This window comes from Macrotis lagotis, chromosome 6, assembly GCF_037893015.1.
Source record: "Macrotis lagotis isolate mMagLag1 chromosome 6, bilby.v1.9.chrom.fasta, whole genome shotgun sequence".
NCBI lineage: Eukaryota > Metazoa > Chordata > Mammalia > Peramelemorphia > Peramelidae > Macrotis > Macrotis lagotis.
In genome coordinates, this window is record NC_133663.1 from 70,054,424 (window position 1) to 70,126,512 (window position 72,089).

General features: G+C 38.3%; 1 long non-coding RNA gene across 1 annotated transcript; it reads left to right on the forward strand.

The window, feature by feature from the left end:
- The first annotated feature begins 2,847 nt into the window (after positions 1-2,847).
- On the forward strand, positions 2,848-7,727 carry LOC141491692 (uncharacterized). Its single transcript, XR_012469706.1, has 3 exons — positions 2,848-2,935; positions 4,997-5,060; positions 7,238-7,727. It is a non-coding gene; the product is annotated as an uncharacterized LOC141491692 (long non-coding RNA).
- Positions 7,728-72,089: the final 64,362 nt, after the last annotated feature.

Genomic DNA, 72,089 nt, shown 5'->3' on the forward strand with positions numbered 1-72,089 from the left:
AACCCTAAAAAAAAAAGATGCTTAAAGACAATTATTATGCTTCTCCTGACACCACATCTTCTCTTTCCAAGGCTAACCATCATGAATTTCTTTAGCTGGTCTATATTTACATTATTTTTGAGGGCCATTATTCTCCCCTTTTCTGTATATTTTTCAGCCCCTCAAGACATCCTTCCTAAATGATATTTTCCAAATAAACACAGGACTCCAAATGTGGTCTACCCAGGGTTTGCCTCATTTAGAACATTAGGCCTCCCTTGAAGCAGTCTAGGGCCCATGGAAGAATTTGTTCAGACGATTCTTGATCCTGAATGAGAGTAATACCAGGAAATGGGAGTGAGGAGACAGCTACCTCTGTGAACAGAGACCTGGAGAGAGGATACAATGGCATGTTTTTGAATGATGATTAGTAATCTAAGTTAACTGGATTTTAAATTGAGGGACCAAGATTACTGGGAGATTAATTAAGAATTAACCTTGGGGCTACATTCTAGACTATCTTGAGTGCCAGAATAAGGACTGACTTTATTTGATGTGTAATGGGGAGATATTTGAAAGTTTAGCAAAAACAGGAAATCCCCAAGTGTATGTGGTATAATAATTTAAATACACTGTAAGTCAGGAAGATGAAAAACATTTATTCATGCATTTATTTTAAAAGTATTGATTAAAGATCTAGACATTTGTGGCGGGCAGGAGGTGTTTGGCAGGTTTGGGAACCTAGGATTTTCAATTATGTGGCAAAGGAATATCAAGTTCTGGGAGAGGAGAAAATCAAGTGTGCTTTTCCATCAACCAGTTCTCAAGGTCTGGGAAACTTCTCCCTTTCCCGAAAGCCAAGAGACAAATGGAAGGTTAGAGAAATTCTGACTTGCTGTCCTCCCTTCCAAAGGACAGAGAGAGAAAAGGTGAGTCCATGAAGGGGCTTGTCAGCTTGTCAGGAGCACAGATCTAATCACATGGGGTGAGGGTGGGGAAAAAGCAGTGTGGTTTTTGTAAGAACGTCTCTCTTCCACAGTCCTCCTCCTCTTCTTCATTCCTCCCCCCCACTTCCAATTCCTCTTGGCCAACAGAAGACCCTTCTGATGTCATGGCTGCCCAGGTCCCTGATGATGGATTAGGCACTAAGAGGAGGAATGTAGTCTGCTCCTAAGATTGTCAGAGGAAGTCCCCAGACACAGGGGCATCACAATGGCTTCATTATTCTCTGACCCATTTAAAGAGCTCCTTTTATTTTATCAGCTGGGCCCCAATCAGGAGACTTCAAGCCCCCAGTTTGCTCCCAGCCTCTCTCCCTAAAGAGGAGTTGACAGGATTCTTTTTCACAAGGAGTCATCTCCTCAAAGGTCATTATACTCAAAGGAAAAAGTCCAAATTTTTCCTTTTGTTTGATTTAATAACAAGCACTCATAATGTTTTAAACTCTGCAAAGTGCTTTCTTATAAATACTCTCTGAAATAGAGTAAAAAAAACCCTATTATCTCTAGCTTACTGATGAGGAAACTGAAGATTGGAGGGGACTATTGAGTTAATAAATTCTCCTTGTTCCAACTCATGTCTTTTTTTCCCCTCTCTCCCCCATCCCCAATTAATAGCTTTCATTTATTTCAGCATAAATGAATGGAAGAAGAGGGGAAAGGAAGGCAAGAAATTAATACGATGACCATTCAGTGTGTCCAACAGAGAAAAGATGCAGCCTGTTGATGAAGTCTTTGACAAAAAAAAGGTTGGAAACAGCAAACCAATATACATAACTTTGGTGCCTAAACACTGACATCTCTGCAGGATTTGACCAAAAAGTGATTTTTTGTCTATTTCTAATTATCTGTTTAAAGAGATAAAGTTAGTCCCAGAGTGAAAAGTGCAAATGCATATATTGATAGATCAGCAGGAATTGAAGTGAACACAATAGATCTAGAAGGAATAGCCATCTAATATGTCACTCACTGGTCATCAACTCTAAGCAGGAGACATCATCCATGAGATCATCCATGAGACATCATTACAGAGATGGGGGTGGGTTGGGATGAAGGAGATTCAAGATTCTGAAGTCAGATTTAAAAATTACAAAATATAAATGAAGCCTAGCTGACCAAGAAAACCTCCATGAGAGTCTGTATTTGTACCTCTCTGGATTCCTTTTTCTTTTTATATCTGCCAAGGTGATCATGTGGCAGAGCTGAGGGTCATCTCCACCCACTGACCATCTGGACAATGAAGACTAATATAAATGGGTTCTGTGACAGTTTGTGATTCCAAAATCACAATGTTAAATTTAAGCCCTCAAACATAATGCTGATAACATTGACATTAGAAGCTGCTATTAAAAACAAAACAAAACTCCAGAAATTCCTGGTTTTCTCAGAAAATTCAGAAAATATCATAAATAGTGTAAGAAAGGTAATATGTATTGCTTTTGTTCAGTTCTGTCTGACACTTTATGACCTCATTTTGGGTTTTCTTGGCAAAGATACTGGAGTGATTTATCATTTCCTTCTCTACAGATGGGGAAATGGAGATAAATAGGGTTAAGTGACTTATTCATGGTAGCATAGTGTCTGAGGCTAGATTTGAGTTCAGATCTCTCTGATACTTAACTGCCCTTAACTGTCCAACATGTATTAGCCTTCATCAAAGGGAGTACATTATCAGGTATGGGAGAAGTCAGTGTTCACTAAGCTGATTATGAGGGTATAAATGCAGAAGTGTATCCTCCTAGACAATAGAACTAAGAAAAGCTATTATCTCTACAACAAATAAACACAAGTCCCAGGAGTCATAATGGGATAAAGGAGGTTCCTCTAGCAATTACTCTGCTCTCTTAGAGACTTTGTTCAGAAACTTGAAGTCAGATTTCCAGCAATGCCCGAGCTCCCCCAGAAGTGTTAGTAGAGGTGATGAGAAGACTTTCAGTATAAATCTGAAACAGTAGCAGGTAGAGGAGAAACAGCTTTAAACATTGGCAAAGAAGATGTGCCTCTTTCTTTCTCTGTCTCTCTTTCTCTCTCTGTCTCTCTGTCTCTCTTCCCTATAATGCTCATATTTTTGTGTAGAGAGTATTGACATGCTTTAGAAAATTCTTTATAGACACTGTGTTTCAGGTCTGCCTGAATTTTTCTGCAAAAAAAGCTTTGTACATCTTTCTTTTTTCAATAATCTTTTTTGAGGACTAGGCTAACCTTTTCTACAGAACTGTGGGGATCCATTGGAATTCTGTTAATATCTGGGGGGGGGGGGTGTGAACAAGTAAAATGGCTTATAAAAAAGATCCATATAGGACTTTATCTTATTTTTTTTTATTCTTTTTGGGTTATAGGCCTAGCAGTGATCTAGTTAGGTAAAAGACATGCTTTTTTTTTTTTATAAATACAAATTCTTTTCTAGAATGCACATTTTCTTTTTTAAAAATGTATTTGTTTTTATCATCCAAACTCTAACTTCTCATCTTCCCGACCTAATTTGTTCTTTTCCACCCCAAGTAAGAACTAGAGAAAAACAAAATATGTACAGGCTTCCCCCCCACCCCGCACTTAGTTTTAATTTTATTTTTCTCAATTACATGAAAAACAAAAAAAAATAATATTCATTTTAAAAAAGTTTTTAACTTCCAAATACTCTCTTTTTTTCCTGTCCCTTTTACCTTTCTTGAGAAGGCAAGCAATTTGGTTTGGGTTATATATAAGCAGGCATACGAAACATTTCCATCTTAGTCATGTTGTTAAAGAAAATATGGACCAGAAAAACATAAAGTACAAAATAGCATGTTTCAATCTGCATTCAGATTCAATCAGTTCTTTCTCTGAAAGTGGATAACATTTCTCATTATAAGTCTCCCAGAATTGTCTTGGACCTTTGTATTACTGCGAATAGCTAAGTCTTTCACAGTTGATTCTGGAATAACAGAACACTTCATACCCAAAGAAAATAGCAACAGGACATTTCTTTCAGAAGTGTGGCAGAGTCTAGCCTAACATCAAATTATGGGTGGGAACTCAGCTTCATTGTTTCCTTTTCTCCTGTCATGTTGGTTGTGTCCTGGATTGTGCCCATTTTCAGTTAGAACTCCCTGGAGAGGAATATATAAGTATATGATATTATATAAGTATATATAATATAATAAATGCAATTATTTATATAGACATATATATGTATATATGTATATCTATATATCTATATCTATATATATATATATATATATATATATATAAAATGTATGTACCTTTTCTTTTTTTGAAAGGTTTTTGCAAGGCACATGGGGTTAAGTGCCTTGCCCAAGGCCACACAGCTAGGTAATTAAGTGTCTGAGGTCAGATTTGAACTCAGGTACTCCTGACTGCAGGGCCGGTGCTCTATCCACTGCGCCAACTAGCAACCCCCAATATGTACCTTTCCTAAATGTTGGTATCTCAGGTATCAATGGGGAAGGAAATAGTTAGGAGTCAACCTCGAAAAAACAATTCTAATATTTAGTTTAGCCACTATTATTCAAAAACAGGAAGAAAAATATCCATGAGAAGATCATTTAAAGGAGGTTACCCAATGGGAGAAGGAACAAAGAAATAGAGAGAAAAATGACATTTTTACTCCTAAGCTGTAGCAGGATGTGAGGAAGTCAAATATACAACCAGGTGTATTAAAAAACAAGTGCTAGTTAGCCAGATCTTTGTGTTTCAGGTGTCCTCTTTACCCACTATTTAGAAACCTTATTAGGGATGTTTGGGAAAGTTAACTCATCTCTCTGAGCTTAGTTTCAACTCCTTAAACTTTGGATAACACAATATTCTTTTAAGAATAATAAAAATTTATTAGGGCGTTGCAGCTGATACTGAGCTTGATTCAGTTTGAAAAACAATCCCTGCCCTTGAGAAGTCTACGTTCTTCTTGTTAAAAGGGAATGGATTTTAAACCTTAAAGAGCAAATGTGAATAATCATTAAAAAGTAATGAATCTGCTCTCATCCCCCTTCCCAACCCCTACATAATTTTTTGTTTTCCAGAGTAAAAATTATAACTCTTTCATGTTTCTGGACTCATGGGAGATACTAGGAGCTTGGTGAACTGGTAGGTATTTGTAGTCTGGATTTTGACTTTGTAGATGGATTCCCCAACTAGAATAAATCTAGAGAGGTCATTAGCTCCAGTCCCCTGTCTCCACCCAAAGCCACACCTAAACCATTCCAGATGGAAGTGACTCTCCTGTTTTTAAAGTTCTCCAGAGAAGGGAATTCCATGACTTTCCTTGGTCACCCAGTATTAACAAGTGCTTAGTGTCTGGAAATCCTTCCAAAGGACCAACCCAAATCCCACATGCTGGATCTTAAACCTATTTCCTCTTTGTTTGTCCCTGCTGGAGATGGAGAACAGCTGGTACCCTATGGGCACTTTATGAATCGGTGTTGACTAACTATTCATCATTTCCTGCCTAATAATCTTTTATATTCTTGACAACCATTGTTCATTTCTTCAAAATGTCATAATAAAAACTCACATTCTGAATGATGCTTTAAGGCTTCCAAAGTGAAAAGATAGAGATGGAAGTCAACAAGAAGCATTTATTATGTTACTAAGTTCTGGGGACACAACAAAAGACTAAAACAGTTCTTGCTTTCAAGGAACTCAGAGTTAATTGGGAGATATATATATATATATATATATACATATATATATATGTATATATATATATATGTACATATATATGTATGTGTGTGTGTGTGTGTACATACACACAGTATAAATTGGAGTAATCAATAGGGGAAGGCAGTAGTAGCATTAAGGTGGACTGGAAAAGGTTCCTTGTAGAAAATGGGGATTTTATCTGGGACCTGAGACACGCCAGGGAATCCAAGAGACAGAGATAATAATACAGAATTCCATGCTTAGGGTACCATCAGTGATAAAAAGAAACCTTCACAGTTAATTAGTTCAATCCACTCATTTTAAAAAGGAAGAAACTGATATTCACACAAAGAAAGTGATGTTACCAAAGTTTATCTAGTAAAACTGAAAGTCAATCCCAGATCCCCTGACTTCAAAAATAAATTTCTCTTACTATGGAACAATAGCCCTGTGCAAGTAGTATAAGAGTATGTGTGTGTGTGTGTATATGTATAAATATATATATATATATATATATATATATATATATATATATGTAGAGAGAGAGAGAGAGAGAGAAAGAAAAGAAAGAGGGAGAGGAAGAAAAAGAGAAAGGAAGGAAGGAAGGAAGGAAGGAAGGAAGGAAGGAAGGAAGGAAGGAAGGTAGGTAGGTAGGTATAGTCTGGAGTCAGGAAGATTTGTCTTCATGAGATCAAATCCAGATTCAGATTGTGTGACCTGGGCAAGTAACTTAATCCTGTTTGCCTCAGTTTCCTCGTCTATAAAATAAACTGGAGAAGGAAATGACAAACCACTCCAGTATATTTGCCAAGAAAATTCCCAATGGGGTCAGGAAGAATTGGACATGACTAAAAAACAATATGTTATAATAGTATTAGAAATACTTTTATTAAGGAAACTAAGACCCAACAACTTTAAATTATTCAAAATAAGTATAATGGGACTTAAAGGAATTGTAAAGCAGTTGAAAGAGCACTAACTTAGTTCACTAACTTCTCCAGATAACCTTGAGTAGATCATATAAACTCTTTGAATCTCAGTTTCTCTAAGGAAGGGGGATAATGACATTTTCTCTGTTTCCATCACAAAGTTATTAGGAGGAAAGGGTTTTGTTCATCTTAAAGTCTAAACAAATACTAGTTATTATTGGTTATAGAGGGTTGGCCAGTTCCTGCTGGAGGTCATCTCCTTCAACCTCCCATCTCCAGGCAGCAGGACTTTCCATAATCCCCTCCTAGCGACATAGAACCTGGAGTCTTGTCCTACTGGATCTGAACTATTTTAAGCCTTCCTGGACTGTGACAAACCCCGCTCTGGCCTTGGCAGCGATCTAACAGCCAGCCAGCTTACTTCGTGCCCCTGCAAAGAAATGAGAACAAATATTTAAGAGACAGTAGAATGATACCACAGAACCAGATGGACTCTAATTCAGAGGCAGCTGATGGAAAACAGTGTACCACCACCTAATGAGATGCAGCCTTAAAGGAACAAAGAGCCCTTTCTCCTTACCATTTGAAAGTGTCTTGACCTGCCTAGCATGTGCCTTTAGTGACTGGGACCCCTGGATGTGATATTCTGTCTTTCTGACAATGGCCCCTGTTTTTTCCTATCTTTGGGTACAGGTGGTGGAGTGGAGCCCTCCTCTGAAATGCTGCGACCAGGGGCACTGCCAGATGCTCCCACCATCCTCTCTTCTGTGAATCTATTTGGAACCAGTTATTCAAGAAGCACTCTGAATTGGGACTGATAACTGGATGGGCAGAAAATAGAACATCTTCATGTAGGCATATAAAGTAGACCCTGAGTCTAAGACCTCAGGGATTGGGGTAGGGGACCCAGAGGACACTTTGCCCTTTCTTCCCCCAAATATGCTTACTGATTGGAGCCACTAAAATGGTGCACTTGAGATCAGGAAGATCTGAGTCACACCCTATCTCAGACACTTGTTAGGTGTTTGACCCTGGGCAAGCCATTTTAGCTCTCTGTCTCAGTTTCCGTGTCATAAAATGGGGATAATATTAATAATATCTACTTCTCAGCTTTGTTGGGAAGATCAAATGAGATAATCTATGAGAAATGGCCCCAAATAAATGTTCTCTGTGATTATTAAAACTATGGTCCCACAGGATTCCCTGAAGTGGTAGAGGTCAGAATGTATCCAAGGTGGTGAAGGAATAAAATTCTGAGGGTGGAGATTATGTTTCCGAGTTAGATAAGACAGGGTCAAAGAATGTAGAGGTGAGGAATTCGGTGAAATGTTACTGGGAGGATTGGGGGAGTAGGAGCATCCTGGGTGGGATGACCTCTGCCTTCCCCATGTTCCCTTACTCTCATTAAACCCCATCCTCCTCTCCATTCCTCTCTTGATAATACCTCCAACCCATGGGACCTTAGGCTAAAGTGTTAGTCAAGTTTAAAACTCTTAAAGCTTAAAACTGCCCTAAGACTTTAGGGATACACTGTATAAATAATTAATAAAAGCAATAAAAATTTCCATCATTTCATCAATTTATAGGCATCCCCCTCAGTTTCCAGTTTTTTTTTTCTTTTCCTACCAGGAAATGAACTACTATAAATATTCCTGTATATATAGGACCTTTCTTATTTCCACAGTTTCTTTTAGGTACAGGCCAAGGATTGGGATAGATACATCAAAAAGTATTCTTCTGTGTGTGTGTGCCTGTGTGTTTGTGTAATCCTAAATTATTTTCTGGAATGGTTGTGCTCATTTTCAAAAAGAACTCAGTGGAGAAGATAATGCATATACCTGTTACAAATAGTAGAATCTCAGATTTCCATTGCTTTTGTAGAGGCAACACTCCTCCCCTTTTCCCTTTGATCTAAGTGAAGGTAATAAACTCATTCATCTTAAAGTTTTAGAAATTTACTACATTACCCTCTCTTGGACATAAGTTAAATTAAATTAAATCAAGTAACCTTGACTAACTATATGTTTGGGGAAGGGAATTTTCCTTAGATCATCCTGGTCCTGCAAAAGTAAGTAATGCATTGAAATAAGTAAGTATTGAATTGGTTTGACCATTCTTCAGACTAACAAGCAAAGTAGCCTGAGCAGTCAAAATCCAGACCTGTCAAAGTCTATTTCTACTGATGACATCAGTGTGTTGGAGAAAACACTTGATTGGAATCAAGAAGGCAGACTCTTCTCTTAACTTGCTTTGTGAATGTGGCTAAGGTGGTTTCCTTCTGAGGTTTCTGTTTCTGGATTCTCTCTGTAGAATGAATGAGGACTGAATGATCTTTAAGGTTCCTTTTAATTCTGATAGGTTGAAATTTTCACCAATCAGGCTCAGCCAGAGACACCCCTCCCCTCCAATGTGGCAGGAAAACTGAGTTGAATCAGACACTGTGGATAATGAGTTGCAGCATGTCAGCCCAACTCTGTTCCATCTCCCTGTATTTTATTTTGAATGTAATGCCCAGTAGCTAGTGAGGAGTGAAGGAAGGTGAGGGAGAAAATCCTACTTATATCACCTTCAATCAAATGCACTGGTGTATATTATGTCACCTTAATTGTAAGCTGGGTGGTGAAGGTGGGTGACTTAGATACTTCATCTAAGTCTTTTTTTTTCCCATTAGTCCTGGCGTTTGGGGAGAATATATCTCTAGAGGAGTCTTTGTTGAGAACCCAGAAGTCAAAATCTGTTGAACAATGGGGCTGTAGCTTAGGAGAGGGGGTGTTACTTCTGGAATCTACAATGCAAAGATAGTTTTCATTTACACACCTCCCTGTCTGCCTTCTGTACTGTTTTTCCTTCCTCCTAAGCACCATCCTCTTCTTTAAATACTCACACATATATGTATATGTATATGTGTGTGTGTATGTATATATATATACATATATAAAATCTTTATTTTCCATACTTCTTCATTCCCCAAGCTTTCTAGATCTTCTCTATTTGCCCCATCAGACTCCATCAAAAAGTCTTAAGCCATCTCTAAGGCATCTCAAAAGACAGAGTGGACAAGGGTGGGAAGTATGGCACCAGGTTTGAGCCAATATTTCCTGGTAGGAAACATGGTAATTGCCAGAGGAAGGACATATAAGTACTTAGTTTAGAATTTCAATCTAATCCAATTCAACCAATAACTGTGTTCAAGCCATAGTGCTACGTAAACAACCTGAAAACAGTCTTTGTCATCAAGGAGTTTAGATTCATTAGGCAATTTCTGCTCTATCACCCCCCCCAAACAAGTTAACTTATTCATCTGTTTTTGCTTTGACTCTCAGGGATGGGTAAATTGGTCCATAATTTCCATGTGATAATGATAATTGTTGCTTTTCATTATTATTAATATTTTATTTTTATGACCCATGTGAAAAATTCATTAGAACCGTGCAAGACAGGTTGGCCAATTCCCCTTCATACAGAAATCTCCTGGTGGCATGGAAACATCAAAAGGTATCACTTTTTGAATTATGTTTTGCTGTTCCTATACTTAGGGTACAGTCAAAATGTGGAAGAAAGAGCTTGGATTTGGGAGACAGGAAACTTGGGTTCTAATCCCTGTTTTTCACTGACAGTTCTTTATCTTCTCTAGAGTTTTTCCCCTTCACCTTTAAAAGATAGGGTTTAGATTAAATCACCTTTGTGAATATTTTCAGTTCTGGCATTGTAAGTAATTTATAATAAGAAATTATAAGATTTAATCATTCAATTGTGTGTATAGTAAACTAAATTTGCCCCACCCCAATCTCTATTGACCCAGAATCTCAATAACCAGAGGAATCAAAAAGATTTCTTTATTTTTATTTTTATTTCTTCTTTTAAAGGATAAATTGAGGTTGTGTATTTTCCAATAACCAACGCATTTTAGCCTGTTTACCTTAATTGATTTATAAAAAAGGAATAATAAAAGTCTTGCAAGGTTATTGTGAGGTTAAAATGAAATTATATTTTTAATTAACTTCTCAAATCTTAAAATGTTATGTGAATCAGTGTGTGTAAGGTCCTGCTAACCTTAACCATATTATTCAAATTAACAAAACATTCCATTTCTCAGATAAATGAGGGTTGATTTCATCATTATCATCATTATCACTTTAATGTGATCCTGATTCATGCTTCTTTGAGGTTTACAAACTATTTTCCCCACCCTAGTCCTAGGAATTAAGTAGTACAAGTAACATTATCTGTTTTTCAGATGAGGAAACTGAAGTAAAAGTAGATGAAATAGCTTTCCATTCATTGTAAGTCAAAATCATGTCTTGAACTCAGGTCTACTTATTCCAAGAACAAAAATTTCCCCATTCTGGTTTTGATTTTGTTGTTGTTTTTATTTTTGCAAAGCAATGAGGTTAAGTGACTTACCCAAGTATCTGAGGCTGTATTTGAACTCAGGTCTTCCTGCTCCAGGGCTGGTGCTCAATCCACTGTGCCACCTGTCTACCCCAAGAATATTCCTTATTCATAAAATCATGCATTTTCTTTGCCCACCACTGAATGTCATATTTCTTAAATATTATTTGGGGCACTCAAATGATGAGAAATATGAAAGATAAAAGAAATGGAGACAGTCCTTCTCCTCCCTCTCTTCTTCACCTCATTCATTTATGTGCTGTGACATATTTGATAACTTGAGACTGACCCTACCTCTCATACTATACCTGAAATACTCAGCAGAATTTAATGAGATATCACAAATTTCATTTTATTTCTAAAGCAACTATCTTTAAAAGTTCCCCCCCACACACACCCCTCTTTATTCCTTCTCTTTGCATTTAATGTACAAAAGTATTTAAGAAAGGAGAGTGGGGAGGAGGAGAATGAATGAAAGGAGGGAGGAAAGGGAAGGAAGGAAGGGAGGAAGGAAGGAAGGAAGAAGGAAGTCCTAACTGGAAAGAGAAAGCAGATGTTTCTGGAATGATGAAAGAAGATTCTGTCTCTAGCCACATGAATGGGAAACTTCCAGCTCCAGTCAGCCAGAGACACCGTTTATTGGCTATTTTCTTGCTCACTCTGCAGTAAGGCTCCCAGTTGGGAACAGGCTGCATTCCAGGTGGCTACAGAATTGAATGGAAAAAAGTATGGTCTGGAATTGGTTCTCCCTGGTTGGGGGAAAATCCTGCCCCTGAACACCCTTTCCTGAATTGACACCAAGAAGCAGGACAGTACCCTTCCCTTCCTTCTCCCCTCCATCTATCAGTAATACAGTTATTATCTCCTTATTGGGGTCATCTAATCTAGTAGAATTCTGGACTTGAGACATCCTCCAAGGGGTCTGGCAGTTCTCTTTAGTGTTCATAGGATACTAGGGTTCTGGGTTGGAAGGGGCCTTGAAGGTTCATTTTGCTCATTGGAGGAGGGAAGGAGAGGTGCTTCTGAATGAAGGAACAAAGAAAGGTCACTTAAGACCTCAATTTCTTTCTTTTTTTCCCTGAATTTGGCATGGGCTCCCCTGGTTGCCAAGGGGATGATGGTAAGGTGGCATTTACATTCAGATGGACTTTCCAATGCTATAGAGTTCACCTTTGCATTTTGGGAGATGTATACTAATCCCACAGAGGCTGTTATCCTCTCCTACATGCTCCATCTGTCATTAAAAGCGTGAGGTAGAGAGTTTATACCCAGCCTTTGTCCTTTGGATGGGACCTCTGGGTTTTGCATAAGCCCACATCACATAGATCATGAAGATTGTCATTATTATTATTATTGCGAATGATAGTATTCATGACAATAGCACCAGCAGGTAATTCATAAATGTTTGTTGACTGACTCATTTCAGGGAGGGTATGACCCTGGATTTTTAATGCCATTCCAGTAGGTTGAGAGGTCTGGCAGGCCCTCCCAAGTGACAAAGACTTCAAAAGTGAACCATATAACCATATAATCATAATCTGAGGATCGGCTTAGCAAAATTCAGAGAGGAGGGAAGTGTCAATTCAGAAAGATGGTCTTACTGTGGGATGGAAGAGGTTGTCAAATGTTCCTGAGGAACATTTATGGAACACCTCTCACTCCCTTCCTCTCTCCTTCCCTCCCTTTCATAGTATTCAAAGATTGAAGTGACCTTGCAGGCTCCTATTTATCCAAGAAGAAAAGTAAGGGTAAAAGAACAAAGAAAGTTTATTCAAGGTCTCAATTTCTTTCTCCTTTATGAATGTGGCATACATTCTCTCTCTCTCTCTCTCTCTCTCTCTCTCTCTCTCTCTCTCTCTCTCTGTCTGTCTTCCTTGCTTGCTTTTTCTTTCTTTCTCCCTTCTCTTTTTCTATTTCTCTCTTTCTCTCTTTTTCTTTTTTTCTCTCTTTCTCTCTTTCGTTCTTTCTCTCTTTCTTTCTCTCTCTCTTTCCTTCTTTCTTCATGATCTACAACCCTCTCAAATATGATACCCATTTCTAAGTTCATCTTGCCTCTCAATCTAGACTATAAAATCTTTAAGGTTATACTATACACACACACACACACACACACACACCCCTTCATGAAATCCAAGTACAGATGTGTGTGTACATATAAATGCATCTGTATAGACTTATGTATATGTATGCTTCTCTTTATATTTCCCATTAAAGCCTAGAAGGACATTTGGTCAACAGGCAATTCTTTAGCAATTTCTCTGGGGAGCCCTGGGAACTCTATCACAAGGTTTGAGAGCTTGGTCAAGACCTCTTGGCCTTTCTCCTTACTCTGGTTTAGACATTGCTCTTTTGCATGGTGACCCTCAGATCTGACCCTTGCAGTCTCTGGGATCCAGGATGACAGCAAAGCAAGGCAGCTCTTCAAAGTGACCCCAGCATAGCTGCCTGCAGAGCAGCCCCAGAGAACTATCTCCAGGGTAACTAAGGGGGTCATCTAAAGTCTCTCCCTTCCCTCTCTTGATCTTGCCTACCCCCCAACCTCCTTCTAGACCCTACTTACAACAGCCTCCAGGGGGCACAAGTGATTCACTCCAGATTTGCTGTTCTGATTAATTTGGCCAAAAACAGTGGTTGGAACAAAGTTTCAATGAACCACAAAGAAGTGGTTCATTTTCACTAATTTTTGTCCTAACTCAAGGAAAAAGTCCTCCCCCAGGCAGCTGTAATGATGAGCTTCTCAGAAGGCACCTAAAGGTGAACCAGTTAGGAAATGACAGTGCAATAAAGTTGACTGTCTTCTAGAAGCAACATTGAGTAGTGACAAAAGCACAGGATTTGAAATCCAAGGAGGTAGATTTAAATCTCAGCTCTTCCATTCATTGACTGTGGGACTGAAAAATTTGCTTAGCCTGTTTGGGTCTTGTTTTCCTTATCTGTAAAATAAGAAGCGTGGTAGTAGATGGTTTCTGAAGTATCTTTTAGATCTGGATTTAAAGGTTCTTAGCTTGGAGTCTGTAAACTTAAAACATTTTTTGATAACTGCATTTTAATATAACTGACTTCTTTCATAATTCTTTGAATGTTTTTATGCATTTAAAACATTATTCTGAGGAGTCTATAATCCATCATGACCATGACACAAAAAAAATGTTAAGAAAATCAGCTCTAGGACTAAGCTCTTATGGAGGTCCCTCTGGTTATGCTTTACTTTGGTTTGTTGTGGTTTCCTTGTTTCAGTCATATCTGAATCACTGTGGCCCCATGTGTGGTTTTCATGGCAATGATACTGGAATGGTTTTCTATTTCCTTCTCCAACTCATTTTACAGATGAGGAAACAGATTCACACAGAGTGAAGTGACTTGTCCAGGGTCCCACAGCTAATAAGCATCTGAGACCAGATTTAAACTCAGGAAGATGAGTTTTCCTGACGCCAGACCTGGTGCTCTATCCACTGTTCTATCTAGCTGCTTTTGTATGGAGTGGGAAATCAGTATAGATTTAATATGGGCTCTTCCTGTCAACAACTCTTGGGTAACTTGTAATCTTAGACAGCTGCTTGGGGCGGGGAGAGGTTGAACAATTTATCCATGGATATGGACCTATAAGTACAATTAGAAGCACTTATCATAGGGCTTCTTGACTCCAAGGATAGTCTCCCTATCCATCAACTCAGATTGACTCTATTTCAATGAACCAAAATCCTCCATGTGGCAAACCCAGTCCCAAAAAGTGGGAACTGAGGAATGGAAGAAGAAAACCAACTAAAGTAGATAGAATCAAGTATAAAAGAATTTTCTTGAAATTTAAAGATCCTCAATTTGACCATTTTTTTCACTTTTGCATCATATTAAGAAATTGTGCCCACTATATCTCATGCCACAATACTTAAGATAAGACATTTTCTTCATTAACTTCTTGTTTTCTCAATGTGGAATTGAATGAACTATCTTCATTGATTTTTTTTTTAGGGGGAAAGCAATGACCAGTTGTGTTGGTACTATTTAGACATAATCCTCTTGAATTCACTCACAGGGCCTGGGAGAACCCTGATTTTCTCTTGACTTCCCTAAATCCCAAACTAGCATCCATCTTCTTTTGGCATGTTCACACTGTTATTGCAGATCCTGGGGGCCTGCCTTTTGTGTCTCACAGGTTTTTTCCTCTCTTCAGGAGGGTTCAGGGTTAGTTTTGCATGGAAAACATTTTCTTTTCCAGAAGATTAATGGTGGCCCACATATAGCAGATAAGCAAGGTAGAGAGGAGGCAGGAGAGTCAAGCTGTGTCAACACAGCCCATTGAAGGAGAGAACTGAAGCAATTATGGGCTTAAGCCCAGCCTCTCTCTTCCATCCTTGTCCTCCCCTCCCATCTTGCCCCCAATTACTTTTGTCTCAAATGGGTTTAAATTCTGGCTCAAACATTTATTGTCTGTGTGCCTTTAACAAGCTACTTTAGCTGCCATTTTCTCATCTATAAAATCCCTATTGTACAAGATTGTTGGGAGGCAAGTAGTCTGTGAACCTGAAAGCATTACATAAGAACATGCCATTACTGTTCACATATTTTGGGTCAAAAGTCTTATTTTATTGAAAAAGAGGCAGTTGTTCACTTTATTTCTTTGTTAATATTTCTTTTTATGACATCTTTTCCACATAGACACATCCTGAGTTAATGGGACGACAATTAGTACATTACCTTGGAGAGCTCTCAAGGAGAGGGTCTAAAGAAGAGTGAGGGATTGGTGAGCCAGGAGAGACTGGTGGCTTCCTTCTTCAGAGATGAAGATTAATTGGATGCTGTGCTTTTGACTGGCTTTTCATTTTTCAAATACTGACTTAGAACAACAGAGCTCAGAGGGTCCTAAAAAGATAGGGCCCTCTTATTTTGCTGATGAAGACAATGAGACATAGGAAAATGTGACTTAATCGAGGTCACAAAACTAATTATTTCATACTGGCCTAAACTTGAGTCCTTTTTTAGGGGAGCTAATATGATTTTAGTCTATCAAAACTACTTCTTCCCTTGGGTCCAACCTGGATCTTGGAAAGTCTCCAGACAGTAACTTTTAAAGATAATTGATCCCATAAGAATTCCTATTCATGGGGTGGCTAGGTTGCGCAGTGGATAGAGCACTGGCCCTGGAGTCAGGAGTTCCTGAATTCAAATCTGGCCTCAGACACTTAATAATTACCTAGCTGTGTGGCCTTGGGCAAGCCACTTAACCCCATTGCCTTGCAAAAATATAAAAAAATAAAAAATAAAAAAAGAATTCCTATTCACAATTACAAGGGTGTGCTTGTGGTGTCCTGGAAAAAAATTACTGACTCCAGTTTGACCCGATTTTACTGCCTACTACCTATATAACCTTGGGCAAATCATTTCACCATCCTGAGCCCTAATTTACACAAGTAAAATGATGGTATTGGGTTTGATGATCTTTAAAATCTTTTTAGTTTAAACATTTCAGGTTTTTGTTGTTGGGATATTTTTTAGCCATATCTAACTTTTTGTGACCCCAATTGAGGTTATTTGGTGGCAAAGATACTGGAATGACTTGCTTTTTTTTTTTTGCCTCCAGTTTATTTTGCTGATGAGGATACAGCCAAATTGGATTAAGTAACATGTCCAGCTAGTAAGAATCTGAGACTGGATTTGAGCTCATGAAGAAGAGTCTTCCTGACTCAAGCCCACTGAAGTGGGGGCCCTTCAAACTTCTTTGATATTACTTCTATTTACACTATATACTATGTACATAACAGATGTTTTTGTGTTGTTTCCCCAATTGGAATATGAGTTGATTGAAGACAAGGACCACATTTTTGTCTTTTTTTTGTATCCCCAACATTTAACACAGTTCCTGATAAGAGATAATTCAGTTAACTATCTAATTACCAAGTGATCTTTCCTTTCAGAATGGCATCCAAATCCATGGGTAGCTCTTGGATAATAAGATTAAGTTGTCTTTGAAATTAAGTCCCCAAATTAAGTCCCTTCTGGCCAGGGAATTGTCTCTTGTCTTTTCCAACACTGGTGCTTTTCCATGATTGTCCTCCACTTATGTTTTGTGGGGGTAGGAAGGAGACAAATATGAGCAGTCTGGCAGAATAGAAGGTAGATAACAATCACCTTCAGTCTATCACTTTTCAAATATGAATGAAAATATAAGGAGGAGGGGGAAATCCTTATAAACAGGATGACACCCCTCAATCTGGAATGGCTCAGGTTTGCCTTGGGAATGTTGTATAGACCAGATAACCTTTTCTCTAGTCAAAGGATGCTGTAGCACCAAAGAATCCTTAAATCTCCCCCATTGAATCTTAGCATAGATACAATCACTGGTCTACCATGTTTGCTTTCCTCAGGCGAAGGCTTAGCCTAGAATTAAAGGTCTCTGATAGTCTCCACCCACACCTCCTGAGTCAACAGCCTTTTCTGGGAAAGGTATTGTGAACTCCTCCCTTCTGGAAAGGCTCTTCCTTCTCTCCCTTTCTCCTATCCATGTCTTGGCTCACATGGAGACTGGGATTCCACCAGCCCAAGTTACCAGATGAAGAATCCCAAAGAGTTGCCATGTGTTATATGAAAGGGTCTTTGTGCCAACAATTTGAAGAGTATGACCCCAAGCAAGGCAAAGCAGAGCCAAAAAGGGCTTCCGTACTAGGTCCCCTCCATCTGGACTTGGCCTCCCAGCCCCCAATCCACACCTCTTCCTCCACTAACCAGGATATGGTAGAATAGATTCTGTCCAAGGAGAGAATAAGGGACCCAAGAGAGACTGCTTTCCATTCAGGAAAATGATTTTTCCACATGGTCCTATTTCCTTTTAGTACATCTGAAAGGTAGAGATTGAAGATGGTGTCTAACAGGGGCAAGGAAGTGCCAAGAAGAATCCTGTCCCCCCCAATCTCTTCTTCCAAATAGTATACTTTATCTTCCAAGAGGGTGGTTCTTCCCCCCACTCCTCATTCACCCTGCACTTTTCATGCTGTGCCTAAGTTTGGCATTCCAATAACATTTTTATAATATAGCATTACCCCCAGAGCTCAGCCAAATCCCTTTGGATTCAGAACTGGCAGCTGGGAAGCTATGAATGAATGGACTATTTTTTTTTCATTTTCTCCCTTCCCTCAATACATATGTTTCTCAGCTTCTTGCTCATAAATTTAATTTGCTAAAAAATCCAAACTTTTTTTTTTTTAAGAAGTAGAAGGTGGGGGACGTGAGGATTTTGAATCTGAAACTTGTTTAGCATTTACCAAGGATACAGCATCTGTGGTTTGGAGTTCACACTAGCCTTCAAACTTTGGAGTTTGATTAGGAGGGTCCGAGTAGGGAAGACAGAGGAGATCAAATTGTAGTTGGATAAGCCTCCATTCTACGGACAGGATTTCTGGATATTTCATGTTATAAGCAATAACTTCCTTTATGATCCAATGACATTGGCCTTCTTACTGTTCCTCACACATAATACTCCATCTGTGGACTATTGCTTTTCCTTGTCTATCTCCCAATCCTGCATTGCCCTAGTGCCCATCTCAACTTGGTCTCTTGACTTCCCTTTTGTTTAATCAATTAGTCATGTCAGACTCTTCATGGCCCCCATTTGAGATTTTCTTGGCAAAGATACTGGAGTAGTTTTCCCTCTCCTTCTCTGGCTCCATTTAACAGATAGGGACACTGAAGCAAACAGGGTTAAATGATATATCCAGGGTCCCACTTTTAGTGTCTGAGGCTGGATATAAACTCAGTTCCTCTTGACCAGGGTTGGTAGACTATCCATTATCCACACTATGTACTGTGCTACCTATCTTCCCCTGGTTTCCCCTGGCTTCCTTCAAATCTCAGCTTACTTTCCCTTTCAACATGAAACTTTTCCTCATCTCCCTCAGTGTTAGTGCCTTTCTTCTGAGAGTATCTACAATTGCATCTTGTGTATTGAGTTGTTTGTATGTTGTCTCCTCTGTTAAATTGTTAGTTCCTTAATGTTAACGAACTGTTTTTGCCTTCTGTTTATTTGCAGCATTTAATACAGGGTCTGGTTCATAAATCGTACTTAATGAGTGCTTATTAATAAGTTTTTTTTTATTTTTGCTTATTCCCAGAACTTAACACAGGGTCTGGCATACAGTAGATGCTTAATAAATGCTTATTGTCAACCTACGAAGAGAAACAAAATGTTATAAGTCAGGGTGGATAGGTGGCTCAGTGTCTAGAATGCCACTCCCTGGAGTCAGGACTACCTGAGTTCAAATCCAGCCTCAGACATTTAATAATTACCTAGCTGTGTGACCTTGGGCAAGCCATTTAACCCCATTGCCTTGCAAAAATCTAAAAAAAAATGTTATAAGTCTCCTATTGTTATTTGACAGAGAAAGGAAGGTTTTGAGCAACCTAATTAAGTGATGTTTTATTACAAAGAATGGTAAAGGTTTGTCTTCTATCATTACTCTGGAGAGAACAGGCAGAAATGGACTAATATTAAAACAAAACCATCTGTCTTACAGGAAAGAAGACTGATTTTCACAGAATGTCCTTCCCATGCTTGGAATATATTCCTTTCTCCTCTTTGTGTGTTGAATTCTTATTCATGCTTTAAAATCTGATTTAAATCAATCTCTTCCATAAGCCTTTCCCATCCCTCAAGTCCAGTAACGATCTCCTTAGTCAAACCTTCATACAGTTCATTCTTCTGTAACTTTTTCATGAACTTCTCATGTTATATAGTTTCATGACCTATGTTGATTTCTATTTATTGATTGCTATTTATGTCTCTCCTGTCCAGCAGCATCATGCACATTTATTTATATCAGTGTCCTACTAAATTGTAAGATCCATTAGGGAATGGGCTTGTGTCTTATCAAAACCTGGAAACTTTCTGGATGCTACATAGTAGCATAGTTGCATAGTGGGTGCTTGATAAAGGTTTTGGGAATGAATTGTTTTGACCAGGATTTTTATTCCCTTTTTCTTAGCTCTTTCTTAGCTCCTCCTGTGCTGTGATTACATGGGGGCTCTATATCTTTTCTTCTGGGATTAGAAGATGAAAAATTTAGGGTGGAAAGGACCTTCCATGATATAGTTCAACCTAAGATACAGAGAAGTTAAATGGGTGATCACTTTAGAAGGCATGATAATACACCTCCTATACCAAGAAAGTGATACTTTTGTTCTCATTTTGTTTAGGAGACCAATAAAACAGATAACAAAAGGAAATAGGAAGAAGATGTGAAATGAGTAAAGGGCCCTGGGGAGTGTGATAAAAGATTACATCTTATGGAAAGATATAAATCTTCAAGTTTGCAAATGCTAACAGTTTTTTGAATTAGTTACAAAGATAAGACAATAAAGACAGAAGTGTTCCAAAGAGAAAACTTGTCTTCAGTGTCATTCCTAGGGCATGAGGAATAAGATAGGACACTCATTCTTTATGTAGGGATGGGTTTTTTTTCCTTTCATTAATAAGTTTAAGGAAATAGGGACAACTAGGTGGCATAGTAGATAGAGCACCAGCCCTGGAGTCAGGAGGATCTGAGTTCAAATGTGATCTCAAACACTTAACAATTGCCTAGTTGTGTGACCTTGGGCAAGAGATTTAACCCCATTGCCTTAAATAAATAAAAATTTTTAAAAAAATTTAAGGAAGTAGCCAGGCAGATTATAGGGGAGTTTTCCTGGCTGGTGGGAAGTATGGGGAAATTCTTGGAATCGCTCCCAACCACTACCATATGTTTCTAATTAGTCTATAATCATCATTATCACCAGTTTCTTTTAACCAAGGCAGTTAAGATTGGGCTAGCAGTCCTTTTCTCTACATTCATATGTTTTCAGTCAATAAACCAGTAAGTATTTATCATTGTCTACTAGGTAAAAAGTATTGCTCCTCAGATTCTTTATTTGACCATAACTGTTTAGTCTGTCCCCACTAATAAAGATAATAGATGATGTTTCCATAATGCCTATAAATTTAAGGTTAAAAAAATTATACATATATGTGTATACCTACACACATAAACATATGAAGCTTAGTTAATAATTGCCATAATGCTGTGAGATGTTATTTGTTTTCCCATTTTATAAATGAGAAACTGAAATTCAGAGAGATGAATTCACTTTTCCAGGGTTTTATAGATGGTATGATTAAAATCTTCCTGATTTCTAGTCTAAAATGCTATCCATTATATTTTTTATAGAAACTGTGGTGGAAGGTTGTTAAAGGGGAAAAAAAAAACTGGAAAGTTTTGGAGATTCTTTAGAGAATGACTGGTATATTCTCTTAAATAACATGAAATCATTATATATATATATATATATATATGTATATATATATCACAGTATATTTACATACTTGATCAAAGTATAAAAACCAGAGTTATACTTTGATAGATTTTATCTAGGGCAGAATTTCTCAAGTTTTTGGTTTCAAGATTACTTAACAATTGATATTATTGTTATCTATAGCATTGATTACTAGATCCAAACCAATTTTATCTTTCAAAAAGTCCAAATGAAATGATCTGCATGTAACACTGGGCTGGATATTCTATAAACTTTCTATAAAATCTCTCTTTATAGAATCTCCAGCAGCTTCTCACTTCAATCACTGGGGGGGGGGGGTCTACCAATGAAGACTGGATGAAAAGACTCCCGGAAGTCCACCACCTAAAACAATCACTGAAGCTAGACATTTGTCTACACAAAGAAGGTCATACACTTCTTTGGAATTCCCATGGTGTACAACAAAGAAATGAATGGATCCAATCAAATACCCATAATTGAGTACTCACAGAAGGGAGGGGCTATGAAGTTTTCAACAGCCTTTAGGACAGTGTCAAAAACATTGGAGTTTCATAGGCTCTGCCTATATAAGTGACATCAAGTAAGTCTCTGTTTCTGTGGGCTTTAGTTTTCTCCTCCATAACATGATAGGATTGGACAAAATTATCTTGAAGATTTCATGCAGTTCTGAATCCTATCCACGATCTCAGTAAATTCAGTTCTGGTCTGTGTCTCATGTTGATTTTAGTTCAACCTTAATCTTTCAAGAGGGATCTTTTTTGGATTCCAGGACTTATTTAAGCCTTTAGAACTCTCTCAAGTATGGTTCATTGTTTTCTATTCTACAGATATGCTCCAAAATTCGATTATTTCTGTAAATATTTCCTGAATTTGAAAATCCTGCAACTTTTGCTACTAATTTTGCTTGGAATCCCCAAAAGACACCAGGTGGATTTGGTGTGATCTTGGAGTAGATAGAGAACAAGAGGAGACAAGTAGATGCTTGCAAAAAATACATTAGTACATGTACATGAAAAGCACAAACAAGGACCTAACTAAGAGCAGCTGTGAGCAGCTATTTACAAAAATACCACTGAACTGTTGGAGTCATTGGACTTGGATGTGGAGTAGATTGAGAAAGTTTCTATCTCAGTTTTGAAGTAGTAGCAAAAGGAATAGCTCATCCTTAAATGGAGAGAGAGAGAGAGAGAGAGAGAGAGAGAGAGAGAGAGAGAGAGAGAGAGATTTAGGACTTCTGCAAGGCCAGGGAATAAGAGTGATATTATTTAAGTCTCTGCCTTCCCTTCTTCCATGATTTTAGGGATCTCAGAATATATTATAAAGATCATCATCCAGATATTATATAGAGTCAACAGACAGCTCTCAGCTGCAGGCACTCAAATGTCAGATTCTGACCTGACCCTAATCTTTTTACTTATACAGTATTCTTGCTGCCAAGAGATCAATCAGTTATTGGTTAACCTCTATGTAAGCCTTACTATTTCCCAGGAGGCAAGAAGCAGTTCTCCATAGGTGAGAGAGTTAATCTACATCACAGAGAAAAGAGATCTTAGGAACCAGTTCTTATAATTTTGCTCTGCTGGTCATCATTGAAAGCCTTTATCCTTCCTACTCAATAATTCAGCATCCCAAGGAGATGCCTCTAGGAAATGATCAATTCTGAAACCTCCAAGGCTGAACTTTCCAATGAACAAAACAAATTTTTGATTTTTAGAAGAAAAATTAATCCCCTTCTGTGTGGATAAGACATTTGGATTTTTTTCAGATGAATTTTTCCAATGTTTGTTGTGGTGGAGGAATAACTTAATGGAATTGCTGAGACAATGATTCAGTGACTAAAGTAAAGATAAATAGATAGAAACTGTTGATATATACAAGCCAAATTAAATGCTGAGGCAGAAAGATTACTAAGATACTACACCAGGGAAAGCAGGATATGAGAAACAAAAGTAATGTGGAAAGAATAGACATGTATTTAGTTTTTACGAACCAGGGTTTCTACATCCTAATGGGTGCTGCCTTCTTCAAAATAGTCACCTGAGGAAGTCATAAATGTGTTCTAATTGTGTATCTCAATCAAAACATTTTTGGAGGTTCTTTTGGTAATCATCTTCCAAGCAACACTACCAATCACTAGTCATTTCCCCCACTTTTTTTTTCAACTAAAATAAAAATCTTGTTACCTTTTTCAAATATTTTTTGTGTAAAAATAAAGTTGACCTTTTGTGTAAAACTAAAGTTGACCTTCAAAGAAAGCTTTGTCACATTAGGATTTCCAATTGAGTTATACAAGGCATTTTTTTATGGCAATGGGAAATATCTTTGTAGAGCCATTTTCTGTTTTATACTGTGCTTAGAGATGAAAGTAGAGAGAAACTTGAACAGATATAACTCAAAGATATTAAAGATTCTTGCATGATCATAGCTTGTCTATGAGTCTCTTTTGCCTTACTAATTCCAGGCTATTTAGCATCAAAGGCAGCAAAACTTTGTATTCTCAGTATATTTCAATCAATCTTATTACCATTAAACATAATAGAGAAATTTATAAGAAAAATTCATCAATATCTTTGGCAATAAGAGTATAATCGAAATGCCACTATTTTGAAGGTAAATAATAATAACATTAATCACTAGCACTTAAATAATGATTTAATGTTTGGAAAACACTTTACAAATAATATTTTATTCTCACAAGAGCTAGGTGTCAATATTATCCCCATTTTACAGATAAGGAAGCTTATCTGAGGCAAACTGAGTTGAGGTGACCAGCCCAGGGTCACATAATGGAATGTCTAAGATGTATTCAAACTCGAATTCCTTACTCAAAGTCCTCACTGGGCTACCACATGAAAATTATTTTATAGAATATAAGTTGTTTTAGGACAGGGAGGATTTATATTTTTATCTTCAGTTTCTCCCCATGTCTGGCACAAAGTAGGGATCTGACAAATATTCATTAAATTGAATTCATGTGGAAAGTAAATTTTGACATGTTTACTATAAAACTACTCTTATAATATAGATCAGGATTTCTTAACTAGTGTCCACTGGGGTTCATAGATAGAATTCAGGAACTCCCTGAATTTGGATAGGGAAAATATATTTTATATTTTAATAAAAGTGGTTTCCTTTATGTTGAGTACCACTTCTGAACTCCCTTATCTTTCCCAGCTGAGTGTTAGAGGGGTGAGAGACAAGTACTCCATCAAGATCTCCAAGTACTCTATTTATTCACCAGAATAAAAGTGCTTAAATATCCTTCCTAGACCCTAATCCACTCCCACTCCTGTGGCACTTAGCAAAACAAGGTTCTGATGCTCAAAGGCACCAGATGATGATAATTTACAATGCTCCCTTACACAATGGTTCCCAACACCTTTGTAATCTTATTTATTATATTTAATAATAGGACAGGAGTCAAGAGACTTCACCAGAACCAAAGAATTTTTTTTCTATAACATAATTTAATTTTAAGAATAGACAGTCATTGAAAGTTAAAATCAGAGGGACTTTGGAGATCACTTAGTCCAGCTATCTCCTATGAGAGAAGAGAAAATACCCTGACTGGTGAAGTGATTTTTTGAAGAGTCTACTCAGTATTTAATAGAATTGGGCCAAGAAACCAGGCTTCCTGATTTCCAGGTCAGTGTTTTTTCCACTATGTTCCATACCTACTTGTTTCTAGAATCTCCCAAGTGAATCTTTCCAGCATTTCCAAAAATTAAATCAAACACACAAACAAGAAAAACAAGTTGGCCCTGAGTAAGGACACACCGCTCACCCGCAGCTGTTAGAGTTCTGGGCAAGATGCTGGAGCAGTCCCTGGGTCTCATAATGTGGTTGTGAAGAGAGAAAATATGGGAAGTTAGAATCATGGAAATAACCAATATTGGAATATCTGAGCAAGAGGATGCTGAAGCAATCAAAGTGGCTAGCAACTGGCAATCAACAAGTCCTAGCTTGTTATAGGATCTCTGGGACAAGGGACTCTGACAGCTCTCAAGGCTGTTTACAAGATGTTCCAGGTTAGGGCAATCAGAAGGGAAACCTGAACGTGGAATCTCTTTTGGTGTGCTGGTCTTTAACCAGGAGATAATATTACTGACCAACTATTGTGACCAATTTAGGTTGAGTTGTTTTGCCATTAGTGAAGAATGGGTTTGCACTGAACCATCCTCATTCTTTCAGTGTGATGGATGTAGTGAAATCATAGGAGTGAGGGGTTACAAAATATTGTCTTTGTTATTTATAATCTGTGTGGTCCTGGGTAAGTCATTTCATTTCTTTGGGCTTTGGTTTGGTGAAATTAAATGATGTCTATGATCCCTTCCAGCTCTGCAGCCTATGATCTCACTGGGTCCTGGTTGGGACCAATGACAAACTTTTTATAAGATGAACAGAATGCAGTCTGTGGCCACCCAGAACAGAATGATCTCCATGGCCAGCCGGAAGGGGAGGGGGTGGAGCTCCTGACCTTAGCCTCATTAATACTAGTCTCTGACCAGCTGAGCTAATTGGACTGTCCCTGTTCTCCTGGAAACCCTTCCCACCCACAGTGTCTCAGGTCTGAGCACCCCACCCTGACTGTCTTCCTTCTCTCTGTCACAAAGACATGTGACAGTTTGTCCTGGAAATATCTGGCCCTGAAGCTTGGCCTGGAGTATAGGGAAATTGAGAAGATGAACACTCCCAGACCTCATTGTGGGTTGGGCTTCTAGCTTCATCAGATCTAGCATGGCTTATTATTTGAACCCCACTTAGACACTTATCACATCCTATGTTTTAATAGTTATATCCAGAAGGGCCTTAGGGTTATTTGGTCAAACCCCCTAATTTTAAACCCAAGAAAATAGGAACTTGGGTATCATGTCCAAGTCCACAAAGACAACAGTAAATATCAGACCTGAGCTTTGAACTAGGCATATCTGACTCTAAATCTAGTACATATATCTAAGGATCATAGATTTAAAACTGGAAGAGATTTTAGAGGGCATCAAGTCTAATGCTTTATTTTGCATATGGGGAAACTGAGGCAGAGATTAAATGATCCCTCTCCCAGGGTCACATGGGCAGAGAATTGTCAAAGAAAGATTTTTAATCCAGATCCACTGAATTTCCTCTCATACTTTTTTTTTTTGATATGACACCAGGATACCTACTTTGTGCTTAATTTTCTTAATAGATGATAATTTCTGTCACAAAAGGGACTAGGTCTTAACTCTGTTTTATGTAACTAGCATAGAGCTCAGAGTATATTTGTCACCTAATAGATTTATCTTCAGTTTTTGTACCAGCAGGTCTCCCAGACAAACCCAAGACACCATTGCCAAGGTTTAAATCACAGATGCTTTGAACTCCATGACTGTTTCCCTCTGAGGTTTCAGGAAAGGATTTCCTCCATTAACAGCTGGGTTTGAATCTTCTTTCTGTCGTTTCCTCTTTGTGTGGCTTTGGGCAGGTTAGGCTTCCCTTCCCTTCCCGCCCCCAAACAGAGATTTTTCAGAAAGGACTCTGTGGAGAGAGCCCCCATTATATCCCAACGATTATCCTCATGCTACAGAAATTGGGCAGTCAGACTACAACATGATTCTGAGGCTTCTGACTCTTCTCTTATTGACGTTTTAGACTATTTTCCAATCAATTTTGGGTGATGTCAGCTACCAGTAGCCAAATTTGTAGCTGATGAAAATTCAGTCAAGAGCATGGATAGGTAACAAAGACAGGTTGATGATCATAGGTGCCATCTAATTGGGAGAAGGAGCAACTTGTCCTCTAGAAAGTCTTGTCTTTAATCCCACAAGGACTTTGAGAGAAGCCAAAAATAATTCCCTGGAATGGCTGTTCAGGGATGGTTGCATCACCTACCACTTGAGGACTATGGGAGATGCAGTTTTCCAAATAAGTGATGCTTGCCCTTCATTCTCAAAGAGGACCATGAGATCAGAAAGATGATGCCACGGCAAGTGTGTGAATTGGATTTGAGTGAGGGGGGGTTCTGTGCTAAATTACCAGCATCATTTTCTCCTCCAAAACCATCTGGGTCCAATGATCAGATATGAATCAGGATGAATGGAGATGGACTTGGATTCGAGACAATCAGGGTTAAGTGACTTGCCCAAGGAAACACAGGAAGTATTTAATGTCTGAGAAGTACCCCAGGGGCAACACCCTTTTTGCCCTATACAAGTTACAGATCTAAATAATACTGTAATAAGCATACAATATTCTGGGAAACTCAATTCTATTAATACTCCTAAGGCAAAAGGAGGTTGAAAATGATACCTAAGGTGGGATCAATGTAATGTGATCTGAGGAGCTTAAAATGAAATCCCTCCCTTTCCTGTACTTTTGTTAACTAAAAAAGGATTGAAATTTTACTGAGATTGATTCATGCATCAACTAAAGGAATTATCCCTTATAAAAAGACAAAGATCTTGGGGGGGGTAGCACAATAAATTCTCCCTTGTCATTCACACTTTTGATGAAAATCATTTATCAAACACTTGACTGTTGGTCAGGAAAAGAAAATATAAATGGAAAAAATTAACAAAGTAAATAAAATACAATAAAATATAGATATTTAATTGTGCTTTTCTAAGTCAATATTCACCCGTAGAGATCCTTATGTACAGTTTAGTGGGCCCTGTTTCTATTTGAGTTTGGAACTACTGGTTCATCAGATTCATTCCAACTCTTGTTTTCAAGATTAAATTTTCAATGACTTTCAATCAAGATCTGAAGTCAGAGAACAAAGGTGTTTAAATTCTAGTGTTTAATATCTCTGGACCCAGGTCCTTCCATGTGCAAAATGAGGAGTCCAGTTAGGCAGTCACCTTCCTTTCCAACTTTTAAGTCCTTTGGCTATTTCTCACACAGGTACCCTACTTCTGCTCTCTGTTTATTGGAGTGGAATAGGGAATGGGGAAAAGGTTCATCCATCTCTTGCCCAACTTTGATAATCATTTCTTTACAACTTGCCTTCATCACCTAGTTCCTTTTGACTTTCTTTCCACATACTCTCTTATTCAGCAATTTTGAAAAGCTCTCTCTCTCTCTCTCTCTCCTCTCTTTTTCTTTCTCTCTCTCTTCTTTCTTTTTCTGCCTTTCTCCTATATATTATGTGTACACACACACATATTATGTTTACAGACATACATTTAAATACACATTTGCTTTTAGATAGTTGTTCACCTATTGTCTCCCCCATTAGACTATGAGCTCCTTGAGAGTAGGGATTATCTTTTTTTTTTACTGTTCTTTATAAACACAATTCTTCACACAGTATCTGATAATTAGTAGATGCTTAACTTGCTGACCTTCCTGACTTGTAGTGAGTAGAAAAGAGAGGTACAGGCACAATTGTGGCTGCTATTGTTGAGTCGTTTCAGTCCTGTCTAACTTTTTGTGACCCCAGTTGGGGCTTTCTTGGCAAAGATATTGGGGTGGATTGCCATTTCCTTTTCCAGCTCATTTTACAGATGATGAACTGAAGTAAACAAGGTTAAGTGACTTGCCCAAAGGCATAATAGCTAGATATGAATATGTATATTTATAAATATATATTTAGACTTGTCTTAATACATCCAGTTATTATGCCTTGGAGATCATCTAATCTTATCACTTCATTTGTAGATCTGGAAAATATGACTCAGAGAAGTGAGAACTGTTTCAAGTCACACCCTAAAGGAAAATCCAATACCATTTAACAAATCCTTATTAAGAATTTGCTATGTGCTAAACTTTGTGTTTGGGCACCGGGGATTTCAGTAAAGATCAATCTGGTCCCTGAGTTCAGGGTTCTGGATGTCTAATGGGAGAAATAATTCATATGAGCAACTATGATATAAGGGAGGGTATATTAAAAGGTCCAGGCAAAGGAGAAATTTAACAGGGAGCAATCACTTAAATTGGGGAAGAGGAGAGGAAGGGTGAAGCCTAGGGAACTGTCCAAGGAGGAGATGGTTTCCGATGAACGAAATAGAAATGGAGAAATGAAAAATATCTCAAAGAAAAGGGCAGGGAGGAAGAGAACAAATACAGTGAATGAGAAACACAGAATGTGTCATTGTGGTTTGTGCATGCTTACCAGGGAGTTGGACAAAATGAACTCAAAAGTCCTAGCCTGGGCAGAATCTCATGAGTCAAGGAAGAAAAGACCTGGATGCCCAACATTGCTCCTGAGTGACAACTGGGCTTTGAATCATTATGCAGTCTTTAGGATTCCTTCAAGGATAATGAGGGATTTTCTGTGTTGCACAAGTATACTCCTGTCTGAGCTATTTACTGCTTGTGATAGATCCCCTTTCTGCATTAGATCTCAACTTCTCATCTCTGCATATAATGAAGAGATTTGATTAGATTTAGATTAGCCTCTGAAGTCCCTTCTGGCTCAAAAACTATAATTCTAAAAGCCATTATTAGATAAAAATATTATTTTATATATTATATAAAACATTTTATCTTAGGTAAAACAGGCAACATCTTATAAAATCATCTTATAAAATATACACATGCACATATAGAAATATTAATATATACATATACATTCATATGTGCATAAGCATGTGTGCCCATACATGTTCACACATACACATGCAGACAAATATCAATACAGTATGCATATACATGCATGCACAGAAAAATCTCAAATATACATACTCATACACATATATACACTTATATATGCACATTCACATATGCATCTATCTATAGGCATGTATGTGTGTAACTATCTCTCAGTCTCTCAATATATCTATCTATAATGGGGGGGGCGGCTAGGTGGTGCAGTGGATAGAGCACCAGTCCTGGAGGCATAAGTACCTGAGTTCAAATCTGGCCTTAGACACTTCATAATTACCTAGCTGTGTGGCCTTGAGCAAACCACTTAACCCCATTGCCTTGCAAAAACCTAAAAACAAAAATCTGTGGGATATAATAGAGAGGGAGGGGATAAGTAGAAGGGAGTGAAGAATCTGGAATCTGTTTACTTAGAAATCTTTCATATCAATTAGAGGAATTTGTGTGCGATTGGCTTATGAACATGGAAAAATTCATTTCAAACTTAGAGACAAAGCCAGGTTCCAATTCAACCTCTTTTTCTTGTGATCTGAGACAGGGCACTTTGTCTTTCTAGATTTCTTCATTTGTGTCATGAAAGGAAGTCTTGATTTGGGGTCTGTGAATTTAAAATTTTTTAATAACTTCATTTCAACATACCTGATTTTTGTAATCCTACGCATTTCTTTTAGAAATTTAAAAATCTCATTCTAAGGAGGGGGTTCCCAGGCTTCATCAGATTGCCAAAAGGGTCTTGCTTGAAAACCCCTGGACATTAGAGAGAACCTCTAATCTACTAAAATTCTGGGTTCCAACCCTTCCATGTCTGGAAGACGGAGGTTAGCAGGGATGAACTTTTGAGGGTCCTGCTAGCTCAAGGAGTTTGGGTTTTTATAGTACTTCAAGATGTGTGGCCTCTGCAGGAGCATGGAAATCACTCAGTGACTTGTCCATATGGTGGCTGCTTCTTACAGAGAATAATAAAACATGTGGAGCAAGTTGTCAGAGAAGGCGATTGAGCCACAGAGATTTAATGAGAACAAGAGACATGGGGCTCTACATCTGGAGGGGAAGGAGATTCCAGGACCTGGTGGGAAAACCAGGAAGGTGAGATTAAAAGCAACCAGGAGAGAGTTAGGCCAGAAGGCCCATATGGTCTTCACCTGTTTCCAGGCTTCCTTTGTTTTCCTTCATTAGGGCCATAACATTACCAGGGTGATAATTTGGAATAAAAATTTGGGTGAAGAGAAAATTCAGAATATACCCTAACTTTGGCTCAACCTCTGATTCAAGGACTTACAAAAGATATTAGTAAATTTTATCAATCATTTATTTTTTGCATTTTTTCTCTTTTCCATTTTTGTTCTCTTTTGTGTATTAATTCTTTCATCAGAGTTTCTGACTATATTGAATACAAAGTCATCCTCCTCCTACCACTTATATTTTCTATTGTGATAACTGCTTAGCTGTAGGAGAACACCCTTATTTGCTTCCTTGAATTATATTTTACTTTGGCCAAAGTCCATCCAACATGGGGACCCTGGGTTCTCAAAGACAAAGTTAACAGACTACTTATCTCATATCCCTGCATAATAAAACTTCCAGCAGTTTCTTATTATTTCCTTGATAAATTATACAATTCTTGACTTGTCGTTTAAGGCTCTCCATAAGCTAACATCAGTTAACACTACATTTATCTCAGATTAATTTCTCATCATTGACTTTATATTTTATCCAAACTATACTACTAGTTGTTATTTAGACTTGATATTCCACCTCTGGCCTCTGTTCATCCACACAAACCATTCCCATTGTGACCAAGAATACTGTCTTTCTACATTTCTCTCAACCCATTTACCACCCACTATTTCCAAACTTTCATAATTAGTCTTCATGTTTCCAGTCTTTTCCCTCTCCAAGTCAGTCTTCATCTAGCTATTAAAATAATCCTCCTGTATCATCTTTCTGAAAGTATCACTCTTCTGTTGAGGAATCTTCAGTAGATTCTTCTTGTCTGTTTTGGGGAAAATGCAAATTCATTTAAACAAAAATGGATTTAAAATCTTTCACAATTTGACTCCAGTCTACATTTCTAAATCTATTTTACATTACCCCATTCATAAATCCTCCATTCCAGTCAAACTTCCCAATCACTTTTGGGTAATTCCCCACATGTACCCTCATACCTTCCCCATATCTAGAATGTTCACCATCCTTACCTCTGGCTTCCAAAAAGGCTGTGCTTACAAATTGTTTTTTATAAGGCCTCTCTGGTTTTCCTTTAGTTCTTTCTCCCTTGAATAATATTTATCTTTTTTAAATGTTGATGACAACCCACCCCCACATCAAATGGAAGTTACTTGTGGGCAAGAATTTTTTTGTTTATTCATTTTTTTTGCTTCCCTAGTGCCTAGAATATATGCATGTTGGATTGGATTGGATTAAATAAGATCTTGAAATACTTATGTTTCTACAAATTTCTGTTTTTAGTGATGTCTCCTACGTGAAGTCTTTCCTGTTACTTCAGTTATTAATACTTTCTCCCTCTTAAGATTAATTTCTGACCAAGATGGATGGTCATGCAAAAGAGGGTAGGCTTTCCATCCATAAAAAAATAAAATGGATAAGTAAATTAAATGTTGTCTGGATTTTAAAATGCAATTGGACAAGAAACCATCAAATCGAAGTAAAACCTAAATCATATCCCTTATGAATATGAATATGAAGCGGAGGTGATTTAAGGGAATAGATCTGGTTGATAGTGTGCCCAAACTATAGAAAAAACTTTGCAATATTGTACAGAAGGCAGGAATAGAAAGCATTCTAAAGAGAAAGAAGAGTGAGGGAGAAAAATGTCAATTTGAAAAAAATGGATGAGATAAAAGACAAAAACATAGGAATTTAATAGAAGCAGAAGAGTTTAAAGTTATATGGGTAGTTAATGGCAAAAACAAAAAAAAAACAAAGAAAAAAAAGAACCAGAAACTTGTGGCTTCCAGTTAAGTGCATTGCCCACTTCACCAGGTTGTATGCCATGACTCCTTAAAGGTTTCCTGAAGATGACATTGTCCAGTTCTCCTCTTGATATGTTACCCATCAGGGAGGTGTCTCCAATGGACCTTGTCCCCTAGTTACCTAGGTGATTGCTTCTCCTCAATGCCCTTTGGTAATTCATGCTTTTGGCAAAAATGGGCAAAAGTGACATAAACTCTTCTAACATCTAATTTCAGCTGGCTACCAGATGTGTATTTAAGAAGTCAGGGGAAAAATGGCAATATTACAGAGAGATAAATTCTGGCATGAATGACAACAGAACCCTCCTCCATATTATATCTGAAAGAGGACATCCTGAGACTTTAAACCTTCTCTAAGGACCCTTCAGAGAGAATACTGGAGTCATGAAGGGCAGATAAGATTAAATAAACTGCTCTTCTCTTTCCCTTGAATGAACTCTAGGGTCTGTCATCTCATTAATGCCCTTGCTAGCCTTGTCTCTCTGACCATCACATCTATCTTTCCAACCCTCAACCCTTAGCAAGCCTTCTCTACCACTTATGTTCCCAGTTGATACTTCTAAACTGACATCCATTACTTGGAGAAAATCAGAAAATCTTATTAATTGAATTCATCAGAAATTGCTGCCTGGATATTCCTTTATATGTCCTTTGTCAACTCCCTGTCACATTCCCTCATGTAACCAATGAAAACTTTTTCTTTTTCTTCAGAACCTCAGTGCCTCACCTCAACTTATGGCTTGTGATCATCCTGCTTCCTTTTACTCAAAACTCAAAACAAAGTATTCTGAAAATTCATGGAAGTGAGAGATCTGGATCAGATCTATCTGTGATCTATCTTACTATTTCTCAGAAGGATACAGAGTTAGATTAGCAATAAGAGAATAGTAGGAAAAAAGTAGCATTTGAGTTGGCCCTTTAAGGATGGACAGAGATGGAATGGGAGGAATTGAGGAGAAAAGAGGGCATATTCAAGTGTTCTAGGCAGAGAAATGGTATAACCATGCCTCATTGGTTTTTGTCTAATGTAAATAGTATAGTTTATTGAGAGTAGATATGTTAAAAATATATTAAATGAGGGAAAAATGTTATTCTCCAATTTATGCTGCACATCACCACTTGTTTAGAGCTTTGATAATTGACCTTTAGATCTTAGGTATTTTCCTTAAAAAATCTTCACTGGAAAAGGCAGTGTGATCTAATTCTCTGGGGTGAGGGAACCTGTATTCTTACTCCAGATTGACTACTTAGTAGTTATGTGAGTTTGAGCATAGTTTCCTTTGAACCTGAGTTTCCTCCCTGATCAAAACAGGGAATTTGGGCCAAATGGCATCCATAGAGATTTGGGGGAAAAATAGCTAAAATTTTTTGTGAAGGAAATCTTCCCATAGTTTCCCAAATCTTCCCATAGTTTCCCAAATCTAAATCAACCCTAGATGCCAATGATAATCGAGTTATTCTAATCAGTGGAGCCCTGCTGGGTGGTAGTGATAGAAATCACTTCCTCTCTTCCCTGAGTCAATACAGCTTTTTAGCCTCAGAGGAAGCAGATTGTCTATTTAAGTCCAATACATGAGAAACCATTTTATGTTCCAAATATGGAGGGAAAAATTGCATACAATTTTAATTTCAAGCTAATGAATAAACCTCATCAACAAAAGCAATAACAACAATAAGAGAAAACTCTTTCCTTTTTCACTTTTCTCAAGAGAATCTCAATAGAGTGAAACACACAAGCCAATTCATTTGTCTGTTTTACCCATCTCCCTTTTACTTTATTTTTCATGGACTCAAAGATGCCCTTCTCTTTCCTTTTGCTCCTGGAGGAACTTAACTCTATACCTGCATTCCACCTTACTGTCTCTACTCTCCTAGTCTTTACCCATACCCCAAGGTCAATGATAGCTTCATCACCTTTTTTATGTAAAATTAGTCCTCCTTAAATTATATTATGCCTGACAATTAGACTCTGGTTTCATTTATTTTGAGATATGGTTCCTGGTAAACCCAGTGTGTCAGGCTTGGAAGACACAAGCTGAAGACACTCTTCAAACTAGTTTTCATACAATTCTCCAAATTTCCAAGAAGGAAATAGTGTGACACAGGCATCCAACTGGGCCTAGAGCCATCACCACCATGAGTGTATCATCACTTGGCATGGTCTGGGTCAATGCTTCCTCACAGTCATTCAAATCATTCAACCAGTCAACAAGCATTTTCTAAAAGCTTTCTATGTAACAAGCCCAGTATTATGTGCTGAAGACACAAAAACATAGTCTCTTTCTTCTCTCTCTCTCTCTCTCTCTGTCCTCAAAAAGATGTAAATAATTAGGTGTATACAAAATACAAAATATATAGAAGATAATCCGAGGGGGGAGGCATTAAAATTTGGAAACCTTGGGAAAGTATTAGGTTGAGAAGATAGAAGAAGGAAGTGGTACTATTAGAGGTTTGAGGATAGATGAGTACAATAGGAACCTAGTGGAGAGAAATAGAATGTTTGTCTTGCTGTAGCAAGGATCCATTTAGGATTAAATAAGGAAAAGTTTTAGTGGGTCTAAAATCAGTATGGTTTCATGATTTCCTCCATCTGTTTTCAGAAGCTCATGAATAGAAATAAAGGAAATAGATAGTAGAAGTAATTTAGGAGGGTTAGCAAGCCATGATTGGTAATAGCTGAAAGAGACAAGAGATTCAAGAGGAAAACCATAGTGCTGAGTTGAGTTGGTTTACCAAGAAGCTGATTTAGAGAAGGTAGGAGAGTATAGACAATGCAGAAGTTATGGATTGAGAAAGAACAAAGGAGTGAAGGGAGTGGAGGTCACAGTGAGGAGGAGGATGAAGTTTAATGATTTTATACCCTGGGGAAGGACAGACTTATTAACAGATAAAGAAATTTCATAGTTCATGAGCAAGGAAGAAGATCAAGAATATGACTACCTCTGTGTATAGTGGAAGTGCAGTGATGGAGTAGGTCATAGGAATGGAGTAGAATGAAAAACTGGGAAATTGGATTATGTTTGAGGCAATCAAATAGATAAAGAGAAAAAAAACTGTGAACCAATGCTGTTCTCATTGAATTCTGAATCAGGGATGCAACAGCTCAGATGGAAAAACAAACAAATAGGGGCAGCTAGATGGGGCAGTGGATAGAGCACTGGCCCTGGAGTCAGGAGTACCTGAGTTCAAATCTGGCCTCAAATACTTAATAATTACCTGGCTGTGTGGTCTTGGGCAAGCCACTTTAACCCCATTTGCCTTGCAAAAACCTAAAAAAAAGAAAAAAAAGAAAAACAAACAAATAACAATAAAAAACAACATAATTTAACAACGAGGAAATAAGCTTACCATTTGGCAGGGATTTTAATGTAAACCAAAAAGAGTAAAATTGACCTGAGAGTCAATCAACAAAGAAACAGATTTTGAATTGTGTAGGTAATGTTATTCTACCCCTGCCTGGATCAATGGCAGAATAAAAAGGGGCATCACTGGACTCTCTACTTTTAGATTCAGATCCTTAAATTTGTGTGCTGACAAAGCACACACACACACACACACACACACACACACACACACACACGTATATATGCAGAAACACACACTTATGTGTGTATATGTTTCTTTTACTAATTTACTCTTCTTTGCCTTATGGTGATTTTGGAAGCAAACCATGGGGTTTTTTTTAAGTCCATGTACAATGTGTAGAAGGCCATCAAAAGGTGAAGTGACCTTAAATCTGGCCAGGGATGGTTTGTATCCCAATTCTCTGTAAGACAGTTTAGCCCAAATGCATTACCTCTTTACAACTTGAACCAAGAGGTGATTTTGTTTATTTGTCCATTTTGATTTGGAGGATGTTTTTGGTCACATCAATTTATGACATTGCCTGCCACGTTTTGGATGAATTTGCATCTGCATTGGCTGAAGAAATGTCTGCACAGAAGAAATCACAGATCCTTAATATATGAAAGTGAAAATGATGATAAAGACAGTTTTAGTAATTGTGGAATAGGACAACTTCCAGACTTGAAATCAGAAGATCTGCCTTCAAGTTCTGATTTCAAAGCCGGGCTTAGGGTAGGCAAGATGTCCAGCTAACTAGAATGTAATGTAAAATGGCACTTCAAAAGTATTACTTTCTAAATAAATGTGCATATTTTTTGTTCCAGAAAATCCTGTTTATAATGGGCATTTATTTTATGATGTCAAGACTCATTTCCGTGAACAGCACAATGATACAGAAAGTAGGTCTTTTTTTTTCCCCTCTCTTTGTTTGTTTATTTGCTTGTTCTTTTTGGAGTTTAGGTCTCCTTCTCTCATGTAGACTCTGGAATCCAAAAATCCAGTAGTCTTAATTTCTTTGGCAGTAGAGATTCCAGGCTATTCTACCATGCCTGACCCAGGTTATCACTTTCAAAATCTGCTTAGAGTACAAAAATATCTGTCCTAGGTCTGGGTGGCTCTGCTACTTTTTACTGTGTAAGCTGTCAACAGAATATAGGAAGGACAAAAGCTATGGCACTCTGGCACAATATAGAATTGAGGGAGGGGCTAGGAAGGAGTTCTCTGGGTAAACAGCTTCAGGAGACTGTACTCTATAAAGCTGGTAATTACTCAGATAATTTAATAGTGGGCTCACATTAAGAAACAGAGATCTGAAAATATTACACTTTATTCTACAGAGGCCAAGCAGTCTATGACCAATTGGGATTTGCCTCAGTTTACCAATGTCTTTCCATCCTCAGGCATCCTGTGTAAGCTCATTATGTGACTCTTGGGACTCAGTTGGTTCCATTGGATCTGTAAGGGAAGTGTTTCTTTGGGAGATGGGTTCTGAAAATTCTACCAACCATGTAGTTCAAAGCTGTAGGAACAATCAAGGGAAGATGGGAAACTAGCCTACCTTCTTCTTTCTCAGAACAACTGAGCCATGCCAATTTAGAAGGCATAATTTCTCTTCCCCTCTTGTCTGAGACAAGAAAATGCATTGAGTACCATGGTTCTAAAGCAAAGGTAAATTCAATTTAGAGTCATCCTTAAGTTAAATAAGTTGGTGCAAATTTGATGTGGGCTTACTGCCACATATGAAAATGAAGCCAAATTGATTGACCTGTCCTTAATTCATGACTTAATTCAATAATTCTGTTGAATCAAGTCAGGAAATCACTTGTCTGCTGCAGATTCTATTCCCAATCCAACTAATTCATTGGGAAACCTGACTCATCCTAATCAAACCTCTGATTAGACAGAGATGGGATAAGGAAGTTAACATACTCCAGACACATGTAACTGCTCTGAATCTTGGAAGCTTTAATTCATGGGATTCTGGGGAAGGGGGATAATTAGAAGCGAGTTCTTCTTGTCATCACCCCTTCCATCCAAGCCAACTTTAATCTTTATAGCATATAGGGCCTCCCGTTTACTTTTTGGAGTTGGGATTATGAGTCAATAAAGAAGAGGATTAAACAAAGGAAGAGTACAATGTAAATAATAATAATAATAAAATCTGGTCTTTATACAGGATCTTACAGTTTGTTGAGCATTTTGTAAGCCTTAGTAGCTAATTAGTTTCTCACAATACTTTGAGGTAGGTCCTACAGGTAGTCCCATCCCCATTTATCAAATGAAGCAACTGGGGAAAATTTGTAGGTGGGGAGCAGTAGACCTATTTGAATTCACTTAAATATTTTCTTCCTCAATTTCCTTATTTGTAAAATGGGGATATTAACTTTATCTATGTCCCAGTTTTGTTGAAAGGATAAAAATGTAACCTTTGTGAAGTGCTTTGCAAACCTTCAAACTCTCTATAAATGTGAGCTTTCAAGAAGGACCTCACCTTTCTGATTCATTGGTCCTCGTCAAAAGCCAAGTAACAATAGCAGCAGCAGCAACAAAAATACTACTCATTATTAAGTGACTTACCCAATGTCACTAATAAATGTCAGAGGCAGGATTCAAACCTCAGACTGTATGAATATGTTAAGGATTAAAAGAACTATTAATGCTGTGCTTTTATGGGAGATGGGAGTGGAATAAATAATTCCTTGTCCATAGAAAATTGGAGAAAGCTCTTCAGAAGAGGGGAAACCAGAGAAAGAGGGAAGATGACTGGCAGAGAGCTGAATGGGGGAGGCTCTCTCTAGGCAAAAGAAAGCTGATGGTACCAATCCCAAGGAATTTACAGCTTCATGTAAGAGAAGTTTACAAACTACCCCTTGCTGGTTTGCCAAAAGACTTAGGCTGTCCAAATATTTGGCTCCTAAATTCTTATCCCTTATACTCTTGCTCCATGACCTTGAGCTGACTGCCCACCAAGCTTACTCCTTCACCTCCTCCACTTAGTTTTCTTGACCCTCTTCTGTAGGAGGCAGCTTCTTGTCTTAGTGCTGGTATTTTTTGAGATTGATTCATGTTAAATATATTTACATGCATGTATCCTTTATGAATGTCATTGTTTGTATGTCATCTTCTTTTTAAGAATATGAATAACTTGAGGATAAGATCTGGTTTTTGCCTTGCCTAGTCTGTCCAGTATCTTCTACATAATAAGAAACAGTTATGGAATGCTTGGGAAGAAGGTAACCCAAGGACTATGACAGGGAGAAGGGGCAGTTTCATTGAGGACAGAACAAATGAAGAAGTCTTTATGCTTCTCTATGAAGACCAACCTTAGTCCTTCATCTTTGTTCACTTTACAGACTCTTGGCTTAATCTCCATGAACCTAATTCTCCACTGTCCACCCTCCATTTTCATGGGAAAAGATTCTGTCCCCTCCCGAACAAGCACCCTTCCCACCAGCTGTTTTGAATCTCCTTTCCCTAATTAAAAGCAGCTTCTCTTGGGGGAGGGGATGGCAGAACTAGAGTGAAGAACATACCCTTCAGCCCTTTTCCCATTCTTTCCTTCCCTTGTCTCCCCTCCCTCCCCTGGGTAGATTACCTCTCCATTTCTAATGTCCTGATGGGGAAGGCAGGACATCAGACCTCATCATTAATTTTTCATTCTTTCCAATCCCAGAACTTCTCTGGGCAACAAATGCTTTATCATTCTAAACTAAAGCCAGCACCTTTCAAAGGGGCCCAACTGCCTGAGAGGGGACTGGTTTCCCTAAAGACCACTCAAGCTACTGAATTAAAAGACAGACAAAAACAACTTACTATCCTTTCTTGTCTGAGGTCCTAAGAACATGCATTCGGACAACCAAAGCTCAATAAAAGTCTGTTCTATTCAGATGTTTCAGTGCCTAAGAAGGCATCAACTTAATGGTTCTAAAAGCTTTCTTAGACATCTATGTACCAGACATGGGCAACTGTAAGACATGAACTACCTTTCTTACCGCCCCCCCAAAAAGGTCCCCATCCTCAAGGAAATCATGGTCCAACAGCGAAGAGAACAGAAAAACTGTGTACCAACAATTGGATATAATTCATTGAGGTGGACCAGGAATGATTTCTTGTAGAAGAAAGTGGTGCTTTAGCTGAGCCTTGAGGGAAACCATGAGAAGATGATGAGAGAGATACAGACATAAGGGATAGTCAATGAAAATGTCAGAGTCTCTGGTGATGAAATGTCAAGGATGAGGAACAAGGAGGCCAATATTGCTGGACTGCAGAGTATGGGAGATGGGAATGGTGAAGGAGAGCAAGGTAAAAGAAGACTAGAAAGATGGGAATGGGTTAGAGAATTTTATAATTTGTGCCTGCAGAAAATAGTCATTGAAGTTTTTGAATAGGATGGTCAAGATCAAATGGAATCTTAAGAGAAACCAATTTGACAATTGAGTAGAGGATGGAATGGGGAGAGACTTGAGGCAGAGAGGAGTCCCACTATTGGGCAGTTGGAATAATCCAGGTGTGAAGTGATGAATGGCATTTATCTATTTGTTTTAAATTTCAAGAAAATCAGTTAAGCTATGTCTAAACTTTTGTTTAAATTGGTTTCCTTCTTCTGGAGTCACAGAATGCTGAACCTGGTCTTCCATTCTAGCTTCCTTACTTTACATAAGGGGGAACTGAGACTGCGAGGGGTTAAACAACTGACCCAAAGTCAGTTTGCTCAACAATGTTGCTGTTCATCCATAGTTTTCAAAGAGAATTATTTATATCATGGAGAGATGTCTTGACTTGTGTGTAAAATGGATTCAAGTTTTTTTTTTTTTTTTTGCAAGGCAAATGGAGTTAAGTGGCTTGCCCAAAACCACACAGCTAGGTAACTATTAAGTGTCTGAGGCCAGATTTGAACTCAGGTACTCCTGACTCCAGGGTCGGTGCTCTATCCATTGCACCACCTAGCCATCCCTGGATTTAAGTTAAGAGACAGAGTTGCATAAAGTTGTTAGCCTTACTCTTTTTTCCAGTTTTTGAAATCGAGTCACAAGACAAAACAAAGGGCCTAAGACAAAAGTCAAGATGGCCTGGGGTACAGTGGATGACCTTGGCAGCTTGGATGGATGGCCAAGCTCTAAGCTCCCTGTAGTGCCTGCTTCCACAACCTTCATGACTTGAACAAAATTGTTTTAAACTGCCCATTCCACTGGGGAAGTCTTTATGCACTTGGGTAGACACCCCCCCCCCTCACTGAGGGGTTTGAGCCTGGTGGTTACTTTTAATGATATACAGGAAGTCAATAATAGAGACAGTATTTGAAACTAGATTCTCTGACTCCCAACCCAACACCCTTTGTTCAGTACCAAAGTTAGTTCTCCAGGTTTGGTGTTAGAAATGCAGGAAACTTAAGGCTTGAGACAGAGTTTCTCTTGAGTGTCCTCTTCTACATCTCTGTGACGGAGCTTAGCCAGCCCAGTGGAGCTGGGGGGCCTTCTTGGGCACATAGACAGCTGTCACCACATCCCACAGCTCATAAGGGAGTGAACAACTACAAACTTGGCAAACCATTATGGAAAGGTTGCTGACCCCTACTGTAGGAACACTCAGGTATTTTGTCTGCTCTCCCAGGCACCCTCCATTGCAAAACTCTCACGACTCTCCCCACAGGCTGAGGGAGAACATCTGTTTAGGGTTTATTTAGCACCTGTTAGATTCATTGGCTATGCTTCGTCATTTGGTTATGGAAAATATGCACATCATCAGAAAGTGTCATCCAAACCCTTTCCCTCTGTGTCTATTCCCTCTAGGGCTCAGCTAGGCTCAAAGGCATGCAGGCCTTCTTTCCTACCCCACAAAGAGCCTCAGGGAATCCTTGCTTCTGGTTTTGAAAGGCCATCCAGTGAATAGCAATGGGATTGGCTGGTCTATTCTTTAAGCTGTGTCTTTCTTACAGACAATGGTGGAACAGCTGGGCTGAGGGATAACAGCTGGGACTACAAATTCCAGAGGCTAGTAAGGGGCCAACACTGGCTCCTGAGGGGAAAAGTAATCTCCTGACTTAAAACTGAGGAGACCTCAAAGCAGCAGAACAAAAGAAAATCCTCGAGAAATTTGCCAGAAGCAAATTTCCTAAGTTGCTTCTCAATATTTTTCATATTTAGTCTCAATACTTTTTTCTGCTCACCCTGTCCTTCAAACCTCATAAAACCATCACCAGTAAATCTCCTATAATCATTCTATTAGATGGAGAGAGATGGAAGGAGTGACTGAAATCCAAAAATAATGCCCAAATATTATTTAACTAACCTCTTTCTACTTTTATCAAAGGAAATAAACATTTTGGAAGGGAGAACCATGTTCAAGAGTGAAACAAGGCAAGTCTATTTTAAAAAGCAAGCAAATGAATCAAAACCCTACCAGGTATTTCAGATAGCCCATAGAAGCTTTCTCTCTTATATAATGGAAATTTACAAGCATCTAGGAGTCTTTGGGGAAAGAAAGCAATATTCATCCAGGACCAACTCTATACCTGGTTTTGGGTAAATCTTAATTAGAGCTAGGGAATTCTTAACTTATTTGTGTATTGTAGATGCCTATGGCAGTCTGGTATAGCCTAGAGACCTCTTCTCAAAATATTGTTTTAAATACAACCAAAAATAAAATACACAGGAATCAAAGGAAACCAAATATATCAAAAAAAGTTATAAAACTATTAAAATATTTGCAGAACTCAGGTAAAGAACCCTTGGCCAAGAAGTATACTTGATCTCTGTCTACCTGTTTCCTCAACTTAAAAATGGAGATATGATCGGGATTGTTGTGAGGATTAAATGAGATAATTTATGTAAAGCACCTTGAAAACTTTAAAATATTATATAAATGCTAACTCTTATTATTAATATTTATTATTGTTGTTGTTGATAGACTTATGGATCCTCCTGTCAAAATGCCTGAAATTCTTTTATGGAGAATTCATCCCTTTGGATTATGACTTTCTATCACCAAAATCAGCCCAGGAAGAAATAACACACTAGGGCACTTTATTTTTTGAAATAATTTTCCCCCAATAACATGTAAAATAATTTTTTATTTTTTTAAATTCAGTTCTAAATTCTGTCTTCCTTTCCAATCCTCACTTCCCTGAGGCAGTCAACAATGTGATAAATGATATATATGTGTAAAAATGTAAAACATATTTCCATATTATTTTGTAGAAGAAAATATGAGAAAGGAAGGAAGGAGGAAGGAAGGAAGGAAGGAAGGAAGGAAGGAAGGAAGGAAGGAAGGAAGGAAGAGACAAATAGTATACTTTGGTCTGTATTCAGATTCTATCAGTTCCTTCTCCAAAGGTAGTTAGCATTTTTTATCTTGAATCCTTTGGGATTGATATGGATCTTTATATTGCTGAGAATAACTAAGTCATTCATAATTATTCATTGTAACATTATTGTTTCTGTGTATAATGATCTCCTGGTTCTGCACACTTCACTCTGGATCAATTCCTCTAAGAGTTTCAGATTTTTCTGAAATCCTCCTCCTTATCATAATAGCATTCCATTAAAGTTATATACCTCAACTTATTCAATCATTCTCTAAATGACAGACATTTCTTCAATAACCAATTCTTAGCTACCACAGAAAAGAACTGTTATAAATACCCTTGCACAAATAAGTCTTTTCCACCAACCCCCTTTTTAAAAATTTGCTTGGGATACAAAGACAAGTGATATTGCTAGATCAAAGGGTATGGACAGTTTTATTGCCTTTGGCAACTTGTTTTGCAAAATGGTGGATCAGTTCACAGCTCCACCAACAATGCATTAGTGTCTAGTTTTCTCCACATCCTCTTGTACATCTTATATCTTTTTCCTTTTCTTTCACATTAGCCAATCTGATAGGTATGAGATGATACCTCAGAATTGTTTAAATTTGTATTTTTCTAATCAATGGTGAATTAGTATATTTTTATATGACTATAGAAAGCTTTGATTTCTTTGTCTGAAAACTGCTAGTTCACATGCTTTGACCATTTAACAATCAGGGAAGGACTTAAAAATTTGAGAAATTTGACTCAGCTATCTGTATATTTTCAAAATGAGGTCTTTATTAGGGATACTTGCTGAAAATTTCCAGTTTTCTGTTCTAATTTTGGTTGAACTAGTTTTTTGGGCAAAACCGTATAATCAAAATACTAGGCTATTTTATGTCATCAAGGGCTTTGAAAGGATCCTTTTATGAATTTGTTTTCCAACTGAGTGGGGAAAAGAATGAAAGATGGATAAGTTTTGATTGTGTTGGTGGTAGGAGATAATGAAAACTTAATCCAATAATTCATTTATTTAACACAGGCACTGTACTGGAGATAGAATTTGTCTCTGCCTTCAAGCAGCTTATTGAAATGACACTAGGTTCAAAAATATATGCAGAAACATATAAAATAATTTAAAGAAAGAAAGAGTGCTAAGAAATGGGAGGATCAGGTAACATGGAAAAGGCGGTGCCTGTCTAGGCTTTGAACAATCTGAGGATTTTATAAGATGACAGCAAGGAGAGACTGCATTTTAGAAATGAATGAACTGTTATGAAGAAGGAACAGCTGGAAGGACAATTTGGCTAAAGTTGAGAGTATGTGAAAGACAGTAATAGGAATTTAAGTTGAAAAAAATAGCTGAGAGTCAGAATGTGGAGGTCCTTGAATGGCAGAAGAAGTATTTTGAGAAGTATGAGGGATTTTACATTTGAAGCATTGCTTGGGGAAGCAGATCTTGGTAAGATGAAGGAATTGGGAAGAAAGAGGCTGAGACTGAAATGTTCACACATAGATGGGATGACCACTTAGTAGGATATTTTAGAGATAGTTGGGAGAAGATAATAAACTAAATTCCCTTCTCATTTTAAAATCCTTTTGTTGTAGGAATAGAAGCTAAGTGGAGTGGCCCAGAGTCAGGAAGATTCACATTCCTAATTTCAAATCTGGCCTCAGACACTTATTTGCTGTGTGTTGCTGGGTGAGTCACTTAATCCTGTTTGCCTCAGTTTCCTTATATTTCAATGAGCTGGAGAAAAGAATGGTAAACCCATTTGGATATCATTCCCAAGAAAATCCCAAATAGAGTCATGAAGAATTAGACATGACTAAATAAAATATTGAGCAATTATTGTGTTTGGAACAAAGATTGTTGTGTTTCAAGTCTAGGACGTGGATTCAAATCTGAGTATTTCCATTTATTTACTATGTCATCTAGAGCATTCCATTTTTACTATTCTTGGCTTCAATGTCTTCCTCTATGAAAAGAGGGGGGTTGGAAGAAATTATTTCTAAGATCCCTTCCAGTTCTAAATTTATGATCTGATGAGACATTGTAGGGTTTTGTTGACTGGACAGCCTCAGACAGTAGGAAGTAGGTTTAGGAAGGAATTAAAAAGGGGAGTTCTTAAAGAGATGATAGGGTACTGAGGATAAATTTTACCATTTTCCAGAATCTTTCCAGATTGGAAGATTCTAGTCTGAGTTCATTTCTTTATCTAGTAAGCAGCATCTTTCATCAGTGAGCTAGCTATTCATCATTAGCACTGTTCCTCTCCTGACAGATTTTGTTTCAGTAGGTCAGTCCTCAGGGAAAAGAAGTAACTCTCTCACAATAGCTAAGCTCTCAGCACTTTCATAAAGCAGCCACCCACAAAACAGACATGGAATAGGAGCATGGCCTTTTAAGTATAGGAGGCACAAGGAGATGAAAGTAGCCCAGAAGAGAATCAGCCAACAAGGACCATGACCCACATTCTTTTCTGCTTCCTCTTGAGGTTAGGGTTAGTTGACCTCTTTGGATGAGGACAGGCAGGTTAACTATGCTAACTCTGAGCAAAGCACCTGTATTCTCAGTAGCTGGGAGTGGGGTAGAGTGTAATTCATTTAGCTAAAAAAATCTAACTCTAGACTATGATTTGTTATAACCAGGGGTTCCATTGTGTCTCCAGTCTGAATGAATTTTCCTTAAAGTATCAGAATGTCATTCTATTGCAAGTAGACATTCTGTCAAATATGATTGGTAAAGAAAGAAAAAGGAGAAAGGGAGACAAAGAACCCATATATGTTTTGCTAAAAAATAATTTTTAGCAAATTCTAGAAATAATTATAGCTTAGATCTAGCTATGGAATGAATGAAAAAAAATCATCTTTATTTTCACTAATTTTTGACTTGCTTTGTGATTCTATTTTTTCAAAAAAAAAATGTTTTGCCTTTGAAACCATTATCAATACTTAGTATATATATATATATATATATATATATATACATACATATATATGCATATACATCCATACTCCATACTTTATAAACCTTTAAATCAATCTTCCATGGTCCCTCAGTCTCTGAGGGGAAGGTGAAGCTGTTTGTGTTCCAAGATCACATTTTGGTTTGCCCACAGCAGGCAGAGCTCAGCTTGCTATTTCTATAAATGGGGCACGATGGTGATTTGTTATGAAATGACTTTTGATGTAGGACAGCCACAGTCCAATGACTTCCAAATATATTTCAACCCACCATAAAAAATAATAATAACATCAGATCTCTCCATGGCCACAGGCTCTATGCACAAGTTTCCAGGAACTCAAGGCCTACTACTAAGCCTGAAGAGAGAAATATTGATTTAATAATGATAGATGTGCCCATCCCATCTCGCTTTCCCTAGCACTCCCTAATCCCAGGAATAATAACAATCTGTTTGTCATAAGAACTGACCTATCCTGTCCAAGAGATGACAAAATTTTCTCTGAAGTTTCATGGACCATTTTATATGTCTTCCTCTCTGCCCTGCCCCAACCCCCTTTATCCCATCTCCAAACCCCACAAAGTCAATTACTTTGGTGGTGTGATTTTATTTTTACTCTGGGATAGGCTGCTTTTGGGACATGATCCTAAAAATCAATCTCCAAAAAAGAGCAATTAGCAGGCCACTGAGTTTAAGGGTGTTGGTTTTAAAAAGCCTAGAAACTTCGGAGTTTACTGGTATAAATAAGTCCCCTTGCAAAGACCACACAAGTTGACCCTTGGAGTGGCCTACTTCTGAGTGGCAAAGCTCAATATTCCAACACTTTAATGGACTAGAGGCTTGGGCAATCAAACGTTAGGGTCTGGATCTAATTTGTGGTTCATCCTCTGCAGAGGTAAAGTCACCATCTTTTATCCCAAGACTTCCTAATCCTTTTGATGTCATGGACCCCTCAGGCAATCTGGTGAAGCCGATTGACTCCTTCTTGAATATTTTTTTAATCTATAAAATAAATATAATTATAAAATACGTAGAAACATTTTTTAAAACGTTAATGTGCACCCCAGGTATAAAACTCTTTTCTATTCTCTAATTTTGTTGTTGGATAGTCATTTTCAGTCATGTCCAACTCTTTGTGACCCCATTTGGTTCTCCTTGGCAAGGAGACTGGAGCTATTTGCCATTTCCTTCTCCAGTTCATTTTACAGATGAGGCAAACTGAAACAAATAGGATTAAGTGACTTGTCTAAGATCACACAGCTCGTTTGAAGCCTGATTTAAAATCAGATCTTCCTAATTGTAGGTTCTGAGTTCTATCATCTAATTACCCTAATTACCCTCAATATAGATGATCCCATTTTATTCAGTAGCATTCCTAATGAGTAGTTTCTGAAAGAGAATGACAGGACTTAGAATAGCTACCTAATTCAAGGAGATAGATACTTTTGCATAGAAATAATGAAAATTGTGATTCTAATCCTTGAGATCACTTGCTCCATGTTTCTTGGCGATATCTAAAGACAATGAGCAGAGAGCTAGATCTCAAAAGATGGATCAGGACATCAGGTCAAGGATGGAAGTGAATGACTATTCCAGAATTAAAGACCACATCATATGGAGAGAGCTCACTGGTGATACTAAGATGCCTCACACTGTGGTCATCAGAAAGCAATCACCCTAAAATATAATGCATGGAATCAGTCTTCAGACTTGTAAAGCACAACATGATGGGAAAGCCTGTTGACATAATGACCCTTGCTATAATAATACATTTGAATATAAATATGTCCTTCATTGTAGAGTCTAGAAAAAGGAATATCAAAGAACAAACATCTGTCCAGGTACTTCCAACAGACATATTCTCAGAGATATTCCCTGGATGGTTGACACCAATATTTGAGACCCTTTGGCAAACTCTTTCAGGGGTAATTTAGGTGCAGTGGGTTAGCACAATTTGATGTCACTGATCATTCAAGCCTTCTAATTTCTGTTGCTTTGAATCCATTAAAGCAACCCACCAATTCCCACTTGGTTTACTAAGGAAGTTTCCCTACTAGCAAGGGAGTGTGTTGGTCAGCAAAGAGACCTATGTTCTTCTTCTTGGCTGTTACATTTCTCAGCTTGCATTGGTACAAAATATTCTGGCTTACGAATCAGTCTTTGGGGAGTTTAGTTGGGACTGATTATATCTGGGAGAACTGATAAAACTAAATTATTGAAAACTGAATCAGTCTCTTGGGAGTTTAGTTGGAACTGATGATCTCTGGAAGATCTGATAAAATTGAATTTTGAAAACTGAAAAATAGAGGACTAGTTTCTAGAACTGAAGTATAAGGAGCAAACTAAAGCCCGAATAACTTCTAAGGTATAGAGAACAGAATTCTTTCATATATGATTCCAATATTTGTTCATATTGTGATCCTTACCTACCATTCCAACATTGAATCTCTCTTATTCTACCTCCAGATGAATCTCTAAGAGTAGGCATAGAGTGGTGGATAGAGTTCTGATAAATATTAAATATAGTACATTTAGATATGAACTAGTTAGCTGACCCTAGGGAAATCATCTTGCTGTTTGAGTCATGGTTTCCTAATCTACAAAATGGGGCTAGTAATAATTTCTCCTTCATGATGTTCAGATAACCATATGGGTTAATATATGCAAAATTGTATAAACCTTAATATTTTATATGTTCAGTATTATAATTATTATTATGGAAATTGTATGGAACTCTATATGGAAATAGAGAAAGAAACTAGTTGATCAATCATAGAATTTTTGTTAGAAATTGATGTCTCAAAAGGTTAAGTGATTTGGTCATCTAGGTTTGTTGTTGTGTAATCATTCTGTTGTATGACTCTTTGTGATCCCATGGGCCACAGGAGGCCAAGTCTTTCTATCTTCCGCTATCTCTCAAAGTCTATCTAAGGATCAGATAGATAATATGTGGCAAAGCCACCTCAGTATCCTCTCTATTACAACTATCAAATGAGAAGGCTCTAATAGATCAGTTCTGGGCTTCCTATCAGATTAGATTTATGCTTTAGAAAATTTCATCCAGAAAGGAGAATGGAGAACTGCTACCAAGGAGATCATTTAGGAGTTTTGTTGCAACAGTTTCAAGATATAATGAGAGCATGAACAGGAGTTGTGCTCTTTTTGGTAGAAAAAAATATTTTGGGTGGTTTTTGTTTTAGTTACTGAGGTGACACAGTGGGAATAGAGAATTGGACCAATGTGACCCAGGGCAAGTCACTTAACCCTGATTACCACCCATCCAAGGGCATCTCTAGTCATCATGATTCCTATCTGACCACTGGACCCAGATGGCTCTGGAGGAGGAAATGAATCTGGTGACTTAGCACAGCCCCCTCACTCAAATCTAGTTCATGTGCTTGTCATGACATCACCTCCCTGATGTGATGAACCTCTCCGTGAATGGAGGACCACCACCACCAAGAATAACATAAATGCTGTTGTTTATTGTTGTTGTTGGGTTGGGGCCAAGGGATAATTTTTTTGGACAAGACATGATTTTATGGGTGTCAAGGTTAAATAAATATATGGGAATAAATATAGGGAAATGTCAATGGAGAAACACCTCTTGCAGTGCAAATAAGCAAATAGGGAATGGTTTTTTCCTACAGGAAATCTTGAAGTGAAGGCTAGCTAGTCACTTTATGAGCAGAAGATAAGGGGAGTCTTACACAGACAGGCAAGAGTTTAACTGAATAGTCTCTGGGATCCTTTCCAGCTGATACTCTTTGGGGAGAGAACTCTGAGCCATGGTGGAAGGAAGACCATCCTGTCTATCCCTCTGACTCTTTCAAGAATTGAATCTTACTGGTAGTATTAGGATGAAAGACTGTCTTCAAACAAGAATAATGGTCAGAAAAGTAATGCCTGACCTACATGAGGTAGACAAGGTAGACAAGGGTCTAAAAGAGATCACACCTATGGGACTTCAGACATTGTGTCTGAACAGCCTGCCTTTTCTATTCCTGCTTTTATTGCTCATTGCTGAGTTCTCCTAGCCCCATAAGAGAAGAGATGGAAGAAAAATAAAAGTTGTCCAAGTGAAGTGAGTGGTGGCTGGTGGCTGGGGTAAGGATGGGAACATTTGCAAATGTGGGGAGAAGAACCCAGTCACTTGGTGCAGGGTGGGAGGGGGAGGAGGGCAAAGAAAATGTTTGTGGCTGAATAGTTTCGGAAAACCCTTTACAAGGTTGAGTGATGTGATTTCATGCCTTCACCACAGGCATTTTCCTTTGGAAAAACCAACGACCCAAGAAAGGGGTCCCTGGGATAATCCTTTAGATGGAGGCAGAAACACGGCTGCCCAGGGCCCTAGCTAAGGGCAGAACAAGTGAGAGAGGGTCTAGTCTGTTTGGAGAAGCTCATTTTTTAATTGGCAAGACTGCACACTTAGGCAACTCTGTCAATAAGTACCTTAGTGGAGAGATAAATGGATTTGCTGCTGGCGAAAGGAGGAGGGTGTCTGAGTGAGAATAAACACATTATCTGAGGCCTTCCACAGAACCCCTTCCCTGAAGTACTTAGTGGGGGCCTCTGGGAGGTTGGCTAGCAAAGGCCCAGCAAAGAGAGGGCTGGGAATCACCCACTCTTTAGTCCTTTTAGAGGGGAATTTTTTTTTTTTTTTTGCTGGGAGCTCAGCTAAAGGACTCTACAGCTATAATCAGTAACCACAATCACCATAGAAATCTTCAAATACACTAAAGTGACTGAAAGAAATGGGGTGAGGACTGACGTCCAGGTTCATGGACAGATGTATCTTGCAAACATATAAGGCTAAAAGAAATATCAGGGAAGAATGGCAAAGAGTTCTATGTTCTAGTATATCCCCATCCCCAAAAGAAATAAAAAAATTCCAAATTCCTTGAAATAGAAAGAACTTGTGGGGAAGGCATAAAGATGGGAAGAGAAGATTTGGAGGGACATTCATATTTCAAGATATTCAATTACTATTAATGATTTGGTATTACCTACATGACTGGACAAATGGCTCAACCTCTCTAGTCTTAATTTGATCTTCTCTAAAATAGGGTGTTGGAGCAGATGACTTCTGAGATTGCTTCTAGTTCTCAACTGTCTTTTCAATTCTATTTTTCATCAATATAAACAAGTAGTCAGGAAATTTGTCTAAGTATGTCATGACTTTAGATAGCTACTTCCTTTCTAGTTCATAAGAAAATATGTTAATTCAAATGATTTGAATCTAATTTGCTTTGCAATAATTTCAGAGTACCTCCTAATCAGATCTGGAAGTCCTTTTAATGTTTAGCAAAATCTCAAAGGTCCATAGCTATGTAATACAGTAGAAAAAAAATCTGAAGTCAAGACCTGAATTTGAATCCCAATGCTGCTCCCTTATGACCCTGGGCAAGGCATTCTGTTCCTCTGGTCTTCATTTCCACACCTGAAAAATAAAGAACCTTTACAAGATCATCTCTGAGGTTCTTCCCAACTTTAAGCAGTTTATCCTTTGAATCAGGGGGTCATTTGGTAAATTTTTAATAACCAGTTCTCTGGGGGGAGTGGGAAATGAACTTAGGTTATTCTTTTGGGTTTAATCTTCATTTCTGACACTTTCTCTATCATTGTCTTAGTTTAAGAAACCAACAAAAGAACAAATCAAATCCTGAACTGAAAATTAAACATGAAAATGTTTGTCAATCTCCAAGGTATAAATTCTCATCCCAAGAATAAACAATTTTACAGGCCTCCAAACTGGCTCCAGTACAACCTACCTTTGAGTCCAAACATTGTAAGAACTTATAAGAATTATAAGAATTACCTAATTACCTTATAAGAATTACCTAATAATATCAATATTCGAATATTTCTTCAGCAGTGCTTTGTAAATATGAAGTCACTCCCTTTAACTTAAGGGCAACATCCCAGATAGAACATACTCTTCTCTCCCATTCCTTTCTCTATCTCCCTTCTTGTCCTTCTGTTTGTTCTATGTCTCGTGGGTGGTAAGGAAGGAAAAGACTCCTTTTAAATGTCAGCTTTTCTGCTAACTACCTGTGTGACTGAGTGAGCATGGCCCATAGATGTAGCCTATAGCTGAGGCTCTGGGTTTACACATGCCAGGTTCAACCTTAGGGCCTTCGCAAAAATCTCTCCATAGTGTTTCCCTGTACTACTGCTTCTATAGGTATTGACAGGGCAGTTCTTTTCTTCCAAACAACTACTCAAGTTAGCAATAGACTGGAAAATAGAAATAATAAAAGGACTAAGATTGCTATGAAGATAAAAAGAGATAAATTTGAAACTGCTTTGCCAACCTGAACATGACTATAAAAAACTGCCTTTATTTCACACCTCAAAGAAGAAAGACTGAAAGGTTTCACAGGATTCCACAACCAAGGCCTCTCTACTGAAGACCACCAAGACCCCATGCCACCTTTTGGTTAAGACATGTTTTAGACAGAAATATCCTTGGGGCCTCAGTTTCCTCAAAAATAAAATTAGGGAGTTGGATAAAATGACCTAAAGGACATCACCCAATGTCAGAACCTATAACTGGCCCAAGACAAAAGAGCTGAATATTGAAAGTTAGATTTTTTTAAAAGAAAGATTTTGTTTATTTTGAGTTTTACAAATTTCCCCCTATTTTTGCTTCCCACCCCCTTACAGAAGGCAGTTTGTTAGTCTTTACAATTGTTTATTTGGTATATATACATTGATCTAAGTTGACTGCAATGAAAGAGAAATCATATCCTTAAGGAAGAAAAATAAAGTAAAAGAGATAGCAAAATTACATAATAAGATAGCAGCTCCCCCCCGCCCCAAATTGAAGGTAATAGTGTTTTGGTTCAAACTCCACAATTCTTTCTCTGGATACAGATGGTATTCTCAATTGCAGATAGCCCCAAATTGTCCCTGATTGTTGCACTGATGGAATGAGCAAGTCTATCAAGTTTGATCATCACCCCCATGTGGTTGTTAGGATATACAATGGTTTTCTGGATCTGCTCATCTTGCTCAGCATCAGTTCATGCAAATTCTTCCAGGCTTCCCTGAATTCCCATCCCTCCTGGTTTCTAACAGAATAATAGTCTTCCATGACATACATATGTATGTATATACCCAGTTTTTTAAGCCATTCCCCAATTGAAGGACATTTACTTAATTTCCAATCTTTGCCACCACAAACAGAGCTGCTATGAATATTTTTTGTACAAATGATGTTTTTACCTTTTTTCATAATCTCTTTGGGGTATAGACCCAGTAGTGGTATAAGCTGGATCAAAGAGTATGCACCTTTTTGTTGCCCTTTGGGCATAATTCCAAGTTGTTCTCCAGAAAGGTTGTATGTGTTCACAGCTCTACCAACAATGCATTAGTATCCCAGATTTCCCACATCCCTTCCAACATTGATCATTGTCCTTTCTGGTCATATTGGCTAGTCTGAGAGGTGTACCTCGGAGATACTTTAATTTGCATTTCTCTAATAAGTAGTGATTTAGAGCAATTTTTCATATGACTATGGATTGCTTTGATTTCCTCATCTGTAAATTGCCAGAAAATTTGCTTTTGATACCCGTGTCTTCCCCCTATCAAGCCTTCATCTTTGGTCTAGGGTATCCAATGATTTTATTATTCCCTAACCCAATCCAACCAGTAGCTCTGCCCTGGATTTTTTATCCAGAGTTCCTCCTTTGTCCTATATTTTATTCTCATAGAGGGCCTGCTCTGCCTAGTGGAGATTAATGTGTGAAATTATTATCCTCTGTCTTGGTGACAAATACATCTCTTAAAAGCACACTTCTAGATATACAATAGGTCATTCAGTGAGTGCATAAAGCTCTGGGCCTGGAGTCAGGAAGACATGAGTTCAAATCCTAGCTTTATGACACTGGGGAAGTCATTTAACCCTGGTTGCCTTAGTTTTCTCATTGTAAAAAGAGCTAGAGAAGGAAATGGCAAATCATTCTAGCATCTTTGCCAAGAAAACTCCAGATGGGGTCACTAAGAGTTGGACATAGTTGAAATGACAGAACAACAACAATTCTAAAGAAGAGAACACGGCAGAAATTTCAGGTGGATGGCCTCAGAAGATGAATTCAAATTCTGCCTTTGACTCTTAGTTACTGTTTGATGCTTGGAAAATAGTTGACCTTTTCAGCTTTCTTGGCTGTCAAGAGATCTTTCATGGCATCATTGTGTGGAAACTATAATATGAACATTTTTATACTTTTTTTCTTTTTTTTGGTTTTTGCAAGGCAATGTGGTTAAGTGACTTGCCCAAGGCCAGACAGCTAGGTAATTATTAAGTGTCTGAGGTCAAACTTGAACTCATGTACTCCTGACTCCAAGGCCAGTGCTCTGTCCACTGCACCAACTAGCTTGCCCCTTTTATGCTTTTTTAAAAAATAAGCTTTTTTATGTTTTTTTTTAAGAAAAAACCATTAACAAAGGTCTTCTGGTGATACAACATTGAAAGAGAGAGATTATTGTGATGAGAATTTCAAGTTATGACTGTGATTTTTTTTTTTAAATTGATGGTCCTATATCTTTCCTTCAGATCACACTATATATTCTTCCTGCAATTCAGGAACAAGTATTTAATGGATTACATTTTTTATATCTTATTTATATTTATTTTATTTTGTCTATCACTTAAAAAAAACTACTTTCTTCCTTTTCTATCACCCCCCCCCCCATTGAAGGGGAGGTGAATAAAAACCAACTTTTGGAAGAAATATTGATAGTGAAACTAAACATAGTCATCTTTGATCATGTCTGTATGTTGCATTCCTCACCCTGAGTCCATTGGCTCTGTTATAGGTAGCATGTTTTTTCTCTGGTTTTCTGGAATTCTAACCCATTATTGTGTTGATCAGAAGTCTGGAGTTTTTCAAGGTTGTCTTTACAATGTACTCATTATATAAATTGTCCTGATTTTGTCTATTTTGTTCTGCAAAAGTTCATTCAGGTCTTCCCAGTTTTCCTTCATTATTTCTTACAGCTGGCATTTTATTTTTAAAGGTTTTATCCAATCATTTAAAAGATTATTTTAGGAATCTAATACCCCTAATGTAAACAACTTTGTTGAAAATCTTTGGGTGTTCAGCTGGGAGATGGGTCTTGACTCCAGGATGCATTTCCTTCCAGGTGCTTGCTTATGGAGAGTAGAGAATCCCTTGGGTCTCCCTCCAGTGTATTCCCCTAAGGAGGCCTCTGGACTCAGAAAAGCTTGGTGGTAGTTCTGATTGCTGTTCTGCCCCTCCTGTCATTGCAGACTGTGTGGTGGGTTCTTGTTAAAATCTACCTCAACTTAGAACAATACACTCTTAACTCCCATTAACAAATTCTTTCTCCTCTGCAGGCTGATCCCAAGTCATAAACCCCTGGATCTCCCTGTTGTCTCTCCCTCAGACCCCACAAGGTAGGTTTGTGAGTGTTGTTCTGTACCTAATAATGCAAAGGTTATAAAGGTCAAAGGTTTGGAGGGTGATGGGGAGAAAGCTGGGAGGTGGTGGAGAACAGATGGGACCATGAAGAAAAACAGATACTGCCCTGACTCTGACGGAGCCCACTGTGCTGCTCCATGGGAAGCCAGCACAGGGACAATCCCTGGGCACCTCTTGAGGTTTCTGTGGTCCTGGTTCATGTGAGGGCATGGAAAGATAGGAGGCATGGTGGTGTACATGGTGAGGTCAAGAGTCCTCTGCATCATGTGGTTGTGTTTCCATGACATCTTCTAGGCTAAATTAGTCAGCTCCTCTATTCTGTGGGCAGAAAACATGATATGGAAGAGAAAAGGAGGCCAACAGGTGGGCAGGGTTCTTGTGGCATCTGTGGCAGCCCATGTCCTGCTGCCCTAACAAAGGCATTTGGTCAAAGTGACCAAACAAGAAATTGGAGACTAATCCCTGAAGCAGCCAGCCCACAGGACAGGAGGTTTTCTCCTCCCATCGGTCTGATTCACACACCCCACCCCCCAAGCTGGTTCTTAACTTGGACACTGAGAGAGTCTGGGTTATCTTGCTTCCCCATTGTGCCAAGCAGCTGAATTTACAGTTAGGGGATCTGAATTCAAATCCTTCCTCTTTGTATGATCTTAGGTAAATTACTCAATAGTTCTGTGCCTTGGTTTCCTCTTCTGTTAAACAAAAGAAAATCCTCCAACTCTGAATCCCATTTCATGATTCGTCTTCACTAAAGACTTCTCATTTTGTTTTTTGGAAAGCCTCTTATAGAGTAGGGTCTAGAACCCTTTCAGGGTTCCTTCTTTCTCATCTCTACAGGCTTCTCTTTTCTCTACATCCCCTGACCCTGGGCTCCTGGCTGGTAAGAAGAACAGGGCCATAGAGCAGGGTGGTACAGACATAATCTCATAGCTCAGTTATTGGCTGGTGGCATTCATTTTCTTTGTATATGTTTCTTACTTATATCCTATTGAGTCAGGAAGCTTCTCAAGGATGGGGATCCCACCTTTATAATATAGTTTTGAGCACCAGAGTAGCTTGTACTTTTTATAGTAATGGACAGTGAAAAGATGATAGGATTATAGATTCTGAGCTAGAAGAGATCTTTAGATAGCAACTAATTCAATCCTTTCATTTTTTTCATACAAAGTTTACACAAGGAATAACATAATGTAACCCAATGAAGTGAATCATAACTTTTAAATTCTTTTATATTTTTCCTTCTGTTGATTATATTTGATTCTACTTATACCCATGCTAACTTGGATAAGTCTTCTCCATTAGACAATGATCTTGAGAACAGGGACTTTCTTTTTTGCTTTATATTGTATCCCCTGTTCTTTATATGGTGCTTGGAAAATAGTAGGTGCTTAATAAATGTTTATTGATTGACTGATACCTACCTTACCCCCCTAATCAAAATCAAATAAAATCTTAATTGGCTTAACTTGAACTCATTTGACTACAAAATCTCTATATCTTTTAGGTAATTTAATTTTTGATTTGATTATCTAAACTGATGGATTTAGAACCTGATGTAGATTAAGCCTAAAAAGCAATTTGGACAAAGATGTGATGCATATGTAGGACAACTCAAAGTTTTTATTAAATCACTTTGTTTTGGCTAATAGAAAGTAAGTGCATCCATAGGAGGGGCTTTAGTTTTGAATTGGATATGAGCCCACAGGATACTTAATACTCAGGGTAGCTCATTTTGGGTTGGCCCAGATACTACATATAGAATGAATTTTTTTTAAGGTCTTTCCATTCCCTTTTGTTTCACCTCTCTACCTCTTAATCCTTAAGAACCCCTTCCAAGTCCCCACCTTGGAACACTGATCTCTCTCAATTTCCCTCAGGGGACTCTACCCTCTTGCTCTCCAACCTTGCCAAGTTGCAAAAATAACTTTTTAACACAATGTTTTGTTCCTATAATGAAGTCTCCTAGAATTCCATCTTTCATGTCCTTAACCTCCCAATCAATCAACAAATATTTATCGAGTGTTTAATATGTGCAAAGCATTGTTCGAGGCCCTTCCCAGTCCCACATATCTGCCTCTGGGATCTTAGTGTCTCCCACCTCCTCTTCTCTCTCTGAACAAGTGCTCTCTCCCTTCTCTCCTAGCAACCCACTTCTCCCCCCACCCCCAATAACACAGTCCCCAGTCTGCCCCTTGCAACGCCCTCCCTCTAAAATTCTCCAAATCTGTCTCCATCCTCTCAAAAAAAAAAAAGTGCTCTCTGCTAGTTGAACCCAGAATCTGGTCTAAATCCTGGCAGATCTCTCAGTTACCGGGATCATAAATTTTCCTTTTGGCTCCCTCCCTTCCATTAGTTAACTTGGTCAGTAAGGTCCATTTCTTTAAAGTTGCAGGCCTGAAGAGTTGTTAACATAATGTCAGAGTGGAAGGCTTTAAACTCATACCTGCAAACACTTTGCAGCTCTTCATTTACTCCCCCTTGGGAACAGCTTTTTGAGTGGGGGGGGGCAGGGAGAAGGTGAAGGGGGAGGGGAAGGGCAGGCACAGAGTTGAGTTTAACCAGTCTGAGACTGGAAAGGGGGAATGACCCTCTCTCCTCCATCTTTGCCATTTCAATAAAGTTTGGATGGAGAAAGAATGTGAAGCCCTTCAGGAACAGGCCCATTAAACTATCCAGGAGTGTGTAAAACACAGTTCAGGCCCCAGTATCCTGGGCTTCAACCTGACGTCACCTCATAAATCCACAGAGCAGCCCCCTACCCCAATTCAGAAGGAGCATACTGGGCTCTGCAGTGAGGTGCTTTTGTTGGAGATTAAATATTTGCTTAGACAGAGGTCACAGTGAGAGTCTTAAAGAAAAAAAAGTCTTTCAGCTGCCTCCCCTCTCCCCCTTCCCCCACATTCGGGGAACAAATTAAGTCTCTGTGGGGCTGAGCCAGTGGAGGGGAGCTCCATGCTCCAGCGGTTTTAATTCATGGAAACTCAGAATATTTGCTGTGCTCAGACCAGGCCTTGTTGGATGAGGTGCAGGGGCCATTAACCCAGGTTCCTTTAAGATTGGGGGTACCCTCTTCATGCAACATTTGGGGATGCTTTGTGTGTGATACACACTTTAGGAATAACTCCTGGAAGACATGGATTAATTCAAAATGGCAGTCTGGGTGGAGGAGGAAGGAAAGGCAAGGTATCAATGCTAATGGATGAAGGATCATTAGGTAACTTCTCCATTCTCCACACACTGACTGCCTCTATGGAGGCAGAAAAAGAAGAAATTGGACTTTCATTAGAGAGCTAGGGAATTCAATTACTGTAGATTGTAATTAAGTTACACTTAGAGCAGGACTTTCCATGAGAGGTTGAATATGGAAAGAATTCTGCATTTGGAACCAAGAGATTTGAGTTCTAGTCACAGTCCTACTCGCTAGCTTGAGTAAATCATGTCATTATCATTACTTTGGAGATGGGAGGAAATCTCTTAGAAGTCATTCACTCCATCCTCTTCTTTTCTCTGGGTCTCAGTTTATCCAGTTGAAAAAATGAGGGACCAGGATTAGACGATCTCTAAGAGCTCTTCCACCTCCAAAATTCTGTGCCATGAGACAGACACTATGAAACAATGATGCTGATTACAAGGGTCACTTGTTCAACATTTAAGATAAACTAATGCTTGTGTCCTCAATGTCTAACACTTTGGAGGTCCTAAATAAATGCTTTTTGAATGATTGCTAGTGCCAATATCACAAGGTGGTCATGATGCTCAAATAAGATATTATATGTTATATAATATCAATAAGAAAAAATATATCACTCATCAAACTATGCATAGAATTACAGTTAATATACTTATAATAACTATTATAATTATGGTTTATATCTCCCTTTGTTTTAGAGGACACTGCCTATGTGCCACCCCAGTCACTACTAAAATGGTTGGGCCATTTGAAAAAGTCTATTATTTCATCTATTTGAGAATTCCCTCCATCATCACCCAATTGCACCTCAAGAGCTATACAGTTTTGTGGTGAGAGAAGTTGTACATAATCCTGTAGAAAAAAGCCTTCATGGGGGCAGCTAGGTGGCATAGTGGATAGAGCACCGGCCCTGGAGTCAGGAGTACCTGAGTTCAAATCTGGCCTCAGACACTTAATAATTACCTAGCTGCGTGGCCTTGGGCAAGCCACTTAACCCCATTGCCTTGCAAAAAAAAATGCCTTGGATGTCATGCTTGCTGTGGTCAATAATAGTCATCATCTGGTAGTCAGTCCTTTAGTCAATTAATATTTACTAAGTATCTATGGTGTGTGAGGAACTATAAGTTCTGATGATATAAAGGCTTTCAGGGAGCTGATGATAAGCCCTCTGAATTTAGCAAGGCTGGTCTTTGGATGCTGAACCTAAATTAAAAGTTTTTCTAGCTTGCTTGGACCTGTCAGAGAATGTACTTCATAAGCTTTGAAAATCTCCCAGTTTTCTTAACTATTGCTACCTTCCAGGCAATCTATGTTGTACTGGCCAACTTCTTGTTTCCCACAAATGATGGACCATCTCCCATCTCTCTTTTGTTTGCTTTGGCCAAATTCTTGCCGGATCTCTTGGAATTCCTCCCTTCCTTCAAGACTCAGGTCAATGGCCACATTAACTAGGGAGACATACTCACTAGAAGTATGACCTTGGGCAAGTCACTTAACCCTGATTGCCTTGCATCCAGGGCCATCTCCAGTCATTCTGATCCTTAACTCATCACTGAACCCAGGTGGATCTGGAGGAGAAAGTGAGTATGGTGACTTAGCTCAGCACTTCCTCACTCAAATACTATTCATGTGGGGCCGCTAGGTTGCACAATGGATAGAGCATTGGCCCTGGAATCAGGAGCACCTGAGTTCAATTCTGACCTCAGACACTTAATAATTACCTAGCTGTGTGACCTTGGGCAAATCACTTAACCCCATTGCTTTGCACCCTCCCCCCCAAAAAAAATCCAAAAATATACTATTCATGTGCTTGTCTTGGCATTACCTCCCTGATGTTTCGGCCTTCTCAGAAAAAAGCAATAAAAGCGTTTAGCACAGTGCTGGTATAAAGGAAAACCTTAATAAATGCTTGTGTATAGACAGAATCCTGTAGTCATCTTCAACCATGATGAAATATTGTTAGGTTCCCTTATCCATATTTGCATATGAGAATCAGAAGAGCAAAGATTTAGAACAGGAAGGAATAGTAGTCTAATTCCCTCATTTCACAGAGGGGGGAAACTGAGACCCAAAGAAATAAGTCATTTGTCTAAGATTATCCATATATGTATATATATAGACACACACATATGTGTGTGTTTGTATATGTGTGTGTGTATGTGTGTAGCAAGTATCTTAAATCCAGTTCCAAGTCAGTCAGTTAACTAGTAGTTTAGAAGTCCTTCAGTTATCCTTTCCAAATGAAACTTTCCCCATCATGGTTTCAAAATATTGGCCTAAGAAATTAAATAGGAATTTTGGGGGTGTTTTATGGAAGTCACGGATGATACATGAAGGCCAGCAGATGACACAGAAAAAGTTTAGAAACTCAAAAATCCATAAAATATATGTAGGGTAATATATAATATCAATCCAAAGTTTACAGAAAGATATTGTAAACATCCCTGTTAAGAAAAAAAAAATTCAGACTGCTTCTCTGGTACAAAGAGAGGGCCAAAAAAATCTTTGCATAGATTTTCCAGATTATAGGGGAAACCAAGGTCCTAATCCTTGTGATGTAGAAGGAATAATATTGTGTCAAGCATTGTGTTAAATGCTGGGAAGAAAAATGCTAGTAGGGAGGATGATCTTTAGTTCTAAAAGAGTTTATAGTTTAATGGAGAAAGACTACATAATAAAAGAAAGCTGAAAAGGAAGGGTGACAGTACAAGAGGTAAGCAAAGGTATCCTAATATGGGAAATGGTAGAGGACATCCTGAGTGTAGCCTGGAGAGGAATGAGACCTGGTTGGCTTTTTGGGAAAAGACATTCTGGGAGGAACCATCCATTCAGGTAGCATAGTGGATGGATTCAGTCTTGGATTCAGGAAAATACAAGGTAATGTCTTACTGATATCTGCCCACTGCTATCTATGTGGTCCTGGGCCAGTCACTTCCTCTCTGAATACTCCCAAAGATAAACTCTCTAATGTGATAGTTGCATATTTGTATTGGAAGAAGGAATATCATCTGGGTTGAGTTACTCACCTGATGACATCTTCTTAGATAAATCATGATCATATGTATTATTTGTTTTAGAATGGAATGTTATAGCTTCTTGAAATTCCTTGCTATCTTTTTTTTAGTTTATTTTTTGTTTTGGGGTTTTTTTTGCAAGGCAATGTGGTTAAGTGGCTTACCCAAGGTCACACAGCTAGGTAATTATTATGTGCCTGAGGCTGGATTTGAACTCCTGACTACAGGGTTGGTGCTCTATCCACTACACCACCTAGCCACCCCTATTCCTTGCTGTCTTGAGAGTTTATACCTGAAAGAGAACATGCTGAATGGTCAGGGGACTCAATTTTCAGTCCCAGCTCTGTTTGTCAACACTATTTATAAAACCTTGGGCAAGTCATAGTCTCCGGGGCTCAGTTTCTCCATCTAGGGATGCAGTAGATAGAGGTCTGAATTTGTAGTTAGAAAGTTCAGATCCTGACTTAGACTTTGTGTCACCTTTTGGCAGTTCCCTGAAACTTTGTGACCCTCAGTTTCCTTATCTGTAAGATCTGTAGACTAACAGCAGCATCTACTTCCGAGGGTTGCTATAAAGATCAAATGAGATAATATATGTAAAATGCTTTGCTAATCTTAAAAGGGCTATGTATATACATACTATTATTACCTGGAAATCAATCAATAAGCATTTATTAAGGCAATTTAATAAGATGGCAAACAGAAAAACATCTACTGTGTTTACAATTGTCAAACTGGAGTTTGGGGGGAGGTGAAGGGTGGGGTGAAGGGGTGTGCTTTCCAGGAGCTCCTCTCCTTCCCCCATCCAACTCAGAGCTACTCTAGTAGCACCTCCCTTCTCCCCCCTCCCCTCCAGGCAGCTCCCCAGTATGCTGGGGGAGTCATCCCATCTTGAGGGTACAAGGATGAAAGTGAACTAATCCCTTTCCTCAAGTGGTTTGTAGTCTAAGTGTTGTCTCTGAAGTGAAAAAGTTGGAGTAGATAACCTTTGAGAGACCTTCAACCTTTGAATCTCTCTCTCTCTCTCTCTCTCTCTCTCTCTCTCTCTCTCTCTCTCTCTCTCTCTCTCTCTCTCTCCTAACACCCAAATCCCAATCACAGATAGGGGGTATGAGATAACATTTGTGTAATGTATCAACATGACCAATTGTTCTTGGTTCAATAAAAGAGATCTCTGATTTCTCCAAAGGGTACTAGGTTTTGGTATTAACCAAGATATTTATTTATAGATTAAAGAGAATTCTGGTAGGGAGAGTCTAGTCTAGGAGAGTCATAGAAGTGGAGAAGGGGAGTAGTTTGGCCTTCTCCCTAGGACCCCCCATCCCTTTCAGTGCCAGAGGATGCTTGCAAACAGGTTAAAGGAAAAGGGGGGGGTAAGGATAAGAAGAACTAATGGGGATAATGAGACTGTGAATCTCAGCTCTCTTAGCTTTTCCAACCCCCCAGCGAACAGGGATCAGTGAGATTGAGTTATAATAATAATAACAGACGGAAGAACAATCTCTCTGTCTAGTTCTCTAAAGCTCTCAAGGGCTGGGTTGGTTTTGGGGGATGGAGAAGGGACCAGGCAGGTGTGGGAGGGAGTCAGACTTCAACTCGTGTGGTCCCCCAGATTCTTTGCAAAGCATTATCAAGGAAAGAAAGAAAAGCCGGTTTGTCATTCTTGGTAAAAGACCTGACTGACAGAGCTTGATAGAAATCATAATGAACTCTGGAATGTGAAGCCCCTTTTGTAGCCGGGGGGCTCTTCTGCATACCCCAAATAAACAAAAGCTGTCTGGGATTGGGGATGAATCCCCCAGCATGCTGGGGAGCTGCCTGGAGGGGAGGGGGGAGAAGGGAGGTGCTACTAGAGTAGCTCTGAGTTGGATGGGGGAAGGAGAGGAGCTCTTGGAAAGCACACCCCTTCACACCCCCTTTCGTCTCCCCCCCCAAACTCCAGTTTGACAACTGTAATCTTGAGCCATGTGTGGAGGACTTGGGAGGAAGCCATAGGGAGAGAAGAGGAGGAGGAGTGTGGTGAGGCTGCTTTCACCTGCCAAGATGGGTTAGGTAAGTCTGACAGGAGCCCTTTCTGGCCCAGGTTCCAACCACTGAGCCCCTGCACCAGCCAATTTGATTTAAGTCCCAGAAGCACTGATTCAAAGCTAGATTTTAGAAGATCCTCTTGAATCCAATGCTCCCATTTTACAGAGCAAGAAACTGAGATCAGATAGACATACTCTACACAGTCTGGATTTAAACCCAGATCTATCTTTCCATTTGCACCATGTCTCTTTGTTTTGGGTGGGTTTTTTTTTTTCCTGCTTTCATAAATTGCCTTAGAATGACCATCACCTACTGTCCCTTCTCTCATCTCTCCTCTTTCTGCTTATGGCATCTCCTAACTTCCCAGCCTGGATAAAGTCGATTCATTTTCTCTCCTCACCATCAAAATTCCATCAGTTGCTAGATTCTTCCACTCTCTCCTCTTCCTCCCCACTCACAGCAACCACCCTAATTGTAATCTTTGCAGGGAACATTCCTTCTACAAAAACTCTCTAAATCATTGTCTGGATCCCTCCAATATTATTCTCACATTCTACTTAATGTCATTTTTATATTTTTTGTTTCCCATTTCTATCCTCCAATTGGAGTGTAAGTCACATGAAGCAGGGGGATGCATCGTTTTCTTTTCCCCTTCTTTCCTCTACCTGAGACACAATGTATAGACTATTGGCTCTGGAGTTTCAAATCTGTCCTCATACACTTGCTAGCTGCAGGATCCTGGGAAAATCACTTATACCTTAGGATGTTACCTGAAGTTCAGAGAAGTTTTCTCCTATATCATAAAATTGTCCATTAATGAAGTCACAGGAAATTGCATTTGATTTCCTTGATTATGGACACAGCTATCTCAGCAGTGGAAGGACTGAGAGACAGTTTGTATTTTTTCATTGTTTCATGGGTTGCTATGGACAAATAATTCATTTCCAAGAGAACCAGGGGGCATAGTCTACAGGGCGTAGCACATAAATTATGACCCAGATACTTATTGTGTGATCCTGGGAAAGTAAATTAACCTGTACCAGACTCCATTTCCTCATCTGTCTAATGGGGAGAAATAATAGCAGTGATATCAACAGATTTGAAAGCACTAAATAAAAGCTAGCATTTCTTATGAAGAAAGCAGGTTGGTCTTATTCAATTCATTCTGATTGAACTTGTCAAGACTTTCACTTTTCTGGATTGGTTTTACACAAGCCCAAGATCATTCCTATGATTGGGAATCCAAATAGAATTTCGTGCTCTCCCAGCCCAGGGAGATACCTAAAACTGAACATTAACCAACAGCAACAACCTCTTGGTTTCAAGGAAGGTTTTTTTTCTCCACTGTCATTCATTTATATTTAACAAATGTTTATTGAACCTAATTGCTCCTCCTTCTATGGCTACAGGATAAGCAAGCTATGTTTATGCAGAGCTGCAAAAGAGAATTTAGGATTTCCAGTCACATACAGAGCAAGCAAAAATTACTCTCTTATAATCAGAGTTATTCTGGATTCAAAGCATGAAGGGCCATTTGCAAACCATCAGAATGTTCTCACTAGAGATAAGGACCAGAGAAAACAGGCAATGGGTCTATCGTTCTGTCCCTCTAACTGCATTCCCCTGTTCAAAAAGCCCCTCCTTGCACAAACATGAAAATCCAGACTCCCACTCATTCATCCCTGTCCAACAAATGCACTTACCCCTTGGCTTGTATACAGGGTAAATAGATGTTTGTTGAAGCCAGCACCCTGCCTCCAAGGTTTCCCAAAGTAAGGACTATCACCTTGTCCCTTCCTTCTCCCTCTTCCCCATTGGCTTCCCAATGGAGATAGAAATAGAATATTAAATTTAAGAAAAATCCGATATCTTTCAAAGATTAAGTCATGTTTTCTTTTCAATAAATTGGTATCAAGTTGACCTGGTCAAGCTAACTAGGAGAGCGAATCTCGGAGCTGCTCACTTTTGCACTTTCAAATAGGTGCAGCAATTCCAGGTCTTCTAGAAAGTCCTGTAGTCTATCTGCAATTGATCTCTAACTGATATTTGTTTGTGTTTTCATACAAATTTGATATTTCCTTGTGTGTGTGGGGGGAGGGTTCCAGGAAGGAGGGAATACTTTTGAAACATACCAGAGGAACTAGTGAATCTACAGGTAGATGTCTGAAAGGTAGGGATAATCACTGGGCCTGTGATTTTATGGATAGAAGGAAGTTAAAAAGTGAGGAAATTCCCTCTGCTAATGATGGTCAGCACCTTTTCTGCAACTCAAAGTCTTAGAGAGTTATCTAAAGCAGTGGACTCCAACTCAAGGAAGAATTGGCTCTCATATTGACTTAGTTTTAAGATGTCATATTATCTGTGTTTTATTGCATTTTTATTTATTTTGCTAAATATGACTCTGGCCTAAAGAACTTAAAGTCACACTCTCAACATGAATAAGGGACATGAGTTGAACTCAGATCTTTTTGGTCTGGGGCAGCTAGGTGGCACCATGGTGTACTGGTCCTTTAGTCAGGAAGACTCATCTTTATAATTTCAAGTCTGAGTGGACAAGTCACTTAACCCTGTTTGCCTCAGTTTCCTCAGCTATAAAATGAACTAGAGAAGAAAAAGACAAACTACTCCAAAATCTTTGCCAAGAAAGCCCCAAATGGGGTCAATAAGAGTCAGACACAACTGATGCAACTGAATCATAAACAATTTCTTGGCTTCCACTATGTCATACTGGCTCTACAGCACCTAAACAAAAAAAAAAAAACTATTCTGACTTTGGGTATTTGGATTACTTCTGATTGATATATCAAATACCACGATAGCTGCATTTTTAAGGTAGTTACTGAGCAGTTTGATTATTTGGGAATTATAAGGAAATGTTCCTTCCATTATAGTACCTTATGCTTTTTAATTGACTGACACATAGCCAGGACAATTAATCATTCCCTATTGTGCTAAATTGTCCATCTCCTGACTAGAACCTGCAAATGTTGCATGGCATACCCTGGAGTAAGGACTAAAGGATACCAGGGTGTCTGTGTCATTGACTGACAAATAACTTCCCTGTATCATATGTGTGTGTGTGTGTATATATATATATATATATATATATATATATATATGATGGATGGGTGGATGGATGTATGTTGAATGAATGTAGACATCATTCATTCATTTGCTTAATCAGCAAATTATAACTGTTGGCTCTCTTTAAGTACTAGCTGTTTTTCTTCTCTGAGTCCAGAGACAGGTTTTAGCTACAATATGAGAAATCTTTGCCCCTCTGGTTACATTTCCAATCCTTAGCATCCTTATTGTAACATTAATATCACAATCTAGGAGTGAATTTTGAGATTTAAAAGATTAATTTCTTGGGATTAACTCAGTAGCAGCGAATGTCTACATCAGTGTTGCTGTTATTATTATTATTATTATTATTATTATTATTAATAAGTATATAAATAAGCATAGTATAAGGAGAATTGAGGGGGGAAGTATACCAATTGCCAGTGTGCAGGGGAAGGGGAGGGAGGAAGCAAGCAAAGGCTTCCCAGAGAGTGGCGCATGAACTAGACCTTGGAGGAAGATTAGGACTCAGAGAGGAGAGGAAGAGAGAAGACATTCTACTAATGAGGGGTAGAACACCTTCAAGTGTGAGACAGAGCATTGAATTTGATTATAGCATGGACTTTATTTAATTAGCCCACTAAGGTAGGTTGAAGGGCATTAAAAGTCAAATTTAGGAGCTTGTATTTTCTCCTGTGAGGAAATGATGAGTTCAGAAGCTTTTTGAATAGAAGGTGATAAAGTCAAAATTATGGCAATGAAGTGAAAAGAATTTTATGGTGGAAATATCTATTTAGCAGAAAGAGATGTTGTGTAAGAAAAGACTCTGGTAGTCTACACATGAGAGAAGAAAGTATGCCAAACACACTGAGAGGGATTTATCCAATGAAGTAGAAAGCAGGAGACTTCCCTAGAATAAACTCTTATACTAGGAGACCTTGATAGAGGGAAGGGTGTATCTGGGAGAGAGACTAAGTAGGAAAACTTTGACTCAGAGAAGGGGATATAGTACCTGTTTAGAAGTCATAGATTTTTCTTTCTGGAAGCAACTTACTTTACCCAGTTTCCTCTATACATTTCCATTGCCTAAAGACTGCTGTGAGATCCTCAGGTTATTGTCTAATTGGAGTCAAAATCAAAAAGGAAATGCTTTTTTATTCACTCATTCAAATCATGACTCTATGAGTTAGTAGATAGCCTTAGTTACAACCTTCTCAATACACAAACTTCAACCATATCATTTGAGACAGGTGGCTAATTATCTATTCTCTAAAGGGAGCTCATTATCTCACAAAACTAATAAAATTTGTTTTATTGTTGGATAGCTCTGATTGTCAAAAAGATCTTCCTTATGGTGAACTGAAACCTGCCTCTTGTTTTCCCCAAACATTGGACCTCCTGGTGATGAATATTCATGAATATATCATAATTCAGTGAAAGGCAGATTCTCTTGTTGGAAGAGTAACTTATCCTAAGTATATTCCTTGGTCTTCCAGGACATTGTGGTACTGGACTGTACTCTGTACCCTTCTATCCTGGGATAAGAGGCTATTAGAAGAAGCTCCAGTTCATCGTGGGATGGCAGGGAGCCAGAAGGTTCGATGGCTTGGGTTTGTGACCACATCTCACTTCTCCAGGAAGCCTTTGGATGATAACCAGAGCATATATTTAAGTTAGTGGAACACAAGCCATGTGCTCTGCCCCTGAAATCCTGAATAGAAAGGGTTCTGGCAAAAAATACAGACACACTGGAGGGATAAGCAGGGCTGTGTAGGTCATGTAAACTGGGTAGATTTACATCTAGATTTATCAAGGAGCTGGGGAGGAAAACAAATGAAGCAGAGGCAACCAGTCCCATATTGTGGACCAGAAAGTGGGCTTAAGCAGATAGCAATCTTTGTTGGAATTCAGAGGAATGGCTGTACCTTTAGGTAGAAATGCAAATTTTGTTCCCTGGAGAGAATTTTTATGATCTAATGATTTTTGAGAAAACTATTTTCAGATCTATGTAAAACATTTTGCTTCAAAAGGCAAATCTTATATTAGATTTGATGATCACCCTTCTTCCCTTAGATTTACTTTTATTTTTACAAATGTATGTCCATTGGCCAGACCTTCCTTAATTCTTCCTCTTCTTTTTGCCACTTCCCAAGATAACCAAATTTATTTATTGAAATGCCTCAATGACATGAAGTTAATGTGACTGTGAGACCACAAAGGCTATAAAATTGGGATAGATCTGACTAAGTTGGAATGGTTTTATGTTTGGATGTCATGACTGACTGTGCTGTCTTCCGAGGATTAACATAACTCAATTTGGCCATAGGATGATTGATTATTTTCAGTGGAATTCATCAAATCATCTGCTAAGATAGGGAAGGGTTTCAATCTGTCTTAGTAGAGGAAGTATTCACATTCATTCATACCACAGAAATACTGAGGTAAATGCATTTGTAATCATTTTTCCTCTAATATAATTTATTGATGCCTTTTGTCTTTATATCTGCAGTCTTACTTGGGAAAAGATTCCTTCCCCCCATCTCAAAAAACAAAACAAAACCCTTCCTTGCTTTTTCTTGATTGAACTCTATCTTGTGACAAAGGAAAAATAACTAGGGAGCAGCTTTCATTATGATGACTACACCTGACAATATTATGCAATATACTTTATTTGCAGTCTGTATCCTGGGTCATGAAGAGAAATGTATTTCATTGTATATTTTCTAGATTTGGTTTTTAATTTTTAAAAAGAATTCAAAGATATCATTGGTTTTCCAATTACTTAAAATATGGCTTCTTTTAAATGGTCTTTGCTCTCATATAGTTGTGATGTATATTAATGTGATGATTATTTTATATAACTCTTTCCTTATGTCTCTGAATAACTCATATTTATTCATTCTTATTACACAATAATTATATTATATTTCCATATCATATTTTAGCTATATTTTTCATCTGAACACACTTGAGTGTTGCTTCATAAATGCTGAGATTCTATGTATATATATATAATGCATACATATTTTACATATATATGCACACATATACATATTTATGCATATACATATATATGAATAATTATCTCGATGCTATTTCTTATGTTATCTCTTGATGACAAATTGCCGTGGCTAAGATGTCACAAATGTACTCATGCCCATCATGTATCTCTGTTCCTTGCTCTTTAGGCTACACACAATATTCATTTGGCTTATATTGTGGTTTTCCATGATTTATAACTATTTTAACCTGAAAGAAGAATTATAAAAATAGGTTTCTATACCAGAAATCATCTTAAGATCATTAAAATGCTAGGTAGTATGATTATTGGAAACTAAAAAAATTACATCAGAGATAGCATCTGATTAATATATAATTGGAAAAGGAGGGAGGCCAATCATATGTTGAGAGTAGAGGATAACATAAGGAGGATTCTGGAGCTAGACTGGACCTAGAAAAGAACCCTGAACTTGTTGGGTGGAGCACCTAAGGAGGAAGGATTAAAGGGTATGGAAAAGGATTAGAGTATGGATGGATCTGATGTGAACTGGGGAAGGAAACATTTACAACAATGAGGCAACAGAGACATTGAAGTATAATTGTCTGCCTCTTACTAGATTGAAAATCCTTTTGGGGTAGGTATGATTTTTACCTTCTTTTTATCATTCCACAGACCATATAGCACTCAGCACATAGGAAATTCTCTGAAGGACTCCGGCTAGGACTTGTTGAAAAACAAATTTAAAGGAATTTTTAGCAGTGGACCTTTATTAAAAGTATTTTTTTTTTCTCTATATGCTATTGATACAAAAGCACAGTGAACAGGAACCCCTATGTGAATGGCTAGACTTTGCTATTTTCCTATTCTCCCCCTATTCATTTTCCCAACCCTGTTTTCTTTAATTACTTAAAGCTTTCCTTCTTCCTCATTTCTAAAAGTTTTTGAGAGTGTGGGGGTGGGGTGGCACAGTAACTCTAGTATGTTCAGTAGGGCCAATGCTCAAATTGCTGACTCATTTTCTTAATGTCTTCCATCTGATCTACGTGTCATTCACTGCTAAAACCCCAAATCTCTTTAAGCCAGAGATCCTTAGCAGAGGGTCCATGAACCTTGGAGAGTTCTATAGATAGATTTTAGGGGCTTTGCAAATTTGTATTGGAAAAAATTACATCATTATTTTCACTAACAGCTAACTGAAATTCAGTGTTTTCCCTCAATTATTTGGGAACATTAATCTGAGAAGGCGTCTATAGGGTTCATCTCAAAGGGGTCCCAAGACACAAAAAGGGTGAAGAACTCCTACTCTAGACCTTGTTCTTTTACTCTCTATTAGGCCTTTAGAGCCCTGAACTTCTCCCCTGCCCCAGACTCCACCCTTTCTCCTACCACCCCACCTTCCTCAATTCATCTAAGGACAATTCATGTAACCTCAGTCAGTTAACACAACAATGAAACCCAAGATTTAAATTTAGATAAGCTCAGAATGGGCATTTACCTTCAAAGACATTGTAATTCAAATTCCTTGTGTTTTTAGTCATTTTAGAAGTCTTTGATCCAGTGTCTTTCAAAAGGCTAATCCATGAACAGAAATAAACCACTACCTGAATCTGACATCTTAACTAAATTCAGTTACCTCTGTGCAAATAGTTCATAATAGAGAAAGAAAAAAATATAGGGTCCCTAGCTTTTCTTCATCCAGGATGAATGAAAATTAATTCACAAAATTAATTAGTGTGGTTCCCTGCCTTACTATACTAAGTGGAATATTGGGAAAGCCAAGGGTGAAATCATCTTGGGTACTAAAGTCATTACACAGCAATGCCTTATGAGTAGGGAATTCTATTTGCAGAATGCAAACTGGCTATGGGGGTCATAGTAATCATGAAGGGAGAAGTTTTGGGACCAATTTCTTAGAGGAATAATAGAATTCTGATTCTTGATAG